The 72,089-nt window shown below is 36.3% G+C and overlaps 1 pseudogene; it reads left to right on the top strand.

The window, feature by feature from the left end:
- Positions 1 to 25,688: 25,688 nt before the first annotated feature.
- LOC107518098 lies at positions 25,689 to 47,889 on the top strand (annotated as a pseudogene).
- Positions 47,890 to 72,089: the final 24,200 nt, after the last annotated feature.

Here is a 72,089-nt window from a genome sequence, read left to right as displayed (position 1 = left end):
CATGTTGAATATTGTGTGCCAAGCCCTCTGTCCTGCAAAGTTTCTTTTGAGAAATCAGCTGCCAGTCTTATGGGTATTCCCTTATAGATAACTCACTGCTTTTCTCTTGCTGCTTTTAAGATTCTCTCTTTGTATTTAACCTTTGGCATTTTTATTATGATGTGTCTTGGTGTGGGCCTCTTTGGATTCCTGTTTTTTTTTTTGATTCTCTGAGTTTCTTGGGGTTTTATGTACATTTCCTTCACCAGGTTAGGGAAGTTTGTCATCATTATTTCTTCAAACAGTGGTTCAACATCTTGATTTTCTTCAGGTAAACTGATCAGATGGATATTTGGCCCCTTAATAGTGTCCCATATGCTCCTTAAATTATTTTTATACTCTTGGTATCTTTTTTCTTGCCATTCTGATTGTCATTTGATCCTTTTATTTATTTACTTTGTTTATTTCATTGAATATATTTCTCATCTCAGATAATGTGCTCTTAATTTCAGACTAGTTCTCTTGTATAACTTCAATTTCCATTTTTTTTTTAAATCTCTTTGTTGGAATTCTCACTGAATTTATCTACACTTCCCAAAAGTTCATTGGCATCTTTATAACCAGTGTTTTGAACTCTGCATCTGTTAAATTACTTGACTCCATTATTTCTGACTCTCTGTTCTGTTCTCTCATATGGTTTCTGCTTCTTTGTCTTCCCATTTTGGCTGCCTTTCTGTATCTGTTTCTATGTACTAAGCTAAGCTCCTAAGTCCCCTAGTCTTATTAGTGTGGATTTGCGAAGTAAGTGTCCAGTGGCACAGTCCTGAGCGGGGTTCAGCTGCAGGCCAAATTTAGCCCCAGCCTGTGCCTATCCAGGGCTAGCTGTTAGATTTCTGCAAGCAATCCACAGATGCTGTGCTTATAGTTGCCTCAAAAGGGCACACCAGAAATAGAGGCCAGCTGCCTCCAGTGTGAGTCTAGGTGCTGCTCAGCATGGAGCACCTGACTCACTGAGGATACACCTAGATGTGGCTTGGGTGGGGACTTAATTTGGAGGTGGCAGAGTTTCAGGGAATCTTCTGAGCGGAGCGACCTCTGGTATCCAGTTTGATGACGTCACGGCTATGGTGGCCCTGTTTCCCCACACTTGTAGAGGGGAGGGCTCAACAAGGAACAATGGATGCCAACGGCACTTCTGAACAGGGCAAGTCTCAACTTGGCTCTCATTCCGACAATGTCTCCCTGTAAGTCCCTGATACCCCCTGTGTGTAGCCAAATTTGCACTGGTGCTCAGAGCATCACCATGAAAGTCTGCTCGTGGACACGGCCCCTTTAAGAGGTATCTACCGCTGCTGCCGCCTCCATCCCATTCAGTTTATGGGGCCAGGAAGCCTGGTTTCCTTGCCCCGTCCTACCTTCTACCGTTGCAGGGCGACTTCTTGGATTTCTCTCTAGTTGTATGGCTTGTTCATTAAGATCTCTGGCAATTTTTTTCTTGCTGCTTCCTCCTCGTTTCTGTTACAACTCTAATTTGGTCACCAGAGGGATGAACAGAGCCTCTATCATCTATCCCAGTTTTTTTCCTCTTTGAACTCTTTTTTGAAGGTTGGTTTGAAATTGACAAACCTCTGGAAAGCTTAACCAAGGGAATAAGAGAAAATAAAAATAACCAATATCTATCTAAGTCACACTTTAGCCATTCAAAATAAAGGCCGATTATTAAGGATAGGTGGGAAAGTAACTTCTTTTTGAGGAAAAAACATGCTATGGAGAGATTTTTTTGATAATAAATATTTGAAATATTTTCCTGTGATATATTATTTTTTTGTTTAAAGTTATGTCACCTATAAAAACTCATATTTTCAAGCTTAAAATTTTTTCAACAAAAACTTTTAATAATTGGTGGATAGAATTAAAAACAGCATTATGGTTAATCGGTGAAAATTAATATCTTGATTTCATAAGCCCCACCAGTGTCCTCATTTAGACTTCAACAGTTTTATGAAACATATTTTTCTACTCACTAAATGACAATGACATCTCTTCATTCCTCTTCATTATGACAACCAAAAATGTCTATAGATATTGCCATATGTTCCCTAAGGGACAAAACCACCCCTTGCAACAATAATGTTGATCTCTGAACTGTTTTTAGAAACTAAAAAACTAGAAATAAGATAAACATTCACAAATAGTAGTGGATTAAAAATTATTATAAATTTACAAAATAGAATACTATTCAATCTTAAAAAAATAAGTTGTAGAAGAATATGCAGTAATGAGGAAGACATTTCTCATGTATTGTTAAGGGAAATTGCTACATTACAAAGCATTTTTTATAATGTACACTGAATATACTGGATAAAAAACCACTTAATGGGAAAATGTAAATGGTAGTTCTCTATTTAGGTGGTGAAGTCAAAACTATTTTTTGCTTTGTTTGTACTTTAAAACATTCTGTAATAACATTGCGTTATTTTCATAATAAGAATACTAACTATGTTTTGTTGTTGCCTTTTAAAAAGATAACTTGAAAGGAAATTTCCCAAAGATATGACCAAAAAAAGATTTGCTTTGAGGTAGGATATCAATTTGCTGATCCAATTGTTATATTACAATGATAGCTGCCCACACTGTTTAATCATAAATTGATCTTAAATGGAGATGATATACTGGAAAGTATGGGCTGAATTTTCAGTGAACTACATCAAGTTGGCAAGTTGCCTGCCTCCCTACTTTTCTGCCTTGCTACCTTGGTGCCCTTGTTCCTTCCTTCCTTTTTATTTTTCTTTAAGAACAAAGTGTCTAATAACTTTTCATTTCCTTTAATATTTTTTATTGTTTCTAAAGGGCGTAAAACACAAAACAGTCTTATTCAGTTGGGGTTTTGCTTTCTCAACAGCCAGAAGTGAAATGGTTAACAAATTGAGAACTTTAAAGATCATCAATAACTCTATTTTTACCTTGAATATGAACACCTGTGAAGAATATATACTTATACCTATCAAGACCACAATCTAATGTGGGATGTAAATCACATAATAGCCAAGCTAATGTCATTTACAGCAAACTTCCTTATTTGGAATTCTATTTTTCTCTGCCTTTCAGACATTTTTGCAAAGATTCATTTGTACATTTCCTTTTCTCAATTTTGTGGCCATCTGATCAAAGAGCAGAATCCATTATTCAGCCTTGATTTTATTTAGTAGTGACTAGATTGTGTTTCTTTCAAATGCTCACAATCTCTGCTAACTGCATTCTGGGAGCCCTGGTGGGTCCGACTATTTAATCATCTTGATTTCTCAGGTGATCATCTTCTTAGCCTTTATTTGCCATAATTTCCTCAAGGTTTGCTTGAATAGCACCAATTCTATTGGCCCCTCAAGATGACTATGGGCTATTTAATTACAAATTGAAAAATTGAGCCTGTTAGTATAAAGTAAAGAGCAACAATTCCCTCACCTGCATCTCCAAGGGAGACACAAATCTTTAAACTCTGTGTGGGAGGCCTCCTCAGAAATGCAATATATACTGCTTCTAAAATCATTGCTACCCTCAAAGACATTTAAATCAAACTGCACTAACATCTGGTTTTCGATAAGTCAAAATCGTAGATGCAGTGTTTAAAGGGTCATTTGCCATTTTAAAGGGAGGGGTTTAATGAAGGAAACAGAGTAATTTAAAAAACTGTGGGTTTTATCTAGAAACACTCCCCTGATAACATCATACATTTATTCTCATGACATATATTTGCAGCCCAGGAGTTGCTAACCTATTTTGGATTACTTGTAAATCTCTTTCCTTTGGAATACTGACAAGATGACTCTCTTGATATTTAGCAAAAGGCTATAGATCTTGGATTGAACTAAGGTAGACTTACTGTACCTTCATCAGCAACGTGCAAACTTACTTCAGTGTTGAAATATCATCAGTTTCTTCAGTAACAAGCTTCCCAGTCTTCAAATTGATCATTTAATAAAGTACAAAACTAAAAAAAGTGAAAACTTTGCCCATGAAAGAACTAGACTATGAAGTTTGATTATTATTGAAATTTATGGAAACAGACTTAATTTTATTCTCTGCCTACATTTAAAAAATGATATACCTCTAACTGCCTATTAAATAAGTTATGAACTTATTACTTAAATATTCTCAAGGTAGGACTGTAGCTACCTTGGTTATTAATAAGCAGTAACTTGGACACTCTCCTTAGCATAGTGTGTTTTGATAGTGAATTTGTGGTGGCAGGAAGTTAAAGAACAGATGGGTAGGAAGGATAAGAAGGCCCTATTAGACAGTGTTATTCCATGCAGAGATATCTAATGAGTGGTAATACAAAGGTACACAGCAGTTTTGAAGCTAATTCTTGCCCAGTGTAAAACCACTTCTCAAACACATTTGAAGCTTATTCAACTTCTCATTGCATTTTTCTCTTTGGTTCATTTCATTTCCATAGTAAATCATAGTTGAGGGACTGAAGACAAAGGAAAATGAAAAAGAGGAAGTGGCATCATAAGTTATAATACTTGCTCTCTTTGAACCAACTTCTTACAACTGGATGGCTTGTTAAACATTGATTTCCAAAATTAATTGTATGCACATCATCTAGGGATCTTGTTAAAATGCATATTCTGATTCTATAAGTCTGGATTGGGGCCTGGTATTCTGCATCCCTAATAAGCCCCCAAGGGCTGCTGCTGCTGCTGCTGGTCTGGGTGTCATCCTTCAAATATCAAAGCTGTAAAAGGCTTTAATATGTTAGAGGTCTGAATCTTGTCTAATGTCAAAGCATTCAAGCAGAGTCATCTCCCCCTCTATTAAAGGAACAAACTCACAGGCCGAATAAATTTTAAATCAGGGCACATTAGTAAGTATGGGCTCTCCTTTTTATGAACACTTACAACTCATTTAATCTTAATAAAAATTTCCAGAGCTAGGGAATATTACCCCTATTTCCTGGGTGAAGGAACTGAGGACTAGAAGTGTTAAAGAGATTGCCCAAAGTCACATGCCTTGAAAGTGAGAGTAACATTTTGCGCTGAGGTCTTCTTGTCTAGCTGCCTTGTATAGCATTTCGTATACATAAAAAAGGCTTTTATATACATCAACACGTTTGATCCTCATTATATATGTCCTCTAAGAAAAGTATTATAGACCTTATTATCCTTATTTTGTAGATGGGGAAAGTAAGACAGGAAAGATTAAGTAGCATGGGCAAGGTCTCACAGGTAATTCACAACAGAGCTAGAGCTGTCACTGGGTTCGTCTGATCCCCAGTCCTTTTCTCTTTTATCATTATCATGTTACTCAGTGGTAATCAATTTGTAAACTAGAATGAAACAATAAGTTATATGTTTCATAAATTTCCAATAGGAAAATTAGCATTATTCACAAACTAAACTTATTAAAATAACTTTGAAATTGGAAATACTAGTGTTCGGCATTCATTTCATTTTCAAAGTTCTAGAAACTTAAATTTTCAATGATTCCTAAGTATAAAGTGATATCTCAGGTGGGATGGTGGTGATGGGGCACAGATAATACTAAGTTAATCTTAATGGTTTTTGTAATTGCCTTATTTTCATTCTCATACTTTATACTAAGATATGAAAAACTTCTTGATTTTAAATGTAGATAAGGGTAAAGGAGGTCAAAATATAGTGACGGAAGGAAATTTAACTTTGGGTGGTAAACACACAATGCAGTATACATATGACAAATTATTGAATTGTACACTTGAAACCTATATAATTTTATTAACCAATGTCACCCCAAGAAATTTAATAAAACATAAATAGAATATTAATCTGTTAAATTAATGTATAATGCTAATAATTCTTAAAATCTTGAATCCTTGTTTTATGAGTGGAATAAAACAATATACTATTTGGCTTTTGTTAATGCCTACATGTCTAAATGTAAATGAATAAAATTGTATTTATATATTTCAATAAATATTTTATAGAAATTGGAATGAAAATAGTCTATATTTTCAGTTTGTATAATTTTTCATTAGCCTTCATCACTATACAATCTCAAAAAACAAAAATAAGTACCATTGATACATTTTTGACTCAAGATTCACAAATACATGTGAATAAAAATGATAATGAATAAAACAATCCAATAATATGTCAAGAGAAAAAATAAAAACAGGCCTATCTTGAATGGGGAACCCACTTCATTTCTTTTAGTAAAAACAATATACATTTTATGCTACAGATTTTTAAATTCCTGTATCTTCAATCTTTCTCTCAACTGGCTCTTTTCTACTACTATTTAAACATAAAAATCTTCCTCCTGTGGTAAGATAAAGACTCTCTTTTCAACCCACGCGTTGTTACACATACCTCACTATTTCTTTCCTTTTCTCAGGAGACAAACATGTTTAAAGACCTATCTGTATACAGTATATCTCCTTTTCTAGCTTACTCCATAACCTGCTATAGTTCAGTCCCTTCATTACTCTTTTAAAACCACTATCCCTAAAGTCATTAATTACCCACATATTGGTTAACTCCATGAGCCTAGTTGACTTTCCAGCAGCATTTTATCTGTTTACTTATTTCCTTTGTGAAATCTTCTTTCCACACTGGCTTCTGCAGCTAAAGGCTCTGTTGAGTTTCTTCTAATGTCTATGTTTTTTTCTCAGCTCCTATTGTAGATTCCTTTTTCTACAATTGGTCCTCAATATTTCAACAGGTATTTATTATTCTTTATATTATGAAAAAAAGACACTTGTACAGAGGGATGATAAAGTTCACACTACAAATAATATAACACTTTAAAATTACAATAAATTACCTGTGAAATAAATGCAAGAACAATTAGTTAAGTGAAATAAAATAAAAAGTTCAGCAACAAACTCAAGTATACAAAATATTTTAGTATGTGATACATGTAAAATTTTCAGTGAAGATATTCAGTGAGGTAAGGGTTCACTATTCCATAAGCTGTTCTGGGACAATTGGTTAAAAATGGGGAGGGAGCATAAAAATGAACTCTGCATCCTATATCATGAAGTACCACAAACATTTTTAACAGGAAAAGACATGAAAAATATTTGCAACAGTTTTAGCTGCCTTAATATATACAGGTTTGTTTAATTCTGGAAGGCAAAAAGAAAAATAAGTACTACTTTTAAAAATTGGTTATTGCTTTTAGGACATTAATAAACAACTCAGTGAAAACAGTACAAGTAGTATGAGTAGATAATAATCACATATTATAAAACCTAATTATAAACCAAAGAAACATAAACTGTAACAATATCTAATTTGTGCTTCTGAAAGGTTTTTTTTGTTTGTTTGTTTGTTTGCTTGTATGTTTTTTGAGTGGTAACTCTATTAGTTAGGGTTTATGAGATTAAAATGGCTATACTTTTCTGGGAGGTGATTGATTTTTGTGTATCAAAAACTTAAAGTGTGGTCTAAAGATTCAAGTTCTAGGAACCTGAAGAATTAAAGATTTAAGCCAAGATATATGTACAAGTGCTTTATAGCGCTGCTTACAATAGTGAAATGCTAGAAACAGTTTTAATGACTAACACAGAGAAGTAATTTAATACATTAATTTAAGAAATTATTTATATGATTTACACTACTATAAAATCATATTTGAGATAATTAAATTGAATAAAAAACACCCACACTATATTATCAAGTATAATCTCTGGATTACAAAATGATATCTGCAATATGAATTTAATATCTGTAAAAGAAAAAATTTGCACTTGTTTGTACCCAAGAAAAATCTGTGAAAACAACTAAACACCAAAATGTCAATGCTTATCTCTAGATGGTTGGGCTTTAGAGGTTTCTTTGTTTTCCCTTTCATTCAATTACACTTATCCCAAATTTTCTTTAAATAATATATTTACATTCATAATATAAATTACTTGTTATATTTCTTCAGTTCAGGAAATTTTTACTATGTTCGTTTTTTCAGGAAACATGCTTATTTATAACACTTTACTTTGTTCCAACTCACCTTCTCTTCTACACATTCAACTTTATTTGGCTGTTTCTTACAGGCTGTGCTAAGGTGCACTGAAGTTTACTTTTCAGTTCTAAGCTGCTTAAATTTAAAAGCTATGTGAAGTCTGTGACTTATATTCCATCATTTCATGTATAAACTGTATATACTCTGTCAATATAAATTGAATGTATGACGATTACAAACTATAGGAACTATGCTGATTATTCAGGCACTGAGTACACCAAAAAAAAACTGATTCACTCTTTATGGCTAAATTGAGTCACTCTTTGGAAATTTGTATAGCCATCAATCCAGGAAGAATGGGTTAACCCTTCATTTATGTTCCCACAACACCTAGCACATTCTGTTTTATAAAAATTATCACATTAGTTTTGTGATTGTTTTTTTTGAGACTGTGACTTCTCATCTATTTTATATATCCTCATATCTGTAGCATCTAGGGATATTTACCCTATTGTTAGGTGCTTGGTAAATGCTGTTATTTTTAAACCATTTTATTGAGGTATGATTGACAGATAGAAAGCTGTATATATTTAATGAATACAACTTGACGAGTTTGGAAATAACTATAAACCCTTGAAACCATCACCACCATTTATGCCATAAAAATATCCATCACCTGCAAAACTTTCCTCCCACCTCTTTGAGTTCATCTTTTTTAGGACTCTCTGAGCTTCCTGTGGTTATATGTCTATTTCCTTCACCAGGTGAGAAAAGTTTTTTATCATTATTTCTTCAAATAGCTCTTCAACTTCTTGTTTTCCTTCAGGTACCCCTATGACATGGATACTTTTACGTAATATAGGCTTCTAAAATGATTATGATATTTTTGGCTTCTTTTTCTCACCATTCTGATTAAGTGACCTTGGCTTCCGCATCCTCTATATTGGTGGTTCAATCTTCTTTATTCTATCAGTTCCCTCTAATATACTCTTCATCTCAGATAATGTGTTCTTTATTTCTGACTGGTTCCCTTTTATAATTTCCATTTCCACTGTTATGTTTTTTATCTCTTTGTTAAAGTTCTCACTGACTTCGTCTACTCTTCCTCTAAGTTCATTGAGCATCTTTATAACCAGTGTTTTGAACTCTGCATCTGTTAGATTGGTTGACTCTATTATTCCTGGATCTCTGTTCTGTTCTCTCTATGGTTTCTGCTTGTTTGTCTTCCCATTTTGGCTGCCTTTCTGTGTCTGTTTCTATGTACTAATGAAAGTTCTTAAGTCTCCAGGTCTCATTAGTGTGGCATTGTGTACTAGGTGTCCAATGACACAGTCCTGAGAGTGGTTCAGCTGCAGGACAAGTTGAGCCCCAGCCTGTGTCCCTCTAGGGCCACCTGTTAAGATTCAGCAAGCAATCCACAGATGCTGTGCTTATAGTTGCGTTAAGAAACCACACCAGAAACTGAGGCCAGTTGTCACCAGTGTGGGTCTTGGTACTCCTCAGCAAGGAGCACCTGACTCGCCAAGTACACACCTGGATGTGGCTTGGGTGGGGCTGTGAGTTGGAGGAGGCGGAGTTTCAGGAAAATCTCTAGGCAGAGAGACCTCTGTTACCCAGTTTGATGATGTCTCAGCTATGGCAGTGCTGCGTCCACACACTGGAAGTGGGTAGGGCTCACCAGAGGAACAATGGATATCGCAGGCACTTCTGCCTGGGGGAAAGACTCACTTCTGGCCCTCACTCTGACAACTCTGTAAGTACCTGGTGACCCCTGTGTAGCCAACCCGCTGATGGTGCTCAGAGTGAGCAGATCTCTCACCTTGAAGGTCTACTCGAGGGGCACAGCATCTTTAAGAGGTGTCTGCAGCTGCCAGCTTCTGCTGCCGCAGCCTGTGTCTCATTCATTGCTAGGAACTGAGCAGCCTCATGTCCTTGCCCCCTCCTACCTTCTACCGTTGCAGGCTAATTACTTATTTCTCTCTCTAGCTGTAGTGTGTCTGTTCCTCTAAATCTCAAGAGATTTTCCTTGCCATTTGCTCCATCTTTCTGTCCTAACTTTGATTTGGTCACAAGAGGGATGAACAAAGCCTCTATCATCTATGCCATTTTTCCCCTCGGTCTACTCTAGGTTACCTTATTTAATTAAAGGAATTAAAATAAATTTATGAATTGATTGATAATTTTAAAATTATGGAATGTGCTAAAAATATTATAATTATAATATTTATTATATAATTTTACATATAACTAAGGAGTTTTTTACCTGCTGCAAAATATTTAATATATTTATTATATAATTAATTTATTACATAAATATGTTATATAATAAATACATAATATATTATAAATCTCAATAACTGAGTGCAGTGATTACCAAACTTTAGTTTTCCTTAATATTAATAAAGATGCTTTTTAAAAATGCTATCAGAAATACTTTAAGAGTCTTGGAACATAGTTCAACTACCTAAATAACTACCAAGAGATTTTTTTTTCTTTTGTTGTATGGTACCTGACATTAGCTGAACTAGTCTCCAATTTATGCATTATGTCTGTTGGTGTTGGAACCACATGATTACATCTTCATTCTTTTGCTTCAATGGCTCTAGTTGGATTTTTTTCCCCCTGGGGAGAGATAAAAAGTGTTTAGAGGCTTCCTGGGAAAAAATACGAACCTAACATACTTCAAGGCAGAAACCCAATCCTCAAAAACAAACTAATATTCCCTGAGTATGCACATCCATACCTGAGATTCTCCTAGATACAAGTCCGAGGGCTTTCCCACATATCTACTAGGGGTAATCAAGATCATTTTGGGCTGTAAAGTTTCTTTTTAAATTGTTTGAAACATATGTGTATGACCACTTATGATCATAAGTGGTTTGTCTTTATGCTACTTTTGACAACATTTCACCTTTGTCAAATAACTCTTCTAGAGTGCAATGGGGCTTTTCTCCTAAAGTTTGACATATGACCATTGTGATACTGTGCACACACAGAAACCCAAAGTTTCATGAATAGGTTGTCTGATTCTGTTTCAAAGTGGAACTTTAACACCTCAGCAAGTTTGTAAAAAGGAACATTTATAGAGAAAGCAATCTTCTTTATGCAAATTTTCTGTGTGATAATGTTACCCAGGTAGCTCAAAAGAGTTAGTTCACCTCCCTAAGTGTCCAACTTATGAGTAACTGAGGAAATGGGGAGTAAAGAGCCTACTATCAGTTAAGTCAGCAAATCTGCAGCAAATCATACATCCTTGCTTATGTTAGTTTTAAAATGCCAATGAATCTTTGTGTTTAGAGAATTTATAGCTTAGGGGATGAACAGACTGACTTACAACTTAGATGTTCGGTTTTTAAGTTGTATATTTAATAGACCCAATTGTTTAGTCTTAACAAAATAACAACATTAGATAAAATGTGCATATCCTTTCTCTCAGATCTGGAATAATTTCCAAATTGTGGCTTTTGCCCTCTTATTATACATAATAGCTATCATCTCAATTGCTGTTAGCGAAGCGTTGGCAATGAAAAAAAAACGCCTCTTGGGTCGTCCAAAGTGGGGTCACTTTGCTGCTAATTTCTATGGAAAACTTGTTTCACATTTAAATAGGAACACCTTAATAAAGAAGCCCTGAAAGCATAGGAAACTAGTAAAATAATAAAACTAATAAACTCATAAAAACAAAAAGTAGTTTCTCATTAGGAGGGGAGGAGTGGGACCTAATTGAACCAGGGGTAAAGGTGGGAGGGATATATTTTGCTATATTTTAAACAATATTTTTGTTTTTGAACTTGTAACTCTGTTATGTATTCAAAGACTAAATTCAAAAATTAAATAAGGAAAAGAGTTGATCAAATAGAAAATTGGGCAAAAGTCTTGAACAGACATTCCACCAAAAAAAAAAAAAGATATCCAAATGACTGACAAAGACATAAAGAAGTGCTCAACTTTATTTATCATTAGGGAAATGCAAATTAAAACTACATTAAGGTGCCACATGTCAATTAAATGAGTAAAAATAAAAAGAAAAGAATGTGTTGATGAGGATGTACAGCAACTGGAATTCCCACACATTGTAGATGAGAGTGTGAGATGTTTCATCCATTTAAAAATATTTAGCAGGATCTTCTAAAGTGAGTGTATGCATAACCAATGATCCAGAGATTCTGTACATATGCACCAAAGACATATGCTAGAACGTTCATAAAGCACTATTTGCAATTGTTTCAAACTTTAGGAATCATACAAATACTAATCCAGAGTTGCCTGTAAAAATAAATTGTGGAACATTCATACAATGCAACATCTTACATTAATTGGGGTGAATAATCTACAACTAAATATAGCAAAATGTGTTGAATGAATCTTATAAGCAGAATAATCCAGATGTGGAGTATACATGATCAATTCAATTTATGTAAAGTAAATTAAAAAACTGAAAAACTGACCTATACCACCTTGATGGAAATGATTCACATGCTGTTTTGATGACTGTGTTGAGCTTTTGAAGATGCAGCAAGTGTTGATATGTGTATTTTCCTACCTATAAATTATTTTTAAAATACAGTGGCATCTTAGAACTGTGTGATCCAGGATCTAAAGAGTTACTTCAACTCTAGCAGAGTGAATTTGTCAAAGCGGTCCATAGTTTTCCAAAGCTGTAGAACATATAGTTACAGGATATGACAAATATCACTTTCTGTTTGGAGTATCAACTATAACTCAAGATCCAGTCAGAGCTCAATGAACTGTGGGTAAGATTTCACAGGATTTTGGCAAAGTTACTTCTAGAAACACATAAACATAAATCCACAGGTTTATTGCTCAATAAGTGTCCACTTCATCACCCAGTGAAATGATCCTGGTTGGGCTGGTTTTAAAAAGCAAACTTTATAAAGAAGGTGGATAGCGACTCAGCTTGCCAAAACTGAGTTCATCAACTGCCAAAAGGTCATAATTTTGGAGCTGCCATGCCAGTAAACTGAAAAAGCCTATCAAGAAAGAAAACTTAAGGCCCGACTTTCATGAGACTTATACTAGTATCCAAGACCACCTGAAAATGTCAAAATTATTGGCAGAGACACTGCGGCTCCTGAGCTACACGCCTAAGAACTTTACTCACGCCTTTGCATGCCCAAGGATAAATAATGGCTTGTCTCCTCCATATTTACAATGCTCAGCCAACCACACCAAAGCAAAAAGGAGGTTGTCAGTTTCACTGGGAAGGCAGAGCATATGCTGATCTCACTTTCATTGTTTCCAACATTGTGTTTCCCAATGAATAGGCAATTGGGGCAGAAATGTTGACAGAAACATGATTAAGTGGTCAGAGGTCTTCCAGGATTGGCAAAACAATACCATGCAGTTTCCAGTATCATAGTAATTACCCACATGTGCCTATTTAAATGTAAATAAAAGGAGATAAATTTGTATTCTCAGTAGCACTAGCCACATGTTCATTACCAAACTGGATATCTCAAATTATAGAGCATTTTCATATAGGAAAGTTCTGTTTGACAACACTGCCTTAGACAACAGGTCAGAAACCTAAATCCCATTGTTTAAATACAGGTAGCCACCTGTTTTGGTAAATAAAGTTTTATTGGTAATCGCTGCACTCAGTTATTGAGATTTATAATATATTATGTATTAATTATATAACATTTGTGTAATAAATTAATTAATTTACATATTTACATTCATTTACATATTATCTCTGGCAGGTTTTGTGCTAGAATGGCAGATTTGGGTAGCAGTGATGGAGACTTTCTGGCCACAAAGCCTAAAATGTTTAGTATCTGACCCTCTTCAGAAAATTCTTGTCAACCCCTGCTTTAGCCTGTGCTTGATCATGTCAGCTTAGAGACTACATAAAAACACCCCAAAACTTCATGGAAATTCTGAAGGCATTCAATTCTTTCATTCAAGAGATCACACACACCATTTCCTCAGGCACTAAAGAATAACTGGAAATGCAAATTAAGAGACCTACTTAGCTCCTAAATGCCTGTTTAGTTACAAATTGGGACTGACTCCCTGGTGAAGAAATTCAATTCCATCATTGAGCATTTACTTGCCGTGTAGCACTATGCTTGGTGCTGATGGAAGAAGGAATTACACAAACCTGCTCTCAATGTGCTTACTGTTAATTAGGGAGGTAAAGCAAATAATTTGCTAGCTATTTTCAGCCATATATCAATCAGAGCACCTAAAGATCTGCAACTCTATAAGCACACACATTTATTAACCAGGACCTAGAGATGGGGCTTTCCTAAATATATGGTGCTGGGGTGGACATGATAGCGTTCATGGTGCCCCTTCCTCCTAGGCTGAAACATGCCTGAAAGTGGTGGGAATCTTAGTTTAGGGTCACTAGAAAATGGCAAGACGAAGATTTAAACGCAAGCGGTTTATTTGAAAGGTGATCCTGGGAATCACTGAAATAGGCGTGGGAAAATGAGTCAGAGAAGGGAAGGAAGCCATGAAAGATTGTATCAATGAGCACACTATTGTTGTGGGAAACTGGGGCTGATCCCACTGGGAATCTCTGGGAGATGGTGTAGAGCACATCTCAGAGTTTTCCCACCCAAGGAGCAAACAAACAGCAGTGTTTATCTAACGCCTGTCTCCAAAGGTTAAGTACTGCTCCCAAAGACATCAATTCCATACCACACCAATACTACACACACACACACACACACACACACACACACACACACACACACACACACCACTCAGGCCTGCCTGCATATGAACTGAACATGTTCATGTGGCTAGAGGAAATCCTCAGGTAGAGAGTCACAGGTGCTGGTAGCAAGAGGAGACTCTGAGATGCTCCATCTGCACCAAAGTAAATCAGCATCTTCCAGGAAGTGGCAGGAGGCCACATTGACCCCTCTAAACTTTAAAGGCCATGTCAGCTTCCTGTGAATCCAGCTGCCTGGCTCTGAGACATTGTTGGAAGCAGCAGGAAAAAAAAGTGGTTGCAAACTCCCTGACGATCATATCTACCTTGTTCATCACTGTGCACCTAGCAGATGTTTAGCATACATTTGTGAAATCAATGAGTAATTAGACCTTTGTTATTGATTTTCTCAAAAATCATTGAATTTATTTGTTCAGAAAATATTTCTAAAGGGCTATAAATGCAGTATATTTTACTCGATAATTAGGCTATGCAAGATATATCACATTACTTTTCAAAGTTTAAATTCTATTTGATTCTCAACTCTCATCCTGTTGCTCACCTGTTCATGGCCCAACCTCGCATGTTCCCTTGAAGAAGTCATATGGGTTCAGGAATTTTGCTGGCATTGATACCCCAAATTTTCAGTTCCATGCTCTCTGAGTTACATAATTCTGCCAGTCCCCTCTGAGGTCTTGTTGGGGTGTTGTGAACACATGGTGGGCAGGTATTGATGTTTATAAAACACAGAACCCCAAACCACTTATCCCTTCCTAGTCCCGAGCAATCCCATTCCCTCAGAGTTAGCAACTTCCCTCTCAGCCATCTCTCCATCTAGACCCTTAAAACCCAAGCATATTTCCATCAGAGATTTTGTCCAGAAAGAGGGATTACCTTTAAAGAACAGAAATGGCTCCAAGGCAAAACCTGGCTATGTTCTTGGAATGGAGGAAGGAAGTACACAAAGAGAACAACACACACAATAGTATCTTGGTACATTATCCTCATTACAGGTTGTGTTCCCCAGAAGCATACCTTGAGATGGAGGTTAAGGTACAAGATATTTACTAAGGTTCAACTCATGAAGGGAAGGAGGAAGAACCATGACGGGACAGAAGAAGAAGCTTAACTGACATGCAGGTCCCACAAAGCCTTGGCAGTGAGTATTACTTATCAGAGTTGAAGCAGAAATGGCTGAACCTGTATAATACCTCTGTCCTGCTCAGTCACCATGATGTCTGCCTTGGGTGAGACCACTCTTAGCAGCTGAAGCTGACCGTGAAAGAACTGACAGCTGGAAGCTACCTGCTGGGCATGCACTCTACAAATGGGCAGCAAGTCTTTCTTTGAAGGGAGTTTTATGTGTTACATTTCCATATCTACTACAGTCTTGCTGCAGAAAAATAAACAGTTCTGTCCCCTAAATATATAACAAGCTAATAATTCTTTTAAGCATATAGTGATTCATATTTAAAAAAAAACTTTTTCACATAACAATATCCTATTTGGATCCTTACACGTAATACAAGTATTATTATCACTATTTTACAGATGAGAATGCAAAACCCAGAGATGGTCATTGGTTTGTGATAAAATGGCAGAAATGGGCCTCAAAATTAGCTCTGGTCCTGTGGGCTAAATTCTGTCCATTACCTGCTTTTGTAAATAAAGTTTTATCAGAATGCAGGTCAGTTGTTTATGTATTATCTCTGGCTGCCTTCTTGCTACAAAACTAGAGTTGAGTAGTTGTGATAGAGAGTATCTGGCTCACAAAGCCTAAAATGTTTAATATCTTCTCTTTACTGGGCACTATTGTATCCTTCCTACTGGTCCATTCTTCCTACTATCCTATACAGTCCCTTATTTAACTCTTAAACATGAATCAGAAGAGATAGTAGTCTCAGACATTCCTGGGGACCAGCTGGTGAGAAATATGAGTCCAAAGTAAATGGACAAGCCTACATTGTGTGAGTGGCTGGGGCTGTGGTCAGCTGGAGAGAACATGTCTGTCTAAAAGGGATTGTTGGTATTCAGCTTCTTCCATGCAGATCTAGAAGCCTAGTCATGCCAAGTTTTCTTCTTTTGTAAAACAACAGTGTATTTTTTAAAAAAACAAATTGTGCTTTAATGTGATGTATAACAGATTTAAGAGTCAACTGGAAACCAAAAAGGATAACCTACGAGGGCCAATGTTGATGTATCTGTGGGACATTTCCCTCACTTTTGTACTATGGAGCTTCTGAAAAGATGGACACAACCAGTTGCATAGTAAGGAAATGAAAAAGAATCCGAGAGTTGAGATGTCCCAACTGAACATAACACAAGCTATATAAACAGAATATATATATATAGGGAGAGTATATAAACAATAATCATACAGAGCCACAAAGGCAAGAACACTCTGCTATAGTAAATGACCCCCTCTTCTGTCTAATATGTGTTTATTCACCAATGACAATTCTAACATTGCTTTAATTCTCCTGTCTCCTGGATAAGTTATCAAGATACCTCGTCACCAAGTGGCTTCCATTTCCTGACAGCACACAATCCAGAAATGGCTCCTGCCTCCTGAAACTCTCCTTAGAATCACCTAGCACAAGTCTAAATCCTCATGGTTCCTCTAATATGTATTCTTCCAAGATACAGCAAATTAAATAAACCTTGATTACAGTTGTATTATAGGTAGGTTGTGGCTGGTGAGTTTCAATAAAAGATCTGGAAAGTCTTCATGAGGTAGCATTTAAGGTTGGTCTTAAAAATGGGTTATTTAACTAATGAAGATATAAGGAAGAGTTGTGTATAGAGCAGGACATAAGCACAATTAGGCAGCAGAGGACAAATTCATTGGGGGACAATGAACCCCATAGTTTGTCAGAAATTCAGGCTACAAGTTGGCGGAGTTATAGAGAAAGCTAGAAAGGTATAGCGGGGTGTCACATTGCAAAAGGGTTTGTCTACCAGGTCAAAGATATTGACAAACCATGGGGAGGCCCTGAAAATTTTTGAAAAGGGAAATGGGATGCTCAACTATGCATTAGGCCATCAGGATGTCTTTGGGAAAATACACAGTGAAGTACTTTGTAGAGACTGAAAAATTATTTGGCCTTCTAGGAAACAGCAACAAGAGGGGGACTTGGCTTAACTAAGAAACTCACAAAAACCCAGCTGCTACTAATAATTGAATATTTTCTCTTTTGATTTGTGTTGTTTTGGTGAGCCCCAGAATAGCAGTTTAAAGTGTTTAATTGGTTTTCCTATGTTTAATTTTATTAAGCTGTCCTGGACTCTTGAGTTGGCAAACTTAGCATTTTTTTTAAAAGCTGAGTTTGCTTTCTCTAGAAGATTTTTTCCAGTTTATTCAGCTTAACTTCTCATATCTGATGCTAAACCTCACCACCTGCTGGGCATGCAGGGGAAAAAAAAGGTCTCAGTAATGGTATCTGAAGTTTTCTATTTTGTTTCAGAATATGTGCAGCTCAAAGAAAAACAGTGTGAACAAGTTTCCCTCTGCTGTTGGACAATATGCCCAATAATTAACTTGTGAATGCCTTAGGGTATCACCGTCTCCTACAGTATAAAATTATAGAAAAAGAAACATCAGGAAGGGACTCAGGAGGACTAGTCAATATCATTGCTCTGCTACTGAGCAGCTGTGTAATCATGTGTGCAATGATTTTTGATGATTGACACCCCAACATCCATTCCTTCTCAACGATTACTCCAAATTGAATGATTACTCCCAACTCTAGCTGCTGGCCAGAATCACCTCTGCCACTTGCTAATACTTTTCATATATTTATTGGTGGGTATAAAGCAGAACACAAGCACAGACAATGAGACAGCAAAGGACAGGATTCATTATAGGACAATGAGCCTCATAGTTTGTCATTAATTCAGGCTATAAATAGGTAGAGAAATCTAGAAAGACGTGGGGTAGGGATCATATTGCAAAAAGTTTTGTCTACCAGGGTGGAGAGCCTCTGGTCTAAACTAACCTTTGTTGTGACTATTTAAATAATCATCCTACTGTTGGTGATTGGGCAATGACACTTAATAGCAAAACTTAGTGACTTTAATCTACAACTTATCTCATGATTCCGTGCATTTACTATGGGGTTGTTTAGATCTGGTCTGGCATGCATGGCTGACTGGTGCTGGACTCGCATAAGTGTCTGTGATCAGCTAGAGGGGTGATTGGTGGCTAGTTGATTTAGGATGTCCTCATTCATGTGTCTAGCTGCTGGCCAGGGCAACAGAAGCAATGTGTCTTTCCTCTCCAGCAGGCAAACCTGGGTTGCTTCATATGACAACAGTGTTCAAGAGCAACGAGAAAAGGCAAAACTCAATACATAAGTGCATTTCAAGTTTCTGCTTGTGTCATGCCCAGGATAATTTCATTGGCCAAAGTAAGTCACATGGTTGAGCCCAGAGCCATTGTGGAAGGGATCTACCTTAAAGATATGGATAAAGGGAACTCGAACAAATTGGTAGCTATGATATTTGCTATGTGCCAGATAATGTTCTAAGCTCCCCTAGACATAATAACTCATTGAATCCTCCAAAAACTCAGTGAGGTAGGCAAAATGTACTCATTCCATTCTACTGTACATTCCTGTAGAATTAAGGAAGATGAGACATAAATAGGTTAAAATTGTAAGGTAAACGCGGGACAAGCCGAGGGGTTTTAAAAGCAAGCCTTTATTGGGAGAGCGCTCCTGGGTGAGGTTCTCTGGTCCAGAGAGGAGAGGGGCCAGAGAAGTCATGCCCTCGGATGGGAGGGTATAGTTTTTATAGGGTTATGTGGGGGTAGGGTATAGAAAGGGGAATGTCAGCTGAGCATCCAGATTAGGGTGGTGGCAGGTTAGGGCAGTGGTGTCAGAGCTTTAGGGTGGGCCCTTGTCTGGATTCCCATGTCAAGCTGGGAAGCCTCCAGGCAGGTCCACGCAGACCTAACAAAAATAACTTGCCCAAGGAATGTTACCCAGCTACTGAGTGGCAGCATTGTTGTTAGAACCCAATCAGTCTGGTTCTAGATTTCATGCTCAGAATCATAGCATATGTAGCTGAGGTGTGTAAGGAAAACTATTCCTTACTGTTAAGAAAGAGATATAGGAAGAGACACTCCCATTCTTCCTCTGGACATTGTCACGTGTGGATGTGAGACCTAGTCCTGGAGCAGTCATCTTGGCAGTACCCATTGCTAAGGGAATTGCCAACAGACAGAGTTCTAGTACCCTGTGGTAAAAACCACCTTGTTTTTTTGTTATGTGTGGTAATAAAACTCCTTGTTATCCAAATCGGAGTGAGCTAAACTTTCCTGATACTTGCAACTGAAAGCATTTTAATTTTTCAAGGGCTAAGTCACACACGTCTCTGGGCCTTAATTTCTTTGTGTATAAAATAGAAGTCTTGAATTAGATGATTGCTGAAGTTGTCTCTACTATTAACATTTACCAATTTAATGGCATTGTGGATAAGGGCAGCAATTTGGTTGATGATTATGGCAGAGGGCCTATACACTAGCAAAAAGCATAAACATTGGCAAATATTTAGCTTTGTTTTTATATTAGTTTTCTATTGCCACTGTAACAAATTACTACGAACCTACTGGTTTAAAACAACACATATTTATTAAGTTCCTGTTCTGTAGTTTGAAAGTTCAACACAGATCTTACTGGGCTAAGATCAAGGCATAAGCAGGGACAGTACTTTTCTCTGGAGCCTCTACGAGAGAATGTTTCCTTGTCTTCCAACTTTAGAGACTGTCAGTACTTTTGTCTTGTGATACCCTTCCTCCATTTTCATGGTCAGCAAAGGCAGATTGAATTCTTCTCATATCATGTCTGTCTGATCCTTCTGTCATCATATTTCTCTCTGACCACAGCCCATGAAAGTTCTCTGTTTTTAAGGACTCCTGATCAAATTGGATCCACTGGAGAATCCAGAAAAATCCATCTCAAGGTCTCTAACAAACCCTTAATCATATCTTCAAAGTCCTTTTTGCAAAGTAAGGCAACATTCAGTTTCTGGGGATTAGAGCATGGGCATCTTTGGGGTTGGGGGTGGCTAATTTTCTGTCTACCATAGTTTTCTTGGCAAATATGTTTACTAAGCATTGCAATATATAGATATCTATATAGATATATAGATATTTTGCAAGCACTGTAAAACACAAAGAAACTTATAAAATTATGTATAAGCTATTATCCAGAGTTAAGCACAAAAGCATTTTAGTACATGTCCTTTTTAGCATCTATGAATATAACATTTTCAACAAAAGTAGATTCACATTGTACATATCTTCACTACCTTCACTTTCCACTTACTGCTAAATTAAGAACTTAAAAAAATGAAGTCTTGATTTTAATAACTATGTAATATTCCATCATATGGATAGAATTGATATGATTTATTTAATGAATCTTTTATTTTGGGACATTTACACTGTGGCTAAACTTTCACTCTTAACAATCGCAAACATTCTTGCTCATACATTCGTACATAAATAGTTGGTCACATTCTTTAAGGCCAGAATAAAATAATGATTAAAATCTTAAGCTTTAGAGTCAGATTTTTCTAGAAATGAAATTTTACCCCTTTTGAAGGCTCTTACTCCTCAATGTTGGGTATCAGAATTGCCTGGAGTGCTAATGAAAATGCCAGTTCCTGGACATGACCTAGATCTATTTTGTCAAACCCTCTGAGATGAAGATTGAGTTTCTATATTTTTAAATAAGCTCCCACAATCATGATGTACATTTAGTGATCTCTGATGCCACTTCCAACTTTTCCTTTCCCTGAAATTTGTTGACATTTAAATGCAATGATACTTACTTAAATATCATATCCCCTATTATAACCTCCTGGTAGGAGTGAAAGGAAAAGCAAGATGGAAAAGATGTGCATAAAAGGCATGGTAGCACTTTTCTGTCTTGCTCCCCTAAATTGTCAAGTTTGTTGCTTAGAGGCTAATTATTCATAGCTTATTACCTGTCATCCTGAATCTGAGTGGGTATCTCCTTAAAAATTTCTAACAAGTTAAAACGCACATATTAAAATGAGATGTGCGTTGCTCATTCTGAATCATGATTAGAAAGGAGCTAAACTTTATTGTGCATTTATTATGTGCTAGGCCCTTCCTAAGTGGTATATAAATCACACACACATATCACATATATGTATCATGCATGGCCCTAAAAAGTAGCTATTCTCCCCATTCTGCAGATAAGGAAACAAAGGCATAAGGAGTTAAAGGTTAAACAATTTGCCCAAGGTTTCACAATTTATAAATGATGCTATCTGGATAGAAACACAAGATGTAAGTTCAGACTCCATGGTTTAAACCCATTCTTACCAGGTCCCATTATAATTTCACTTCTGTATAAACAATATTAAAAATAGTAAGAGGCATGGCATGGTCTCTTGATGTTAACCACTATATCTACTGACATTTCATTTTATCCTATAGTAAGGATCCAAGGTGTTGTTTTTATACTGTTTAAGGTTGTTGCACAGCTATTAGGTGGCATAGCTAAAACTTAGGTCACATATCCCTGACTCTAAATCTCAAGGTTTTAACCACTGTTTTATTCCAATATTAAAGAATATCTTATTAGATAAAAACATCTTTGTAAAACTTGGTGTGTTCAACTACCAGAGTAAATATCCTTATTTCACTTAACAGCATAGAAAGAATTAGCAAGAGTGACAGGTAGAACTGATGCCAGAAGAAAAAAAAATGGCTAGGGAGTCTGGAGGTGAGTTGAGTTTTACACAGAGATGTTCATGATACTGGTCTCCATGCAGAAGGTCCTCATTCTGAAGATACTGTTGAACTCTGGTTCCTGAAGTCAGAGAAGCCACTACCCTAAAACTGGACTCTGAAGCCCACTACCATCCTCACACTGTGGTTTCTAATATCTCAGTCCACCTCGGGGAACCTAGCTGTCTCACCAAGGCAAACACGCCCTGTGGGTCAGTCCTGCCTGTGCTATGGAGAACCTGGTTTGCATAATCAAAGCTCTTTAAGTAAAGGTTCAGCCACATCGATGAAGGAGCCAGATTCTTGGAATCTGCCATTATCGTGGGGGAGAAAATAGTTCCAGGCACACTTAAAGTACCTTTACTCTCTTCCTCAAAGCAAATTGCAGTTGAAAAATCAGTCAGGTTATTATAAGGTACCTTATATAGTATATACAGCATAGAGTATTGTGAGACTCCACTGATTCATGTTTTTGAGCTAAATCATCCACAGGAAAGGCAAAACATGAGCTTTTGAAAGAATTAAGAAATGTGTTTTCAAAACAGAGCACTTTATATAAGTTATAATAAAGGTAAAATGGAATTGAAAGCAATAGGAGATGTATGTTTGTCATGAAGTTAATAATTACCACAAAGTGTGTTGGAGTTTCTATGTTAGTGGAGACTATAAATAAGAACCCAAAGATATCAGAGCAGAAACAGAGCTCTGGGGCCACCTAGAGGTGGTTCTTCAAAACTCTTATGACTTTCGTTCAATTTTTCTTATAACTTTTTGAACAATATGTAACTCTTCCACTCAAACCTAAGTTTTCATGGAAATTCAGGTTCTCATATAGGTAAAAATTTCCCTCACTACTAAGTAGTAGAGTTTGGAGTGTTGGAAGGGTTTTTAGAAAATCAGACAAAAAATGCCCAGTGGCTACTTGTGGTGTTATGGTCTTTGAATAGGCCATCTCTGGGAGATCAAAAGCCTCCGTGGGTAAGTAGGTTTGTGTGATTTTGTCCCAAAATGAACAATTCAGAATTTCCCCACAAGGATCAGAACTCTGGAAACTACTCACCCTGTTTTGTCAAAAAATGAAATATTCTATCGATCACTGTTAGTTAAGCCAATTTTTTTTTTCAACAGCAATGTCATATTGGGTAAGGAGTTCAGGCCGAAAAATTTCACAGACCATTTCATAAAACAAAAGTAAATTTTATGAAAATTACTGGAAAGATTGGCATTGCTTTTGATGAAAATCAAGTGATTTGATGTCTATTTTCAAAAATTTAATATTTAATCTTTCCAAAGTAAAATATATATATTCTTAACCTTGCAATTGATACTATAGGAAAGTAATCTAATGAAAAGAGCATTGGGTTCTAAGGCAAGTTCTACAATAGCATATTTCTGGAGTTGGTACTTGACATGGTGGCTTTAAACTGTGTCACTTTATCTGAGCTGGAAATGCTTTTTCAATAATTCCTTTCCCCAGGTTAGGGCTGGCCACAAGATAAATTTTCATGATATTTAGAAGGTAAAAGTGAAGCAGCAGCCTTTATGCTCTGAAGGACAGTGCAGGGCCCCACATACTGCTGAAGCTCACACACATCACTACCTATCGGTGGCTCATCTTGTTCTTGTCTCTGGCTCATCTGCCAGTAGCCACCAACACTCAGCTCCCTCTGCTCCTGACACTCCTTACCCTTTGGTTTCTCCAAGTCTTGGACTAGGTACCTGTGCAGCTCAATGGCAAAGAGCACTGTCTCCTTTTTTAGGTCACTTGTATCATCAAGGTTGGAGGCAGTGGAAGACAAATGTGAGCACCAGTTTGTCCTGGTGGATTTCAATTTGTTTTTGAAGGTTCCAGTTTGTGCTCATGCTCCTTCACATCAGGCCCAGCTTTGCTTCCTGACTGCTCGTTCTGCTGATTAATGGTGACTTCCAACACACCACCAGACATGAAGGCAACAATCTTGAATAGACTCCTCTAACAGCTTTCACAATTGCCCAAGGTCCAATCCATATCATAAATCCCTCATTCCATTTCACTCAAAAAGGTTCTGCTTCTCTGATCAAGTCCTAACTGATACAATTGATGTTACAGGGCCTCCTCAATTACTTGGTCTGTAAAACAAGATAAGGATATTAGAAGATATCTTAGTTTTCCGTCTCTATTAGATACCATAAATTTTAGTTCCTGTTAAGTGTTCCTCTGATAGGTGTGACGAAGTTGGAAGTCCTTCGAAACTCTATTAAAATGTTATTGAACTCATAATCATTACTATTATTCATTGAGGATGATTATTCATTAAATAAATAGTTGCTGCTCTCCTCACAATAGTAATAGCTAACATTTATTGAGTACTTATGTGACAGACACTGTGCTTTATTGACATGGGCTAATCTCACTTAATCTTAACAATAACTCTACAAGGTGGGTAATGCTCCATTTCATAGATGAGAAAAGTGAGGCTTAGAAGACAGAATTCAGACAGTCAGTAAGTGGCAGAGCTTAGATTCTAATTCAAGAAGCAAAATACAGAGCCCATTTTCTTGTGCTATTCACGGAGAATTATATGCCTGAAACTACAGTCTATCTTCAAGAAACTTACCATATAGTGGAAAATACAGTCAAGTAAATTATTGTAAATCAGTAATGTAATTCCATCATATCTGAGTGTATAGCAAGACATACAAATCAAACATTGAGATCTAAAGAAGTTAATGTTGGAACTGAACTATGAAAGACAAAGTTGGAATTACTTAGAAGAAAAGGGAAGAAAGGATATTCCAGGCAGATAAAACTGCACAAATAAAGTCTTAGAGATATGAAACAGCTTATCATGTTATTTCAGAATAATCAGAGAGAGACATGTGAGGGTGAAGGGAGAGAAGAGAAGAGGCAAAGCCAGAGAAGGAAAAAGGGTCCTAATTCTTGTGTGCTAATCTATGAAGTTTGAACATTGTCATAATTCTATAAAGGCTAAGAGATTTGGGGGAAGAACAGTCAGGTTTGCATTTTACAAACCTTAGGATCTCTGGCAGCAGCTTAGAGGATGGTTTGAAGTTGAAGGAGATGAGCTACAAAGGAAACAGCAAACTGGGGGCAAAGAATAAGGAAATGGGGGCTGTTCTCAATCTAAAGGCAATATCAGCCCGGAGATGATGAATTGTGTCAGTCTTGTCCTTTCTTGGCAGCTTGATCTTGGACTAGATGTGGCTTGTAGCTGCTGGCTGAGCCTTCCTTGTTGTCCTTGGACCCATAACTGGAAAGTGGTAGGCATCTCTTGAGATCCTTCAAAAACATTGTCAATGTCAAAACTGGTATGAGACACAATGACCTTCAACTTGGAGAACCGATTGGAGCACTGGAAGGTGAGCCATGATCATTTTCGTTTCAAGCTTTCTCATAAGACATTAAGGATCTTAACTATCAAGAATCAGTCCTTAGAATAAGAAGGCCAAATAGTGTAGTGGAAAAGTATGGTGGGCAGGTAGGGAAGGCTCTCATTCTTGAGTCCGCCATTCCCTATGGAGTGATGTTGGTCAAGATATTTAACCTCGTGCAGCATTATTGAAAGGATTAACTCATCTACAACATATAAAATATTGAGTTTGTTATCTCATACATAGGAAGCCACCAATAAATATTAGTCCTCTTCCACCTTACCTTCCCTTTCTTCCCATTTCTATGGCTCCATCCATATATGGCAAATGATAGGTATATGTCAATATCATATAACCATATGCTAGAAGGAACCTAACTTTATTGATATTAAGTGCCAAATGTGTAACGATGGTGCTAAGTATTTCACATTTATTTTTTCAATTTTTAGAAAGACTTGCGGTTGCTATGATTTTCATTAGAAATAAGAAAATACATTTCATATCACCTGAATAAAATCCCCCATGCTTAGTCACATAAACACTGAAATAGAAGCCAGAGAAGAATCAGAACTTTTGTTCTATATTAGAAATGATTGGTAATTTGAAGGTTAAAATCTCAAAATAATATACTAACATATATAGTCTATATTTTAATTATAGGAATCATATTTTATCCTTTTGCCTTTACATATTCCTATTATGTTAAAAGTAGGAACTGATTTTATAAAGTTATATTAAAAATATTCAGCTTATTCTGCCCTTGATGTAGCAAATCCATAAAGCTTCTGACCATATTGATGGTCTCCAAGCTTCTTGGGACTAAAATTGACAGCTAAATTCTGCTCAAGGGAGTTTAATGGGGAGATTAATGTTACTTTGCATTTTTCCCAATCACAGCATTTCTATTAGACTCATAATAATTGACCCTCATGCGTGGATCCTCCACTTGGGAATCACTAAAGAATTAGTAGCTCATGAAATGGCACCTGCTCAATTGTCCCTTAACAACAAGTGTGATAAAAATTGTCCAAATTCATAAATGTGATAGAAATGCTGCCATAATGATGAAAATGGATCTCCTTAGGTCTGTGGTATTTTATGTTTCCCTATGAGGTTCTTTTCATCTTCCTTTTATTTCTTTAACTGAAAATATTTCAAAAGTTTGATGGAAAGCCATAAAATGAAGCCATTTGGTGCTAAGTCAGTCTTCCCTCTTAATCCACTTTACGATGACCAGGCATTTTAATTAGTGCAAATTTCTTTTGTCCACGAGTAATTTTAATAAGTGTTTTTGGCCATCTTGTTCAATATGGCTTTAAGCTTGCATATTTTTATCCTAAATATTACTTTCATCCTTAACTGAAATCTGGTTGATTTTAAAATGATACCAGGAATATTTTCGGGCCATTTTGCTAGGTCTCTCAATGAGTTTAGGTTCTTGAGAGCTAGCATTGTTGTAGAGAGAGTTGTTTGTGTTCAAAATACAATTAGTCACATAGCAAGTCCCAAAAAAACATTGGTATCGACGGTTTGTCTTTTTTAGGTGGGTACTTTTACTTCACAATTTTTCTTCTAATTACAGCAAGAGGGAGACAGGTCAGAAGACATGTGCACCAAAAGATGTGGACACCAAAAGATATGGACAACAATGTACATAGCAGCACTGGAAACTATCAAATTGCTCATTAACAGTAAAATGGATAAATATATCACTGTATATTCATACAATGGAATACTCTAAAGTAGTGAGAATGAATAAATTATAACTAGTCACTAGTCCAAGATAAATATCACCAACAAAATAATGAGTAAATGAAGTCTAACACAAAAAAGTATACAATATATTTTTTTTATTTTTACAAATTTAAAATTCAGAGAAACTAATTTATGGTGTTTGAAGTCAGGACAGTGGTTATACCAGAAATGGATATTGTGATTAAATGGGCACAAGTGAGTCTTCTGGGTAACATTCTGTATCTTGATATGAGAGCTGGTTACATAGGTATGTTCATTTTATGGAAATTCACTGAGATACACACTTATACTTTGTGTACTCTAAATATAAATATTTTTTCAATATAAATTAAAATCAACAGTACAGAAGTTGCTTATCCATTGGTTCAGTTGTTTCTTGTTCATGTTGTATATGAAAAAGCATAAGAAATTTCCAGCTGAGAATAATGAACAATGAATATGGAAGTAGTTTAGGTTTACATTTTGTTACCAGAAAACTCATCAACAAGATTACAAAAGTGATTTTAGTGATAAAAGTGAAAATACCCCTAGTTCAATAAACCAACAATTATACATGAATTGCCAAATTTATACTGCCTAAATTAGGTACCTCCCATTATTCTATGGCAGCAACCAAGCATGTTAGGAAGGAATAAACTCCTGTCAGCTGGGCAGGGACCTTTGCAAATATTCCTTTAAAGAGGGGTCTGCCATCTAGATAGGAGGTTTATAACCTCATCACTCACTGTGTGAATGTCTAAAAAGAAAACATGAACATGAGACAATGAGGAAGAATAAATGTGAGCATTCTGTACTCACCTAGCCAGAGTGTGTACTTCTCCATCGAGTCTGGACATAGCAACTCTCCTCGGAACATCAGGTAAAAGTCTTAATGAATAGCCAAGAATACTTTTCCCAGCAAAGCTATCACAGATAAAGAGATTCCTAGACAAAAATAGCTAAAGGAATTTATCAACACCAAGCCAGTATTACAGGAAATGCTGTAGGGACTTCCTTAAGAAGAAAAAAATGTATCAAAACAGGAATAAAGAATGGTAATAACTACATTCCTATCAATAAGTATCTCAAATGGAAAAGAATTAAGCGTTCCAACCAAAAGAGAGAGTGGCTGAATGGATAAGAAAACAAAACCCCTATTTATGTGGCCTACAAGAGACTCACAAATTAAAAACACACACAGACTAAAAGAAAGGGGATGGAAAATGATATTGCCTTGATGGACCTAGAGGGTGTTGCACTGTGTGAAATGGGTCAGATAGAGAAAGACAAATATCTCATGATTTCATGTACTTGTGGAATCTAAAAAACAAAATCAAAAACAACAAAAGCAGAAATGAACACATAGATACAGAGAATATTTTGAGGGATATTAATTGAGAGGAGGGTTGGAGGGAAAAAAGAAGGCAAAGGAATTGAGATATGCAAGTGGATGGCTAAAGAGTAGGCATGGAGATGTAGAGTATAGTATGGAGAAGACGGTAATAATGTTGGAATGAATATGTGAGGGGAGGGGTACTAAATTTAGTGAAGTAATCACTTTGCAAGTTATGTGGATCTCTGATCACTATGCTATACAAATGAAACTGGTATATTATTGTAAGCCACCTATAAGCAGAAAAAAAACTTATTGAATTGTACAATGTAAATACAAGCAACTAGTTGTCTATAATATTTCAATAAAGACAAAAAAACAGTCTTAATGAAGTTAAGTCCCTATGCATAATGCACATAGAAAGGAGAGGGGTAGAGTTTGCTTCTCAAAGGGTGGTCAGTGTCTTATAAACTAGGATAATTATCAATCCATTCTTAAATAATCTGCTAGGGAATTTTTTTTGCTATGTGGATTTAAAATAAAATACTTTAATCTGTCTCTTAATTTAAGAATTAAATTTGAATTGTAGGGTTCGCTTGAAAGCTAGAATTGTACCTGTAGCACCAAAGAAGAGAAAGAAAAAAACAATTTGAGACCTTGATCTTACCAAAAAAGTGTCCTCTAATTGACAAACATTTCCCCATTGCAGAATCCAGTGGTGAAATGAAGCTCTGCATAATATACATTGCTCTCTGCAAGTAAGGCACTTAATTGGTATTCACACCTTTTACCTGCATTGAACTGGCTGTCCTATGATTCTTCCTGGTGCACGAATGGTTTTTATGATAGTTGACCCTTGAACAACATGGGGGTTAAGGGCACCAAAACCCACTCAGAATCTGCTAGTAATTTTTGACTTCCATAAAAGTTAGTTGCAATTGTCCTTTCGCATCCACAGATTGAACCAACTGAAAACTGAAAACAGTATTTACCATCTGCAGTTGAGACACTATGGGTAAGAATTGGAAAATACTATTTTCAATCCACAGTGGGTTCAATCCGTGGATGCAAAACCCGCGGCTAGAAAGGAGCAAGCACATTTATTGAAAAAAATCTGTGTATAAGTGGACCTGCATAGTTCAAACCTGTGTTGTTCATGGGTCGACTGTATATGGCATTGCCCAAGTTGATCACAGCTCCTTGTTGAGACTGCTGACACAAACTCCCAAGTGGTCATTCCCTGAGTGATATTTTTCAAGAAATTTCTTCTGTTGTTTCTAGAATTTTTAATATTTCAAGGAGAATTTGTATGCTTTCATCCTAGGTGTGCTCGCTCAACAGACAGTGAAAGCTGTTACAGAAAACATCAGAGTAAGTTGTACACTGTAATCTTTAAATACATTACTTATGAGTTTAAACAGAAATGTAAAACAAACATTTCCACTGCCATCTTCTTCAATGAAACTATTAATGACACAATGGTAATCACTTTAAAATAAGGTGCAAGCAATCTATAATGTACCTAGTCAGCAAAGCATGTGGGAGGTGGTTGAAGACATTTATCTTGACAAAAAGTTCCAAGCTCTGTATTTTCTTACTACTTTCAAATACTTTGGGTTTTTTTGATTGTTATCATATTTTTATTCCCTAAAAGACAACTTTTTCCCCCTGGTTTTACTGAAAATTAATAGACAATTTATCGTTTGTATTTACATTGTACAATTCAAGGAGTTTTTTTTTTCAATTATAGTTGGCATACAATAATATATTAGTTTCAGTTGTACAGCTTAGTGATTAGAGATATATATAACTCACAAAGTGATCACCCCACTAAATCTAGTACATCTATTTCTCCTTACTTATTTATGACAACATTATTAACTATTTTCTTATGCTATACTTTATACCCCCATGTCTATTTTATGACTATCTATTTGCACTTCTAAATCCCACTGCCCTTGTTCCCCATGCCCACAAACCCCTTCCCATCGAGTATCCCTCAAAATATTCTCTGTATCTATACATTTATTTCTGCTTTTGCTGTTGCTGTTGTTTGCTTTGTTCTTTAGATTCCACATGTACGTGAAATCATGCAATATTTGTCTTTCTCTGACCCATTTCACACAGTGCAATACCCTCTAGGTCCAGCAAGGCCATATCTTTTTTCATCCCCTTACTTTTAGTCTGTGTGTGTGTCTTTTAATCTGAAGTGAGTCTCTCACAGGCAGCATTTAGGGGTCTTGTTTTCTTATCCATTCAGCCACTCTCTCTTTTGGTTGGAGCACTTAATTCTTTTCCATTTGAGGTACTTGTTGATAGGAGTGTGCTCACTACCATTCTCTATTCCTGCTTTTGATACATGGTTTTTCTTCTTAAAGAAGTCCCTCCAAATTTTCCTGTAATACTAGCTTGGCGTTATAAATTCCTTTACCTTGTTTTTGTCTGGAAATCTCTTTATCCGTCCTTCAACTCTAAATTGAAGTTGCTGGATAAAGTATTCTTGGTTATAGATCCTGGGTTTTCATCATGTTGAATATTTTGTTTCAAGACCTTCTGCCCTGCATAGTTTCTTTTGAGAAAACAGCTGCCAGTGTTATGGGTGCTCCTTTGTAGGTAACTCATTTCTTTTCTCTTGCTGCTTTTAAGATTCCCTCTTCGTATTTTAACTTTGACATTTTTATTATGATGTATCTTGGTGTGGGCCTCTTTGGGTTCAACTTTCTTGGACTCTGAGCTTCCTGGGGTTGTATGTCTGTTTCCTTCACCAGGTGAGGCAAGTTTTCCATCATTATTTCTTCAAATAGCTCTTCGACTTCTTGTTTTCCTTTAGGTACCCCTATGACATGAATATTTTTACATTTAATAGTGTCCCATAGGCTTCTTAAATTATTGTGATATTCTTGGCTTCCTTTTTCTTGCCATTCTGATTGAATGTCCTTGGCTTCCCCATCCTCTATATCGGTGATTCAATCCTCTTCTTCATCCATTCTGTTGATTGCCTCTACTATACTCTTCATCTCAGATAATGTGTTCTTCATTTCTGACTGATTCCCTTTTATAATTTCCATTTCCACTGTTATGATTTTTTTTTAAATCTCTTTATCAAAGTCCTCACTGAGTTCATCTACTCTACCCCTAAGTTCATTGAGCTTCTTTATGACCAGTGTTTTGAGCTCTGCATCTGTTAGATTGCTTGACTCCGTTATTCCTGGATCTCTGTTCTGTTCTCTCTATGATTTCTACTTGTTTGTTTTCCCATTTTAGCTACCTTTCTGTGTCTGTTTCTATGTACTAATGAAAGCTCTTAAGTCTCCCGGTCTAATTTGTGCGTATTTGTATAGTAGGTGTCCAGTGGTACAGTTCTGAGAGAGGTTCAACTGCAGGCCAAGTTTGGCCTCAGCCTGTGTAAGAATCAGCAAACAATACACATATGGCTGCCATCTATGCTGTGCTTATAGTTGCCTCAAGAGGCCACACCGGAAACTGAATCCAGCTGCCACCAGTGTAGGTTTTAGAGCTGGCTCAGCAAGGAACACTGGACTCACATAGGATACACCTGGATGTGGCTTAGGTGGGGCCATGAGTTGGAGGAGGTACAGTTATAAGGAATCCTCTCGGCAATCTGACCTCTGTTATCCGATTTGATGACATCTCCACTATGGTGGCACTGAGTTTGCGCACTAGGAGGGGGGAGGGAACAACAGAGGAACTATGGATACTGCTGGCACTTCTGTACAGAATGAGTCTCACCTCGGCCCTCACTCAACAACTCAGTGTCCCCCTGTAATTCCCTGGTGCCCCCCGAGCAGTCCAACTGGCACTGGTGCTCAGAGCGAGCAGGTCTATCACCTCAAAAATCAGCTCACAAATGTGGCCCCTTTAAGAGGTGTCTGAAGCTGCTGCTGCCACAGCCTCTGTCCAGCTCAGCCGCTTGAGACTGGGGAGCCTCGCATCTTCACCCCCTCTTCTACCATTGCAGGGCGATTTCTTATTTCTCTCCCTACTTGTAAGATTTCTGTTCATCTATATCCCCGGCGACTTTGCTTGCTGTTTGCTCCATGTTTCTGTCACAACTTTGATTTGGTCTCAAGAGCAATATACAAAGCCTCTATTATCTATGCCATTTTTACCGATGTCCCCTTAAAAGACAACTTTTTATGGTGCAAAGGATACAAAGATGAATGGATGGATGAGAGGATTAATTGGAGAACTACCTATGCATTGATAATTAAGTTCTTTCTGCAGGATTAATTTTGTTTTATACTATCTTATAAGCATGCTTTTGTAATTTATAGTAATGAAGAAAGTCTGGAAGTTAAAACACTTTGACCAATATCACCCTATTTTGTCCTCCCAAAACCCTTAGCAAAAACCATTCTAGTCTCTGTTTCTATGAATTTGACTATTTTAGATTTTACATGTAAATGAGATCATGCCGTATTTGTCTTTCTGCTTGCAACTTATTTCACTTAGCATAATGTCCTCTAGGTTAACTTATGTCATTGCAAAATGGCAATATTTCCTTCTTCGTAAAGGCTTAATAATATTCCATTGTATATATGCTTTTTCTTTATTCATCCACTGATGTACATTTAGATTATTTCTATTTAATGACTATTGGGAATAGTGCTGCAGTGAACATGGGAATGCAGATATTTTTTGATACATTGATTTCAATTCCTTAGACCTATTTTAAATTTTTTGAGGATCCTCCATACTGTTTTACATAACAGTTACAGCATTTTATATTCCTGCCAATAGTGGACAACAGTTCCAATTTCTCCATATCTTTGCCAACACTTGTTATTTCTTGGATTTTTTTTTCCTTTATAAAGCCATCTTAACAGGTGTGAAGTGATATCTCATGGTCATGTTGATGTGAATTTCCCTGATGATTAAGCATGTTTTCATATGCCTGTTGGCCATATGTATGTGTTTTTGGAGGAATAATTATTTGAGGTCCAAAACTTCTTCAAACTATATGACTTTAGTTGTGTTATCTATAACACTTCCTCTTTTCAGAAAAAGAGAAAAAGGATCTTGATGTATCTGCTTGGTATTCATTAGAACAACCTTGAATAAGTAGGCCAACCACATCATTACTTATCTAAAATATAAGACTCAAACTAATTCCAAAACAAACTTTAGTTTTTAGAAGGGACACATACTTGCTGGTGTATACCTTCTCTGGCAACTAACATTGTTTATTTACTAAAACCAACCACGGTTGATGATATATCACGTAAGTATAGGCTAGCAAGGCTAGTGTGTGAGGATTATGAAAACCAGCATTAATACATTAGAGTTCAATTTACTTCATCAAAATCAGCATTTCTTTTTTATTTGTGTTTAACTCAGTAGGATTGATTTTCATTTTATAAAAGTGGGGGTTGTATTATTGGTTTGGGGGAACTGCTGTCACAAAGTTAGTTAAGAAGGATTTTGCAGTTGGTGTTTTGTCTACAGATAAACAAGTTCATCTTTTGAAATGTTGCATCTAATTGCTTTTGATTTTTTTCTGTTTCCCTTGCTGCTTCATAAACATCTTTGCAGTTCTAAGGAAAATCAATTACAATAGGCCTCTAAGGTTTTCTGTTTTTGCTTCCACTAGGGAAAAGTTGATTATTTAAGATTTTAGAAAGCAGGTTCAGTATTGATCTTCAAACCTTAATATAGTTATTTGTATTGATAAAAAAGTAAATGCAGAACAATTATAAGAATCATAAAATACTTTTGCCATGGACATTTTTTATGAAGACATGAAGATCCAAGCGTATGATACATTTATTTGAACGATAATTATTACTAGAGAGGCTTAGTTCCACTGTATAATGCTTTCATTGTAAAATTCAATCCTTCCATGACCATCATTTAACTTCAATATGATAATTAGATTGAGCAATAAATGATATCTAATAAGATAAGAAAGATGTTGGCTACCATTAATGAGCAAACCAGAATAAATGACTGACTACAATTAGACAAAAGCTTGGCAAATAAAAGTAGTCATGTTTGATTCTGTTTTTAAAAAATTATCCAGTTTTTAAAGCAATTTGCAGGAAATGCACAGTCAGAGAATCTAGGTATTATATCGATTCTCAACACGCCCTGTTTGGTCCAAGAGCTAGAAAGAATTCCTCAGCACAATGTTTATATCTCTTGGGCCCTGATCAGTAAATTGATGATGCAGGAAGTCATTTCATATTATTTTCTTTGAGATGGACTGCCAAATCACAATTTCAAGCAATATTTTTATCCTGCCAGTTGAAGAAATAGAAGGGTTTGCTTTTTTGCTCTGATTGTAATTTGTTTGTTTTTGTTCTATTATGAATTCCATTCTGCTGCTGTTCACTCACTATTAGTATATGATGGGTATTAGTATATGGTTGCTATGTGTGCACACATTTTCAGCAAGAAACAACTCATTGATAGCACCTGATGAAGCAGTTCTATTTAGGTGCCATTTGTTTTTTGTGTATGTTTTCAGGACAGGAGAAAATTAATCAATAAAAGAGACTCAGAAAAAGGTTGGGTAGTGTTTAATTTTTAGGACAAATACTTTGTTTAATCATATTTACACTAAAAATAAGGAATTGCCATACAAAGATATAGCTCTTGTAACAGACTTCAACTTTGTGGTTATGGAAATGTGTTTATGTGTATATACATATATTTTTGAGGTAATATATCCCAATTACCACAATCCAATTCCCATATTACTATAAGTACACAAGTCATATGTATTTATAGTAACTAAATTAACTGTTTCCTCATTACTTCCACATGTAAAGCTATTTATTGGCTGAATGATTAAATTGATAATAAAGCAAGGAAAAGTGACCAGTGAGTCCATTAATTTAATAGTTAGATGGATTTTCATAAAGATATTTATTGTGCACCTACTATATGCCAGGTACTTTATTAGATGCAAACATGCTATAGCTTAGGCAATTTTGTTCCATCAATTAATAATTACAATTGAGTGGGTAACTAGTAGAAAACACTATACAAATCAAAAGGAAGATATGATAGGAAAAAAATTGTTTTCCTCTCCTATACAAATTGAAAATGAAAATGGAAATTACATGCATGTATATATAACTTAAAGGACAATATAAGCTCAGTATACTAAAAATACAGTGTTGTAAAATAGGGAGTCAAAGAAGCTCAAATGAGATTGGGTGAATCAGAAGGAGGTCAAAAAGAAAGGAGGATTTTGTGATGAATTATTAGAGCAAGCATTCTGAGTAGTCTGGCATATGCCCAGTTTATAGGGAAAAAGACTCATGAGCAGGAACTGGTGCCCTTCAAAACCTTTATCTTCTTGAAGGCAGAAAACTTTCCACAACAATCTTGGGTATTTTTCAGTATCTCACACTGTGCTGTGACTCCTCTATTTGAGTAGCCAGAACTGTGATTTGATCTTTAAAATGCAGTTTTCCCCCCTTAAAAGTAGACCTGCGTATGTTTCATTCTCTTGAGGTCACCACATTAGAGAAGCTGTGATGTAAATGTGAGGATACATAAAAGGTCTTAGTTTCAACCATCCTGAGATGATGTTAGTGACCAAAGTTACAGTGGCTTTGTTGGGGGAGAGGTCATTTTAAAAGGAAGAGTAATGAGTTTCACTTAGATGCAATATCTTGTGTGCTTGAAAAAGAATAGATTGTTTTTCCATTAATGAGAAGATGAGTTATAATATGTAAGTAAAGGAAAGATTTTCTCATAGGGTTACAAATTGGACATGTAGCCTACCAAAAGGGAAATTATGAAGGATAAGGGGGAAAAGGCCAAAAAAATCCATTGCCAATAATCTGCATAATGCAACTACAGTGAAGGTTTGGTCTTCATATATTGGGAGTAGCAAGGCGTATTGATACAACCAAGGGCCATGTAAATATTTAAAATGGACTTTTCCAGACTAATGAAAATTTGAGTTAATAAGTATTATGATGGGTGTATAATTTTCATGTTTGTAAAACCAGTGTTCCCCTTCATCTTATAAGCTTCAATTCAACAATTTAGTTCATCCCATTCTAATTCAGTGTACATAAAGCGAATACATTCTATGACCTAGGAAGTATGCTAAGCACTGGAAATTCACACGGGAGATCCCTGCTCTCAAGGAGTTCACTGCAGGAGGCATACATATACATAAATAAATGTAAAGCAATGGGTTTTTCAGTAGAAGTATTTCAGTAGAAGAGCACCGAAAACTGAATCATGAATTCCAAATCTTAATCACACTTTTTCCATATGTATTTAGACCCTGAATGGATCACTTTTCTAGAGTTCAGTTTCTTTTAATCTGCAAGAATATATATCTGCTACTTTTATTGTATAGAATTACAAAATATGACACAAGCTAATATATTTGAAACATTTAAAAAAATTTTAAACCAGTATAAAAATGTAAGTTTTTTAAAGTTTACTTTTGTTCTTATTTTTTCCTTTAGACTTTTTCAGTTAGACATACATCTGGTTTAAAATATTCTATTTTTGGAGGATACATTTTATTTATGGTTTATGAGGAATCAACTTCTCATAGAAAGAGGTATTAATTAACACAAATATAGAATTAATTCCAAATAATCAAGGCTCTTATTAGTAGCAAGTCATTTTATATTTGGTGTGGTTTTAAAATGTTATACTGAGAAAAAGTTGTCTCTTTCTTCATTGCTTTTATTTCAGTTGTACACATCGTTTCAGACTTTTAAATTGTTTACAAAAAAAATCTGATTTTATTGTTTTAATGAAGTAGAAAAGTCAAGTGGCCTTGATTTTTCAGTTTCTGCCAAGTGTCTCTACAAGGTGAATTTGCAAAAGCATTACTAGTTTTGACTCTATATAATGTATTATTCTTAATAGACATTAACATTCTATTGAATAATTTTATGCCTTTATGATTTCCTATGATTCCCTGAAAATGAAAATAAGAAGTTTTCCACCTTTTTTGCAGGTAGAAAGTTCTTTTAATTCCTAGGATTTTTGCAAGATACCACTTAAAGGATAGTTTGTAAGTTACATTTTTTACCTAATAATTTTCAGGTTTGTCATTTTCATATTTAAAATGGATTAAGATTATAGTCATTTCTCAAATATGTAGAAGATAAAGTATGAAGAACTTAAAATTACTGACTTGAAACACAGTAGTGAGAAAAGAATCATACCTTCGAAAAAGCAATTTGTCATGGTTATCAATACCCCTAATTGCCAAATTGGATCACTGATGTATTACTGTATAGGTAATTTAATTTTTGCCTCTTTACCTTTGAAAGGCGTAGGCAAATCTCTATCACCATAATTATTGACAAAGATTATGTACAAATCCCTTTGCTAGGTACAACTGTCTTTGACCAGGACTGAGAAAGTTATAGTTATTCAGAAAGTCAATCCTTTGAACACAAAGAGATGAAACATACAAATAAGCATCAGTGAATTAGAAGAAACAGCTTACTTTATTTGGGATGAGCAAAGGGTTTTGTCTACCAAAAAAAATCTTTTTAAGCAGAAAAGATCAGTTCTTTCAGAATCTGCTTTGACTTATATAAAATTACTCATCAGACAGCAGATTCAACCAACCCTGGCTTAAATAATATATTTCCCATGAATAACTCCTCACCCTTCTGAAAAATTTCAACGCAATATTGTTACTATCAGTTAAGTTCAGGGAGGATTGGAATACACTTAATGCTTCTCTGTAATTAAGAACTACCTTCTGCTACAAATACAAAAAATCATCATGTAAGAGAGAAGACTGAAGTCAAAGTTACAGAAAGCAAATGAAAATATGTATTCCTTAATATTTGTGGAGGAAAGACTACTAGCTTAATTCAATGAATATAGTTAGGTATGTACAAGTCAAGATTTTGAGACAAACAGAAGGAATTTGTGCTCACATCCCATGATTCAGGCAGCATTAGCATTTAGCAAAGCATGCACAGGTTCTGCCCCCACTGTTGACTCACCCAACAAAGATTTTTCTAAGTCTCTACTCTCTTCCTCAACAACAAATACACACACATACACCTCAGCTAATAACGGATATTCTCTCTCTCTCTCTCTCTCTCTCTCTCTCTCTCTCTCTCTCTCTCTCTCACTTCTCCCATCCCGTCTCTTCTAAAATGTTTCCATAGAGGAAATCCTGTTACCATGACCTCAAGGGAAGTTATGAAAGAGGCAAAAAATGTTACAATAGGCAGAATTACAGGTGGGAAGAAGAGGAAAGTTTATGCAAAATTTCCTTTGATGGCTGTGGGTTTATGGACTAATTATGGGGAAATGAGCTTTGAATTTTTAAAAGCATTCCTTGGGAATGTCACTTTTTCTTTGTCAATCACTGTCTGTTGATAGGTTTCATTCATTCTAGATAGTACTGTGATTTCAACAGATTTCTTCCTTTTTTAAAATTTTTAATTGTACTTCATTCTCCACATGGGTATGTTTAGAATTAAAAGAAAGCACCGATTTTTTTCTTGCCTTATATATTTGGGACTTATGTAGATCTCTTATTGATGAGAGGGTAGGAGTTTAATTCACAGCCAGTTTATTTATTTTGTAGCAGAAGATAACTATATAAATCCATACATCACGGACCACTGTCACCATGTTAGAAGTACTTGTGGCATGGGGTGGGGGGATCTCATTCTGGTAATAGAGGAGTAGTTCCTATGAAACCAATCTTTCCACACACACACACACACACACACACACACACACACACACACACACAATACTAGAAACTCTGGGCATGGGTCCCAGGTCTGGCTATGATCCAGCCTTGTGGTTAGGGATAGGACTCCGGATTTAGAATGTTATATTAATGTAGTATGGCACCTGTGCCTAACTTATGCAAGTATGATTCAACTTATTGTATCATGCATGTGTGACAGAATAACACTATTGTTCTCTGACACATATAAAGCCCATGCGGTCCCCTAGTGCAGAAGAGCACACTCTCCACAATAAAGTTGGTGCTTGTCATTTCATTCTCCTATTAGTTCCTTGTCATTCTTTCAACTGGGCGTCTCACCACTGAAACCTTCCCTTCTTGATCAGCTTGGCACTGACACTAGGTAAAATGTAAAAAAACCTAAATGAAGCCAGTGGAGAGTAAAATCAGACAAATATTAAAGGAAAGTCTACACTCAGAACTAGAAAATGAAGTGAGGTAAGTTTTATAGCTTTTTGCTGAGGACAAGTTATAATCAGTATCAGGTAAGGTGGCTAAACTTGAATAGAAAACATGCAGTCATAATAGATTGAGAAAAGAGAGAACAGAGGGTAGGTGAAAACAGCAGCTGGAAAGTAAGGCAAAAATATCAGAAAGGAGAGTTTCAATAATGATAACCCAAAATTCTGCATATAAACTCTGCTGAAATCTTTGGATGAACCCTGAACTACGCATGTGCAAGACAAAGTCCAAGCAACCAGCTAAGGCAAAAATAACTGAAAAAATATTTCAGCTGCTCCTCACTATGGGGCAGGCAGAGTTTGAAGTTCTAGTCCAGTCAATTTAACTGCCTACTAAAATAAAAAACAATACTCTTTGAAGGAACTTAACAGAATCTAGAGTCTATACATTCTATTATTCATAATGTCCAAGATATTAGACATGAAGAAACAGAAAAACCTGACCTCCTCATCCTCCATACTCAAGTGAAATGGCAATGAATGTAGACTGACCATAAGATCAGATGTTTTACTTAGCAGAGGTTTTAATTGGTCCTATTTATTACATAAAATCTGATTCCTTCATGTATTTGAATTTTCACATGTTTGTTATTGTTCTCTCATTTCCCAGGCTTTCAGTCTATTTTGCAGCTTCTTAGGAAAGCAGTTTTAGGCTTTCCTGAAGATGAGACATTCTGATCAAATACTACAGCGTTTCCCTCTCAACTTGGTTTACATACTTCTGAGATACTTATAAGATATTTTTGGTTTCAGAAACTTGGAATTGGAGGGACTTTGATGATCCTTTGAGTAACCACATCTGAACTTGAAGGGAAGCCAATATCACCCTGAGAAATGAAAGTTTAAGCAGCTCATTCTTTTGTTCTTTATTGAGAAAGTACTCAAGCAAAGTTGAACCTGTCCATATTTCTATATAGTGCTGCTAAACAGAGTTTGTAACTTGAAAGGATTGGCTTCTTCTGGAGGTGATGCGCAGGCCTCATAGGCTTGTGTAAGCAATCTAACTTTTGAGTGAATTCATAATATTCTTCGACTGGGACACAAAATCTTTGGGCTGCTTTTATTATTATTATTTTACATAAAATGTATCTTTTCCTTATTATAAAAGAATTACAGCAACATGTCGTGGACTTTTCCATGAAAATCAAAAATATATGTTGAACTTGACTTAAATATTTGGAAAACACCAGCAAAGCACTATACAGTTGTTCCATGACCAACTGAAAAGACATTTTTATTTCACCCAACAGGCCTCCCATGGCTCCAAAGGGCACTGCGGCTCTGACTCATTGGTCGCCAGTATTGACGACATAGAATCATGTAAAATGTTCTGATTCTAACCCAAACAACTATTCGGAAATGATGACAAAATGTTGATGGGACTGGAGAAAGGGGAGGCCAGCTAGGTTTTGTAAAACAGTTATCTCTAATTTTGCTCTGTTCACTACACAAAGAAAATAACATTAGTTGTACAGTGCATTTGGAAACGTGGAAAGGGTGGACAGCAGCCAGAGAAAGCCAGCCAATGAACTTTGGTCACAATGGGCTCCATCTGGTTTTACAACAAACCTGGGTCAAATCAGTCCCATGCCAAAATGCCTTTGCTCACAAGCATATCAGGACATAAGTGCAAGGCATGCTGCAGTAGAGGACTTATTGTGCCCACATTCTTGGGTGAGGCCCATTCTCCTGATTTAAACCTTCCTTCTGCAACATGGAAAACTGATACCATTTACCAAGGTCAAAAGGATCATTTTCTTCCCCTGAAGGCCCACTCTCTACTTTGTCTTTGGTTAGTACAAACAGGCAGGACCAAGTAAGAAAGATTCTTATCAAAGGTAGTAACTAAGAGACCTGGTTTTCTAAGAATTTAGGAGAAATCAATTGAAATTGGCGATGTCTTAAAATTTCAAGGATTTTTGTGGAACCAGTTTGTCCCTGCTCACTTCCAATGCTCCTGGAAGGAAATGACTCTCCTTCAGTGCTGACTCCAGTGATCCAGGCTCCTTCTCTTGTGTGTGGTCCTGCTATCTCCAGCACATACATCTTAAGGTTTCCCTGGAGATAGTCTCCAATCCAATAAGTCATATTCAGAAGTTTGGTCGTCCTTCTGAAAAGAGAACAGGTTCTTCTTCCAGCTGTTTTTGTAAACCGTTATTTTTATTTTTAACTCTCGTAGTGTCTCTCTAGCAGACTCAGACTCATAACTTCTTTTTACAACACTCAGGACTACCATGAGTGATTCATCTACAATATTTATACCATGAAAACATAAAATGTTTGTAAGCCAAATTCTATCTGGTGGTCTAAGAGGATACCAGGCTGCAGGTTCCCCCATGGATATGGAGAACAGAGTCGCTGGTCAGGGAATGAAGTGGCCAAATGCCCAGTGAGGGGACATTTCTTTTCTTTTTAATAATTAATTTATTTGTTTAAAAAATAAATTTTTATTTTAGAGTTTACAACCTGTTTTGTAAAATTAAGAATTCAGTCATCACGGGGATTTAAGAAGGGAGAGGATTTTAGGCAGAACTCTTTAGGTTGCAAGTTACAGATATACAACTGTAAGTAGGTTAAGTCAAAATAGAGATTTGGGGTACAAATATGGGGAGCTCAGAGGATGGGAGAAATGCAGTAGTTAGCGCAACCCCTGAGACCTTGGCCCAGAAACAGGGACTCTCCACTTTCAGGAGTCCCTCTATTTGTCTCTTATCCCCAATTCAGAAAAAATTGGACTCTGAGTGTCTTTGAGGTGGCTTAACCTTCTCAGAAATTTAAATAAACTATTATAGCTATGATGACTGTCACAAAGAAGCAGTTGTACATCTGTGGGAAGATGTCAAGTATCTCCTCAATTGCCTTTATCTCCCTGCCTTATGTCTTGTTTGAGAATATGAGGCACTCATAAGACTATAACCACTAGCAGAAACCACAGGATTTACCAAAAGAATCTGCTGCAACCAGCACATGTACAGTTCTGTTCCCTGGAAGGGCCTATCTCAACAGAAACCTAGAATGGCTGCCTATTCATTGGCTTCTCAGCCCAAATCTATCAACTTGATAAGTCAGAAGCAGTGGTTCTCTGGAACACTGAGGGATTCCTAAGGCCATTTTGGTGTCAGCAAGTAAGATGACCTTGCCTCACATGTCTGGATTGCTTATCCCAGTATCTATGGCAGGCTGGTGTGGTGACTCTCTAGCCATGAATAGAGAGTGACACATATAGAGAGTCCCAAGGAAAACAAATGTAGTGCTCTGAGAATACAGTTGAATAAGCAGCCTGATTGGGCAGAGATTACTAAAATGTTAGTGTAAACAATTGCAGCTGGTCTGTGGGTTTGCTCTTGGAGATAAGAACAATCACTTAGACTTAAATCATCTCACTAATCTGGGCATGTCCTCTGAACCATTGATTTGGGCATTTATCAGGCATCTGATCATATCTGTGTTCAATACAAACCTGTTATATTTTCAGTGAAGAGTTAAGGAAGTTGTCTTTGATAATCCAATGTTTAAGACAATGACTGGGAAATGGTAGGGACCAAATAGCTGTGAATGACTAAACAAGTCTTTTAAGAACTGCTTTTTCACAGTAAAGAGAAAAGGATGATGACAATCATATCATTAACATTTATCAAATGCTCATTCTGTGCCAAGCACTGAGCTAAACATTTATGTGAATTATCTCATTTAATTCTCTCAACATACCTATGAGCTAGGTTCTATTATTGTCCCCATTTAATATATGAAGAAAGTGAGGCACAGAGAGTGTAAAGAGATGTATAGTACTTAGTTTGTGCATACATTTGATTGTTTGTTCAATTAGACTTGAATAAAAATAAGAGCATGAATTCCAATCACTGCTCCAAGAGTCATGCATTGGTACACACTCAAAATGACATTTCCCAAGTAATGGGACAAGTCAAGATGGTGTAGAAGGTAGAGGCAGTGCTTGCCTCCTCTTGGGACCACTCTAAAATTATAAGTAAACTACAGAGCAACAATCATGCAAAGTCACTTGGTGGGGGGAGGGCGGGTCTGGCTGAACAGAAGCCCTACAACGAGGGACAAAAATAAGAGGTCATCTCAAATCAGTAGGAGGAGTAGAGATGCTAAATGGCCCAGTCCCACAACTGTGTGTGGTAAATGGAGAATTGGTAGGGCTATCTTGGCTGTAGAGCCCCCTCCCTCACCTGAGGAGCAAGGGGTCCTGGCTGTACAATGAACTCCCCAGCCCAGGGTCATAGCACTGGGAAGAGAAGTTCCCACAACCTCTGGCTGTAAAAACCAGAGGAAGTTGTGACTGAGTGAAATGGAGGGCTAAGGAAATTGCAGACGTTTCCCCTACAGGGCCTACGCCAGCTTTACTCACTGGCAGACTCATTTCCTCTGAGCTCCAATGCTGGAACAGCTGCTCAGGGAGCACCAGGAATATATGGGGAGACACTAAGTTGTCGAACTTCAGAGTAAGAGCTGGAGGGGCAGCTTTTTCCGGGACAGAAGTGCTGGCAGTATCCATCGTTCCTTTGCTGAGCCCTCCTCCTCCCAGCATGTGGACACAGGCAGCCACCATATTTAAGTTGCCATCAACCTGGATAACTCAGGTCACTCAACCCAGGTGGTTCCCTGAGACTCTGCCTCTCCCAACTTGTGGGCCCACGTAAACTGCTTCTAGTGGTTTATTCCATACAAATGGCCTGTCTTGGCTCTTGCTGAGGACTTTCCTAAACTTTCTCAAAGGTTCACAAAACCCAAAGAAGCAGCATCTGGCCTCCATGGGCCCTGTACCTCTTGCTGAGCAGCCCAAATCCCCACACTAGTAGCAGCTGGCCTTGATTCCCAGCTTGGCCTGTCAGCACAGGGTGGCAGCCATCTGCGAATTGCTTGGTGATTTTTACCAGGTGGCCCCAGAGGTACACAGGCTGTGGTGGAACTTGGCCTGCAGCTGGGCCCCTTCAAGGAATTTTCCACTGAGTCCCACAAGACACCTACTACATAAATCCATTCAACTAAGACCAGGATACTTAGGAGCCCTACCTAATACAGACACAGGGAGGCAGCCAAAATGGGGAGACAAAAAAACATGTTCCACATCAAAAAACAGAACAAAGCTCTAGAAAAAGAACTCAACAAAATGGAGACAAGCAATCTACCAGATGCAGACTTCAAAAACACTGGTCATAAAGAAGCTCAATGAACTTAGGGGTAGAGTAGATGAACTCAGTGAGGACTTTGATAAAGAGATTTAAAAAAAATCATAACAGTGGAAATGGAAATTATAAAAGGGAATCAGTCAGAAATGAAGAACACATTATCTGAGATGAAGAGTATAGTAGAGGCAATCAACAGAATGGATGAAGAAGAGGATTGAATCACCGATATAGAGGATGGGGAAGCCAAGGACATTCAATCAGAATGGCAAGAAAAAGGAAGCCAAGAATATCACAATAATTTAAGAAGCCTATGGGACACTATTAAATGTAAAAATATTCATGTCATAGGGGAATCTAAAGGAAAACAAGAAGTCGAAGAGCTATTTGAAGAAATAATGATGGAAAACTTGCCTCACCTGGTGAAGGAAACAGACATACAACCCCAGGAAGCTCAGAGTCCAAGAAAGTTGAACCCAAAGAGGCCCACACCAAGATACATCATAATAAAAATGTCAAAGTTAAAATACGAAGAGGGAATCTTAAAAGCAGCAAGAGAAAAGAAATGAGTTACCTACAAAGGAGCACCCATAACACTGGCAGCTGTTTTCTCAAAAGAAACTATGCAGGGCAGAAGGTCTTGAAACAAAATATTCAACATGATGAAAACCCAGGATCTATAACCAAGAATACTTTATCCAGCAACTTCAATTTAGAGTTGAAGGACGGATAAAGAGATTTCCAGACAAAAACAAGGTAAAGGAATTTATAACGCCAAGCTAGTATTACAGGAAAATTTGGAGGGACTTCTTTAAGAAGAAAAACCATGTATCAAAAGCAGGAATAGAGAATGGTAGTGAGCACACTCCTATCAACAAGTACCTCAAATGGAAAAGAATTAAGTGCTCCAACCAAAAGAGAGAGTGGCTGAATGGATAAGAAAACAAGACCCCTAAATGCTGCCTGTGAGAGACTCACTTCAGATTAAAAGACACACACACAGACTAAAAGTAAGGGGATGAAAAAAGATATGGCCTTGCTGGACCTAGAGGGTATTGCACTGTGTGAAATGGGTCAGAGAAAGACAAATATTGCATGATTTCACGTACACGTGGAATCTAAAGAACAAAGCAAACAACAGCAACAGCAAAAGCAGAAATAAATGTATAGATACAGAGAATATTTTGAGGGATACTCGATGGGAAGGGGTTTGTGGGCATGGGGAACAATGGCAGTGGGATTTAGAAGTACAAATAGTCATAAAATAGACATGGGGGTATAAAGTATAGCATAAGAAAATAGTTAATAATGTTGTCATAAATAAGTAAGGAGAAATAGATGTACTAGATTTAGTGGGGTGATCACTTTGTGAGTTATATATATCTCTAATCACTAAGCTGTACAACTGAAACTAATATATTGTTGTATGCCAACTATAATTGAAAAAAAAACTCATTGAATTGTACAATGTAAATATGAGCAACTAATTGTCTATTATATTTCAATAAAAACAGAAAAATATTTATTCAAAAATATGAAAAAGAATGGCAATAACTCTTAATAAGTACTTCAAATGAAAAAGAATTAAATGTTCCAGTGAAAAGACAGGATGGCTGAATGGATGAGAAAACAAGATCCTTACGTATGCCGCCTATAAGAGACTCACTTCAGATCAAAAAACACACAGATGGAAAGTAAAGGCATAGAAAAAGATACTTCATGAAAATGGAACTTTTGAAAAAAGCCGGAGTAGTAATACTTATACCAGACAAAATAGATTTTAAAACGAAGGCTGTAAAAAGAGACAAAGAAGGATCCAGTGATTCTACTTCTGGGTATTTACCCAAAGAAACCTAAAATGCTAATTTAAAAAGTTATAAGCATCCATGTGTTCAGTACAGCAATATTTACAAAATTAAAAAAAAATAAAATAATGCTATTTCCCAGATAATCATTCCAGTAGATAAGTTTGGCATCCTCTAAAATTGTGCCCGGTGACTGGGAATGGAACATTTTTCATGAGAATGTATGATCACACACTCACACTCAAATGATAAACCAGAGGATAAGTTTAAATTGAGTAGCAGAACTGAGGTCTGCCGGAGGTAGGGTGCTAGTGAGATGCAGGGAATTTTTAAAAGTTCCAATAACTAGTCGGCAGTTACCTAGGTCTGGCTGGGTTCCCTGTGCTCTTGGAGTCATGCTGGAGCTGTGCTATGGCCTCCTGTGCATGTTTGGGGTTCTGTGTGGCAGGGTGAGGGGTGCACACCGAGGCAAGGAATTGGGGACAGTGAAGCCTATTTCCCTACAGACTCAAAGCTTATAAAATAAAAACAAGTGTCATAGGCCCAGCTCTTCACCAGACTTTATGATGATGGCCTGGGCTTTTAATATATGTTGTTCTATAATGATGTTGAGGAAAGGATAGTTTGCTTGTTTCAAGGAGGCACCTTCAAGGAGTACCTGGATTTCTTCACAGAGGTGCCAGCGTAACCATGATTGATGCTATTATTAGTATGTCTGTGATTACAGCTGGGGGAATTGTCATGACTGCCAATCTCAACATTAATTAAAAAGACCTATCCCCCTTTGTTCTGTTGTGATAAATAGTCAACTTGATAAAATTGAAGGATGGAAAGTATTTGTTTTCTGTAATATTTAACCTATTGATGAGAAAACCCTACGCTTAGAGGCAACAAACTTATTTACAAAACTAGATCCTGGAAAACATTTGACATAAAAAAGCTTCTGGTGAATCCCACACCACTATGTGTAAGGTGCTCCTTCCTCCAAAAGAAGCTCTGGTCCCCAGTTCTGCTCTGCTCGCCCACTGTTGATCCTCTCCCCGCATAAAGTGCAACGCACTAACACTGCCTTCCTCGATAGTCTTCTGAACACAATTCTGGGAGCTCTGTTTCTGCCTTATAAATTTTTAACACAGACACCTCCTGTGAGAGTGTCAGTAATTCTTGGTGTCTCCTTAGTATAAGTGTCTAGTTTTCCAATTTGAATAGGCTCCTTAAGGTGATATCTGCTCCACTGCAGACTAGAGAAAAAAAAATTCATATTGAAACTTTTACTGCAAACTTGGAAATACCAGAACACCAAAGGAAGAAATAAATATGTGGGTGCATATATGCATGTGTGTATGTGTACATGCGTGCATGCATGATAAATTACAAAGCTAACTTTGTTGTATCTACAGCAGGAAAAACAGCTAGTTCCTATAGGAATATAAACTTCAAATTGGTTGTCTTGGAGTCTAGTGATTCAAGCACTGTGCTGTTTTAACATAGGCTGTATAGTTGTGTTTTACCAAAAAGAGTTTATCATCACTGGAAGGAGCCTGTCTTTGTTTCTTATGTGTCTTAATTGACCCAGGCTGCTATAACAAAATGCCACAGATTGGATTGCTTATAAATAACAAATTTATTGGTAATAGTTCTGGAGGCTGGGAAGTCCAAGGTCAAAGTTCCAGAATGGTCACCTTGTGGTGAGGAGCTGCTTCCAGGTTCATAGCTGGCACCTTCTCACTGTGTCCTCATATGGAGGAAGGGGTTAGAGATTTCTTTGGAACCTCTTTTATAAGGACACTAGTCCTATTCATGAGAGCTCTACCCTCATTACTTAAGCACCTCCCAAACACTCAACTTACTGGTACCATCACATTGGGCATTAAGGTTTCAACATGTAAATATTGAGAAGGCATATTCAGACCATGGCACTAGGCCTGCCATAACAAAGTACCACATACTGGGTGGCTTCAAACAACAGAAACTCATGTCTCATAGTTCTGGAAAACGGAAGTCCAAAATCAAGGTGTTAGCAAGGCCATGCTCCCTCTGAAGGAATTAAGGCAGGAACTGTTTTGTGTCTCTTTCCTAGCTTCTGGTAGCCTCAGGCATTCCTCGGCTTGTAGATACAGGTATATCTCATTTTATTGTGTCTCACAGATACCGAGATATTGAGTTTTTTTACTAATTGAAGGTTTCTGGCAATCCTTTGTCAAGCACGTTCTTATTAGCGCCATTTTTTCCAACATCATTTGCTCACTTTGTGCCCCTGTGTCACATTTTGGTAATTCTCACAATCTATGAAACTTTCATTGCTATTATATTTGTTATGGTAATCTGTGATCCATAAGTTTTGATGTTACTATTATAATTATTTTAGGGTTCAGTGAACCTTGCCCATTTAAGATGAACTTAATTGATTAATCAATAAATCTGTGTTCTGACTGATCCAAGAAAAGTGCCAGTAGAAATTCCCATAAAGAAAGCTTTTGGAGCAGAAATGAAAAGATACTTCCTGGCAAAAGCATTGGACAGAACATTAACCAAATGGTTGAGTCACACACTGCAAATTCCAGCTGCAGTTTTGAATCAAAAGGCAGCTTTCTGGTACACAAATCAAAGAAATGTTGGGAAAAATAAGGTCTTTTCTGTCATATCCAGTGCCAACTTCAATCAGTAGTAATGTAACAATTAGCCATGGAATCAAGAATAGAAGTTTAGGTTGCCATTAAGTGAGCACCTCAAGGTCCTTATGGTCACATTATATAAATAGAATGTTAAAACGCTGAAAACTGCTGATAGGGAAGAGAGTGAAGACCTAGATTTGCTTATTTGATTTGAATAGTATGTACTAACAGAGATGGCAGGGGTTTACACAACTGCATGGGGGAATCAACACATGAAACTTCCTGTTGTAAGAAGTATAACTTCGATGTACATTTTTGCCTTGGAAGGACTTTGAAGGCCAGTGGAGTACAAATGGGAGGTATCTTTATTCAAGCTTTGTCCAGTATGGTTAGAGATTATTATATTACTCGTATACTAAACTCAGATACTTTGGTCTCTCTAATTTAGCAACACGTCATAGTTGCATAGCTCACTCTGAATTAGGACAATTTTTTTTTCTCTAAAGGGCCAGATAGTAAATATTTTAGGCTTTGTGGGACACATACTGTCTGTGTTGCAAAGTTTTCTTTGTTTCTATTTTTTTTACAACCCTTAAAAATGTAAAAAAATATTTTTAGTTCAAGGCTCATACCGACACAGAACACTGGCTGGCTTTGGATCTCAAGCCATACTTTACCATCCCCTTGCTAAATAATTGAAAAAGTAAATGTGTGGTTAAGGCATGTACAATGAGGTATTCACATGTGTATGCTTTCACATACGAGTTATGTACATGGAATTATTTGTTCTCTTCCCCACTAGAAAAATAATTTCTTCCTCTGCAGAGACTTCACTATTATTTTTTTACAGTTTTCCAAAACATCAAGAAATGAATTCTACATACAGTGGATCTCAATAAATATGGACTGACAGACTATTATAAAGATAATAACCTATGTTAAAAGAGCATGGCCAGGGAAAATCTCAGTTTTCCTTTTTCAATAGAAAAAAAATGACAATATTTCTTTCTACCTAACATCTAGGAATTTGTGACATTTAACGTGCAAGTACCTGGTAATGCTTTTATCATCAACATCATCAACATTTTCAACATATTTTTCAAAATGGTTTATATACATTGCCCCCATATTAGTACTGACATCAGAAATACTGTACATTTCCACAGATGGTAATATTTTCACATTAAGAAAAAAATAGTAATCAGATTTCAAAGCTCTAGATTTCTTGATGTGAAAAACTAGCTAGACTAACAGCTCGAAATCTATCGTTTATACACAAAATCTACTACTATCACAATAAAAAATTAACAAAGCAAAGAAATATAAACTGGTTTATTTTCTTTAATATTAGTATCTAGGTGTCTAGTTTGATTAAGGAAAAAGGCATGAAGATTTCAGAGGTGGAAATATACATATATGTGAACTAGAGTCTCACTAATCTAGCTTTTATTAAGTCATATCTTGACTGCAGAATCTGCTTGGGCTTTTCTGCTTTTGGGCTTGCTTTATTTGTTTGTTTGTTTGTTTGTTTATTATCACTGCATTGACGGGCCATGTATTCTCATCATACATTTTTAAAAACTACTGCTGAGGTATTTTCATATTCAATACTATAATAAACATTATTATTGAACTCCAGTATGTTCTCCTTTCCTCTAAAGATACCCGAAGTTATGTATCACTGAGAATAAAAATACAGTCTTTTTGGCTCAGAAAGTTTTTATTTATTATAGTTCAAAATGTCAGCATTATGAGACAAGCTATCATACAAGATGTTGACAACAAAAGTCAATATGTACAGTTTGTGCTCCACAATTTTTTTTGTGCTATATTCACAGTTGGGGTATGCAGTTATAGTACACTTTCCTTCAAATCACCACCTCATTCCACTTATGGCTTCAAAAGCAATTTTCAAGGTTGAGAAATGAAAGGGAGGAAACACAGTGAAATGGCAGTTCTATCCCATTATCATTGTCATTTTATGCTAGCTCTTGGTCTTGTTCTGGTGCTAACTTCACCAATGCATCTTTCTACTCAGTTAAACATTCCAGTAACTTGTCCATCTCTTTTTCTCTCTTATTCTCCCCAAAGGCACATGGGAATTATGTTTGTAATATATACTTATAACCCCTTTAACAAACTAAAAGTTCTCAATTGTTTCCAAAATTGCACCCAAACACCTGTTCCATGATTTCAATGTCTTTTGTAATTTGATACTTCTTACTAGTTAAGTTTTTATATTTCTATAAATAAACTTGATAAGTCTTATAGAGCTTCTAGGTAAAGTTTATTTCCAGAGAGTAGTCTCACTATTAACTGCTGATAAGGGTTATACATGAGTTCAGAATTTATTAGGGGATTTAAAACAAACAAAAGGTATTTCCCCCCATGGAGTCACCCATTTCGTACATACCAGGCATATCTTGGATAAACATCTAGGAGATCATTATTTCTTTTGTCTCTCCTTCTTTTCCTTTGTAAATGTGGCCTCATCCACGGCCCTGAGTACATCTTAGGAATTGTGATCTTAGATTCTTCAGAGTGAAATATCCACAAATCTTACATATTTCTCACCACGATGAACAACAATCATAGCTTCATTTTAATGTGCTTTATTCTAACCAAGTCTCTTTTTTTCTCTGTCTAAGCGGTAAAGGGTGAATAACAATTTCTCATATTTATTCCAAAATAATCTTTTCACCTTATTTGTATAGTCACCTCGCCAACACGCAAAAGTTCCAGGTCTTCATTTACTAGCTTGGCTCATGTTTTTCTTTTCCAGAATCCCTCTTCTCTTACACTTATTCCAATCCTTCAGGGCCTGGCTCAGCATTCACCCCCATGGAATCTTCTGTTCCAGTGATCTATCATTGCATAACAACCCACCTCAAACTTAGTAGCATCGGGCAACATTATGCTTGAAATTTTATGGGTCAGAAATTGGGGCAGAGACCACCAGGGATAAATAGTTTTTGTCCCATAGTGACTGGGATCTTAGCCAGGTGGTTTGAATGAATAGAGATGTCTGAGATGGCTCAATTTGGGTCCTATGTCTGAGGTCTCTGTTCTGGGTGCTGGCTGTGTACCTTATTCTCCATATCACATCTGCTGGAGCTGGAATGTCTAAGAGGGCATCTTCACTCACATGTCTGGTGTCTGCCCTGGGATAGCTGGAATGATGAAAATAGCCAAACATCTTTCCATGTAGCCTTTCCATGTGGTCAGTTTGGTGTTCCTCACCATGTGAAAATCTCAGGGTACTCAGACTTCTTCATGGCAGCTAGCTTCCCCCAGAGCATTAAAAGCATAGAAAGGCAAGCACAATAGTGGTAGAAGGTATTTCCAATACATATAAGTGACAAAGGTTCTTATCTTGAATGCATATTAAAAACAAAATATATTTTAAAATAAAGCATTAAGAAAAAGAAAGACAACCCAATAGAAAAATGAGTAAGATAATTGAACAGGTACTTCACAAAACAGGATTACATAATGGCCAATAAACAATATGAAGAGGTTAAGCTTCATTAATCACCAGGGGAAGGCAATGGGAATGAACATAATATGATATCACTAATCTTCCACCAGGATGGCTAAAATGAAAATAACAAGAGAAGAAGCTGGAACTCTCATGTACTGCTAGGGATAAACTGATTACAAGCTCTGTGGAAAACAGTCTGGCATTATCTACAAAAGTTGAGGATGCACATTCCCTATGACCCAGCAATTCAACTCCTTGAAAATAAAATAAAGCACAGCTACATACCCCAATGTAGATGACTCTCGCAAACATAATGTTGAGCGTGAAACAATATATGCTGTATAATTCCACTTAAATACAATCGAAAAAGTCTTCAAAACTATGCTATCACGTTTAAGAATTTATGAGTAGACTGACAAATTATAATGAAATAAAAAAAACAATTACCGTACAAATCAGGATAATAGTTACATTTGGGGTAAAGAAAGATAGTCATATTGAGGAAAAATGAGGGTGACTTCTGGGGTCTAGCAATATTCAGTTTCTTGAACCAGATGGTAGTTACATGGATGTTTATTCTGTGATAAGACATTGAAAAGTACATATTTGTTTTGTGCAGTTTCCAGTAAGTGCTATTTTCATTACAGAAAAAAAGATTTAAATAGAATTAAAAATTATCCTTCTTTTTTTCATATACTGTTTTTGTCTAGATATTGTGCCACTTTCTTACATTTTATTTTATTCTGTTTTAGTCTTATGAGTGTGGTCTTTCTGGCCAGTTAATTGCAAAGGGCTTCTGTAGGTGGAGAGGGAATAGATAGCATTCTAGTTTATCTGGTTTTCACTCTGTAGTCACTCTTATAAGTTTCTATAAAGCCAGGTTGTATCTTAAAAACATATTTTGTTCTTGTGATTCTCCATGTGGCCTCAACTTCCTGGTTACTATGAACTAGCTGAAAGTGGCAAGCAGCAGGGCCTGGGGAGGGGACAGGGTGTAGAATCCTGGACCTCCTTTATCCTGCATTCTATTTAATAGCAAAAAGTAGCTTTTGCCCCTCTGCATGTGTTCCTCACACCTCGATTAGTGTATTTTTATCTGTAATTTCTGAAAGCTGTAATATATGCAGCCACACTCATATCAGAACATATATCTTAGACACAAAAAATAGATCCGGTGGTAGATTTCATCTTAGCTGTTTATACCTGAAGCATGTGAAATCCTTTTAACAAGTCTTTCCTCAACCACTGAAAAGGTAATTCTTCTGTCACAGAGAGAAATTATAACTTACTTTGATAAATTTCCATATAAGACAAAATGCAACGTATCTAACATCGACTAGTTGTGAGCATTATAACAACCAACCAAGCAAATATCCTTTTTTCCCCCTTACCTTATATTTTCTTCTGGTTTCTTATTGAAAAGAAGCTAAACTGATACACAGAAAAATTATTTTTAGAATATTTGATTTTTTTTCAGAGAAAAACATGCTCTTAAATTTGGCTAATAGTAAAATGTTGGGCATTTAAAAGGAGGAGAACTATATATTAAGATTATTAAGATTTTGCTCTGTTAGGAAATTCTCTGTTTACACATTTTTGCCTATTTAGTCTGTGTTTCAAGGTATACCCTTGTTTTGTGGGAGAATAAACACCTACACACTGGACTGAGTGGTAATTTCTTTAACAGTGAAGCTGTGATGCTTTCACAAATGGCTTAAATGATAGTTTCTTTTGAACCTGCCTATTTGTAATAATTTTAACAAGTTCTACCACATGAGGTGACTAAGATATGGTTCTTGTCCTTGCTGTTATATGAATGTGGCCTATATATGAGATTATGGACTTAAGAGTATGGGCTCTGAATGTAGAGTAACTGGGTTTAAATACCAACTCCATCATTGATTAGCTGTGTTATAGATGGTAAGTTACTTTATCTCTGAACCTCAGTTTCCTCATCTATAAACTGAAGGCAAAAAAATCCCTATTTTATCGGTTGTTGAGAGTATTTAAAATAACCAGGCATGTATGTATCTTTTACTATGGTGTCTCACATATATTTTTACCACAATGTCTCACACATAGTATGTGCTCAATAAATATCGACTCTTGTTATTTTTCCTAATATGGTTCTTATTACAAGAAATTGGTTTATTGTGATAATCAGGCCTGTATAACATGGTGACGCTAAAAAATGACACCAACTTAAGCCAACATGGGTTGCTGGGCTAGAAAAGGGTCATATTCTATGAAGGATCTGAGATTTTACCCTACTTGTAGACTAAGAAGGTAGCTTGCCATAGTTTTTTGGATGTAGGCAGAAGGCATGAGTTTCCTGAATCAGAGAAAAAGGATGTCATCTCTTGCAGCACAGCAGGCAACATAAGTACCATATTCATGTCAGTTCCTCCTACTATCCCCCAAGTCTCCTGAGGGCAATGTTGAGCACCAGGAGATACTATGCTTGCAGCAGCTTTGCATCACAGGAGGAACCCTGTGATTAAAAACTTCCAATCTTAAAGGAGATTTTTAGCAAACCTGCCCAACCTTTGTCATGGAGGGACACATTATCTGTATCAGTCTTAACAGCAAACAAATCTTCCCTCTTCCCCAAAGGGAGATATCATCTCTTTTGTACAAGACTGATGGCTGTACAAACATCCTTGAAAAGAGAGTCCAGACAAAAGCAGCCAGTGCCTCTATTCAGAGGTCGTATAGAAATGTGAGGGAAACATGAATTATCTTTTAAAAAGAGAAACACAGAGTGGGTTTGAGGAGAAAATAGATGAAGAGGAGAGGACAAATAGGACAGTGTAGAATGAAGTTTTTTCTTTGATATTGTTTTTAACTTTATACTGATATATAATATATAGACAGGAAAATGCATGTGTTATAATGATGCAATTCAATTAACTCTCAAAAAAGCACCCAGACACTCCCTTGTGCTCTCTTCCAGTCACTAACCACTAACCACAATAGTGGTAACCAAGGGTAACCATTATTGAAGGGTAATCACTAATCATAGATTAGTTTTACCTGTTTTTAAACTTAATTTAAATGGAGCCATAGAATGTATATATTCTTTTGTGACTGGTTCCCTTTGCTATATTTTTTACTCAACATTATTGTGGTGAGATTTATTTATACTATTACATGTTTTTTCCATTGTTTATTTTAATTGTTGTGTTATATTTCATTATACGACAATACTACATTTATCCATTCCACTGTTGATGGGCACTTGGATAGGTCCTGGTTTTGGATTATTACAAATACTGCTGCTACGAACATTCTAGTACATATCTATTTGTGAAGACATGTTGGTATTTCTATTGGATACATACCTATGAGGAAAGCTTCTGGGCCTGAAAATCAGTTTTGAAAGGGTTAAAATGTGCTAATGCCAAGCCTTGCTTTAAAATAATTTCTCCCATTTTTTCTTTATTTGCCTCCAAAGAGTACATCTGCAACGGCTTGAAACAACAAGCCACTCTATGTCCATGAATAAAATAAAAGAGTTTTTAGAAGCCAATCTAAATTAGACAGTCTCTTCAGTCTACATATGAAGTTTTAATTAAAATACATTCACATTAAGACTCCATTGCTTTAGTGCTGCTACTTGCTATTGCTGAAAAACAAGCAAGGGGGCAAAGATAGATTTGAGGCATTTACAGCACATGTACCCTAAAGTAGGACAGACAAAATAGAAGTAAAAGCTAATATGGAAAGAAAATACCTGTGACAGAAAGCCCCAGTCATACTAGAAGAGAAACTTAAGAAGAAATTTGTATTAATATATTCTACTGAATTGGCTATGTGAGCAAATAAAATGGTGTGAAAATACTGAGTTTACTGGTCAGATTCACTGAGCCAAAGGAACATAGCAGGTAAAAGCATTAATCCACAAAAGCAATCCCCCCTCCCCAAATAAGATTCCATCTGCTGGAATATAGACAAATCAGGTAGTTTAAGAGTTGGAGCCAGATCCAGCACTGCACAGAGGTGTGAAAAGCAGATGAGAAACATAAAAAGGTAGAAACCAGGCCAGGTCTCTAAGGAGATCTTTTAAAAAAAACATAAACCATACACATTATTTTATAAGACAAATACAGAAGACTAGAATTTGAGGCAGAAAAATATGCCACTTGCAAAAGAGGCTGAAAAGTTCTAGGGAGGCATTCTGTAGTTATATCAGCTATTGGGAAAATCAAGTCTCTCTCTCTGGAAAAGGCAAATAGATCATATTGATAGAATTGACTGGGGAATCCAAGGAATCCATCTATTCAGCTGTTTCTTTTTTAAGTTTTAATGTTTCCTCACTGCCTCATCATATTTTTTTCTCTTTTGAAAGGTGTTTGGAGATAATGAGCATTCTTGTCTCATTATTGCTAATAATGAGAATGCTGTTCAAGCTTTCCTGTTAAATATGATGTTTACTACAGGTTTCTGGTATGTACTTGTTCTCAAGTTAAGAAATTTACAGTCTTAGAATTAAGAGTTTTTGTTAGGAAATGTTTGTCAAAATAATTTAACATCCAATAGAAGTCATACGATTTTCTCTCTATTCTGTTATTGTGATTAATTATATTAATATACAGTAGGTTTTAATATGACTCATCCTTTCATTCCTGGAATGGATCTTTGGATCTGATATTCTTTGACTCTAGTATTTTTTTTTTTTGCTAAAATTTTATTTAGGACTTCTACATTTACTTTCGTGAGATTGACTTATAAGTTCTTATAAGACTTGGATATCAGGGTTATGCTAGCTTGGTAGAATATATTAGCAAGCTTCCATCATTTTTTATGTTCTAAAAATTTTAAGCAGAAAAGAAATTTTCTATTCTTGATGAGATTGGTCGAACTGACCCATGAAACTAATTAGGTCTTTTACTTTAGAATGCTGGATATTTATATTACTTTTTAAATATTTTATAGGTATTTATCCATCCAGTCTATCTTTGTCTTCTTCAGTCAGACTTGTCAATTTACTTTTATTTCCCCCTAGGAAATCATTCATTTTATCTGAAAGGAGAAGGAAGTTTAACTGAGGCTGAAAAACTTCAGAGTGTTTTCCTTCTTGAGTAAATTGAGAATTGACATTCATTTTATTTCTCCCCTCACATTTTTCTTTGGTCTGTTTTTTGAGGTCCAGAAGTATGCCAGGTTCTGTTCTGCTTCTTTCTCCAGTCACAATTCACTCAGTAATCCTCTCCTCAACATTTTGGGATCATAATTTACTCTTCTTGTTCCTTTATCAGTCATTGTCTTCCAGTCTCTATATTCCAATCTCTATTCTTCTACATTTTGGACTACTTTTGCCATTTTTTTCTTCTCCAGCACTGAAAACTAGTGCTCCTCAAACTTTAAGGTGCACACAATCACCTGAGGATTTTGTTGATATACAGGTTCTAATTTAGAGGAGCTGGGGTGAACATGAGATTCTGTGTTTCTAACAGTTCCCAGATGATGTGGCTGATCCTTGGGCCACACCTTGAGTAGCTAGGTTGAGAGAGCCTTATAGATCACTTAGTGCAACTTTCTCAATTGAGAGTCAAATAAATGATTTGTAGGGCTAAAAATCATGTATCTTTAGCAGTGGTTAATCCAGGTCTTACTTAATGTATCACATTGCTTGCTTCCAAACTGCCCCTTAGGTCTTTGTAGATTAAGTGAGTGAAATAAGAGTATAGTCCATTGTGATGAAAGGCTGTTTTAGTCCAACCGTATATCTATCTCAAAGGAGAACAGTTTTGTTACAGACAGGATCTCCAAATAAAACGGTGAGTTTGATCTTTCAGCTGCTACCCTGGCAAAGTTCAGAGGTCAGCACCTAGCAAAAGAAAACAGTCTAGCTGATGTTTAAAAGACCAAAAACTACCATCACCATCCTCTCATCTCTATCAACATTCTCAGGCTAAACTATGCTCCCTTGAGACATCTCTCAATTTGTTTTCATATTACTTTACAACGACATCACCAGCATGTATCTATAATAGTGAGGACTAAGTAAATATTTGTCGAAAATGTAAGGGAAAATTTAAAATTTGAATTTTCTCTATTGTCAAAAGAGAAAGAGACTGCTTCCCCTTTCCTCTTATAGCATTTCATGAGAAACCTAAAGTTCTGAATCCTTCCTCTAACCTTTTGATATGAATACAAATCTTTGCAAGAGCTAGTTAAGCTCCTCATCAGCTTTAAAGCTCAGTAATGTTTTTCTCAGGGGTCTGAGAATCATCTCTTTGAAATGTAATCATTAAGGAAGAAAGTGCCCTTATTTTTTATCACCTTGGGAGTCTAGCCTAGGTGCCTTTCTCTGAGTTGTAAACCATTTGCTTCTCATAGAGATAAGAGAAATTTTAGTATTACTTCAGCTAAAAGCAAAAAATGGCTGTCTTAATTACCAAGTGAATTTCAGATTAACTATAAAAGAATACAATACAAAGGTTATTGTCAAGTCTTCTTACAAGAAGACAAGTTATCATTAATGCAGAAAATATGTGTCTAATGTTTGCCTTATAAAAAAGGTGAGATGTTTTATCTTTCTATTCTTACCTAATTTTGTATAGTAAACATTGTAATCTGATTTAATGCTCTTTTAATAATAAATCTGTTTTCTTTCTATTCTACATTTTGTGGAGAGGGCTTTTGGGGCTTGGCAGGATTTTTAATTTTCCCCAATGAAAGAGAAAAAGAAAAGGAAGGAGGGAAAACACAAATAAAACAGAATAAGTCAGCAAAGGAAAGAAGGAAATAAGGGAGGAAGAAGGGGAATCTAGACACAAACCTTATACCCTTCACAAAAATTAACTCAAAATGGATCATAGACTTAAGTTTAAAAGGGAAAAGTATAAAATTCCTAGTATATAACAGAGGAGAAAACCTAGGTAACTGGGCTATGGTGATGATTTTTAGATACAGCACCAAAGGCATGATCTATGAAAGAAATAATTTATGAGCTGGACTTTACTAAAATTAAAAGCTCCTGATCTGTGAATAACGATATCAAGACAACAAGAAGACGAGGTACAGATTGGGAAAAATATTTATAAGAGACACATCTGAAAGAGGGCTGTTTTCCAAAACATACAAAGAACTCAAAATTACAGGGAGGAAAAAAAACATGAAAAACAAAAGGAAAACAACCCAAATTAAAAAAATGAGAAAAACACCTAACAGGTCCCTCACTAAAGAAGATATACAGATGGAAAGTAAGTGTATGAAAAGATGTTATATGCCATTAGGAAATTACGAATTAAAACAATGAGATACTATTATATTAGAATGGTCAAAATTCAGAACATTGACAACACCAAAACTAGTGAGGGTGTGGAATAACAGGAACTCATTTACATTGCTGGTAGAAATGCAAAATAGTAGCTGGTTTGGAAGATAGTTTAGCAGTTTCTTACAAAAGTAAACATGATTTTACCATATGATCTGGTAAATGTACTTCTCGGTATTTAACTAAATTGAAAAAATGTCTACACCAAAATCTCTACATGACTGTTTATAGCAGCTTTATTGATAATTACCAAAACTTGGCAGCAACCAAGATATTCTTCAGTAGGTGGATGAATAAATAAACTGTTGCATATTCAGACAATGGAATATTATTCAGCACTAAAAAGAGTGTGCTCTCAAGCTATGTAAAGATATGGAAGAATCTTAAATGCATATTATTTAGCAAAAGAAGCCAATATGACAAGTCTACATACTGTATGGTTCCAACAATATGACATTCTGGAAAAGGCAAAACTGTGAAGACAGCAAAAAACATCAATGATTACCAGGGATTAGAAGGCAAAGAGGGATGAATAGGCAGAGCAAAGGGTATTTTTAGGGCAGTGAAACTAATCTGTATGAATTACTCTGTATGCTATTGTAACGGTGGATATCTGATGTTATACATTTGTCAAAATTCATAGAATGTACAATACCAAGAGTGAACCCTAATGTAAACTATCAACTTGGAGTCACTGCTATGTGTCAATGTACGTTCATAGCTTGTAACTATTTTAATGTACTGCCAAAAAAATAATGACGCTTTAACTTTCCTTTTTCTCTTTATCTGATACCAGATAAGAATATAACAGCCAGATAGTCTATATACAATGGTTACCTTGATTTCTTTATTATGGCATACACAGACCATGAATGTTTTGCCTGATTTTCAGTAAAATGCTTTAAAAAGAAATAGATTATGAGCTGAAATAACTCTTTATTTCAGGGAATATTTTGATGTGTGGATTACAAGTTCCATAGAGAACTCTGTGATTTGAGGAATTTGACAGATAATTAGGATGAATAACTCATAATCTCCTATATTGTTTCTATTGGTCAATTATTTTTAAATAAAGTGTTAAGTTCTCATTCACATCTTTAATGTTTTCTACAAATTTATCTCTTAGGAGTAGAAAGGAAATTCTTCTCTTGCACAGAAAAGATAAGTGTTCATCCATAGTATGCCATATTTTAGAAGTGCTGAGAAGAAAATACCCAGTTTTCTCTACCTCACTCTAGGCCCTCTCCACTGGATCATAAATCTTATTGGGGGAGATTTGGGATAAAGATCATAGCCCATGCTTGGCTTATCCTCTTGTTCTCCCTAGGACTTGCATACTCACAAGCAAAATACACTTTTTCTAAGTCGAGGCACATCAATTTCAATCACTTTTTATCCTATCCTTCATGCCATGTGAGGCTATAAATATTTTTTTGTCTGACTCTTCACTAATACCATACTATTTTAATTATTGTTACTTTGATATTGGGTTGTATTAATCCTTCAACTTGTTTCTTTTTTAAACAGCTTTATTAAAATATAATAAACAATTAGTTTCTCATGTTTACATTGCATAATTCAATGAGTTCTTTCCAATTATAGTTGACATACAATAAGATATTAGTTTCAGTTGTACAGCATAGCAATTAGAGATAGGTATATAATTCACAAAGTGATCACCCTACTAAATCTAGTACCCCTTTTTTTCCTTATATATTTATTACAACATTGTTAACTATTTTTCTTATGCTACACTTTATATCTCCATTACTATTTTGTCACTATCCATTTGTACTTTTTAATCCCTTTGCCCTTTTTCACTGTTCCCTGACCTCCTCCCATCTAGTAACCCTCAAAATATTCTCTGTATGTATGAGTTTGTTTCTGTTTTTGTTGTCGTTATTGTTTATTTTGTTCTTTAAGATACCACCTGTATGGGAAATCATGTGGTATCTGTCTTTCTCTATCTGACTAACTTCACTTAATGCAATACCCTCTAGGTCCATCAAGGCAATATCTTTTTCTGTCCCCTTCCTTTTAATCTGTATGTGCCTTTTAATCTGAAGTGAGTCTTTGCAGGCAGCATATGTAGAGGTCTTGTTTTCTTATTCATTCAGCCACTCTATCTTTTGGTAAGAGCACTTAATTCTTTTCCATTCGAGGTACTTGTTGATAGATATGTAGTTATTACCATTTTTATTCATGTGTTTGATATATGACTTTTCTTCTTAAAGAAGTCCCTTCAATGCTTCCTGTAATACTGGCTTGGCGTTGATGTATTCCTTTAGTTTACTTTTTTATTTTTGATCTGGGAAATTCTTTGTCCTTTGACTCTAAATGGTAGTTTTGCTGGATAAAGTATTCTTGGTTTATTTCCTGGGTTTTCATCACTTTGAATGTTTTCTGTCAAGCCCTTCTGTCCTACATAGTTTCTTTTGAGAAATCACCTGCCAGTCTTATGGGTGCTCCCTTGTAGCATCCATAACTGCTTACTTCTTGCTGTTTTTAAGAGTCTCTCTTTGTGTTTAACCTTTGACATTTTAATTATAATGTGTCTTGGTATGGGCCTCTTTGGGTTCCTCTTTCTTGGGACTCTCTGAGCTTCCTGGAGTTGTGTGTCTATTTCCTTCAAGTTAGGGAAGTTTCCCATCATAATTTCTTCAAATAGTTCTTCAAATTCTTGTTCTCTCTCTTCTTCTTCAGGTACCCTTTTGACACATGTTGTTATATTTCATTTTGTCCCATAGGCTCCTTAAATTATCATATTCTTGGCTTCCTTTTTCTTGCTGTTCTGTCTGGGTGTCCTTGGCTTCCCCATCCTCTGTATTGGTGATTCGATCCTGTACTTCATCCACTCTTTTGACTCCCTCTAGTATACTCTTCATCTCAGATAATCTGTTCTTTGTTTCCGACTGTTTCCCATTTATAATTTCCATTTCCATTGTTATGTTTTTTTTAAATCTCTTTGTTAAAGTTCTCACTGAATTCATTTGCATTTCCCCTAAGTTCATTGAGCATATTTATAACCAGTGTTTTGGACTCTGCATCTGTTAGATTGCTTGACTCCATTATTCCTGGATCTCTGTTCTGTTCTCTCATATGATTTCTGTTTGTCTTCCCATTTTGACTGTCTTTCCATGTCTGTTTTTGTGTCCTAAGCAAAGCTCCTAAGTCTCCTGGTCTTATTAGTGCGGCTTTGTGTAGTAGGTGTCCAGTGGCACAGTCCTGTGAGGGATTCAGCTGCACACCAAATTTAGCCCCAGCCTGTTACCCCCTGGGGCTACCTGTTAAGATTCAGCAAGCAATTCAGAGGTGCTATGCTTATAGTTGCCTCAAGAGGTCATACCAGAAATTGAGGCCAGCTGCCACCAGTATGAGGCATGGCACTGCTCAGCGAGGGGCACAGGACTCATAGAGGACACAACTGGATGTGGCTTGGGTAGAGTCATTAGTTAGGGGAGGCAGAGTTCCAGGGATTCCTCTGGGCTGAGTGACCTCGGTTACCCAGTTTGATGATATCTAGGCTATGGTGGTGCTGAGTCCTCACACTAGGGTGGGGTGGGGGGCTCAATAGAGGAACTATGGATACCACCAGCACATCTTGTTGGGAGAAAGCCTCACTCTCACTCCAACAACTCAGTGTTCTCCTGCAAGTCCCTGGTGCCCTCTGTGCAGCCAACCAGGTGCTAGGGCTCAAAGTGAGTGAGTCTGTCACTGTGAAAGTTCAATTGCAGACATGGCCCCTTTAAGAGGAGTCTGCAGCTGCCGCTGCTGCAGCCTATATCCCACTCAGCCACTAGGGACCAGGCAGCCGCGTCTTCATCCCCTTCTACTGTTGCAGGTTGATTTCTTATTTCTCTCCCTAGTTGTAGGGATTCTGTTCATCCAGACCTCAGGTGACTCTGCTTGCTGTTTGCTCCTTGTTTCCTTCACAACTTTGATATGGTTGCAAGAGGAGATGAACAAAACTATCATCTATGCCATTTTGCCTGGTCTCTTCTAAAATTTTAATTAGATATTTGTTTATTGTCTTTTGCTGCCCATCAAGAATGTAAGCTCTTTGAAGAAAAAGATTGTGCCATATTACTATGTTTGCCACAGACACTAGCAGAATTCTTTGTAGCGTACAAACATAGTATATATCTTTTGGGGGCTGAATATCATACTCTTATCCTATGTTTAGTTAATTTGGACTTTTGACTGTCCCTTAAATATTCTCTAGAGTTTCCCATTGTCATGCCTTTGTTATGCTATTTCTTCATATAACACTCTTTCCTTTCAATTCCCACCCTTGGTCTCATTTTTTTGCTTTTTGAAATCCTATTGATACCTCAAGGTCTGTTTCCTTCTCAAACCTCCTCAGTGATTCTTCTAATAAACTCGAACAAATGTGATCTACTCCTATAAACACTCATAATACTTTTATTTCTCTGAGAGACTTTATCATGTTTTGACTTACATTTTATTCAATCACATGCATGCTTTATCCCTTCCTTTTAGTTATAATTTTTCTGATAAGGACTGTGTTTTAATTATCTTTCTATCTTGAAAAGCACCTGGAATTTAGTGGGCATTTTATAGATATTTTTTGTAGTGGCACTGCCAGCATAACTTTATTATTTAAACTTATTTAATCCATAGATTCAATAACAAATATATTAACTGAATACCTAAATCATAATTTGATTTACTTACATGACTAAACAATATGTATTGAATTTTACCAGTCAATGACACGAATTCTGTATTCAATAATATATAAAATATGACTTCTTGCATTCTAATAAATGTAAGTTCAGATTTCCAAGTCAGGAATTATCAAAAAATTTTGAGGTGACTATAGAGTGGCTGTACCATTACTCTAAACACAAAAAACTTCAGATATGTGGGTTTATTTTTCCAGATTACTGAGAGTTAGAGTTAATATACTGTATCTATTTGTATTACCTAAGATTAAAAAGTGGGATAATAATGCAGCGAAGAATGTTATTTTCTTATCTATTACAACTTAGACTCCTTAAGGCATCAGGAAAATACAAAAAAAAAGTTACTTTCAAAAACTGTAAGAAAATGAAGATTCCTATGTTCATTGCAGCATTATTCACAGTGGCCAAGACATGGAAACAACCAAAGTGTCCCTTGATAGATGACTGGATAAAGAAGCTGTGGTACATATATATGATGGAATATTACTCAGCCATAAGAAGAGATGAAATACCGCCATTTGGGACAATGTTGATCGATCTTGAGAATATAATGCTAAGGGAAATAGGTCAGATGGAAAAAGTCCGAAATCATATGACTTCAGTCATATGTTGGATATAAAAATTGAAAGCAACAAACGAACAAACAAGACAAACAAAAACTCATAGACAACACTATGGTGGTTCCCAGAGGGAAAGGGGGAAAAGAAAGGAGGAGAAAAAGGTAAAGGAGGTTAAATATATGGTGACAGAAGGAGATTTGACTTTGGTTGGTGAACTCACAATGCAGTATACAGATGATGTATTATAGAATTGTACACTTGAAACCTATATAATTTTATTATCCAATATCATCGCAATAAATTTAATTTAAAATCTGAAAAAAAAACATATAGCACCGGGTAATGTAAGGAGTGTCCTTATTTTGCTGAAAGCCTGGGACACTTGATTTACTGCTACCTGTCAGGGTAGAAATTGGTATCCTCTGCCTATACAGATATGTTTCATCAACATGTAAAACTGTTCAGAGGATAGACTATGCTTGTAAAGTCTTGAGGTCTTATTATTTGGTGTTTTTGGATAATTATACCCAATCTTTTAGTGTGTCAATTAAAAATTCCAAAATACTATGAATGCTTGTACACATGCTTTTCTACTCAGACATGGGGGTAGTTATTTCCGCTGAGAACTATTCCTCCTGAAAATGATAAAGATAGTTTAAATTAAGTGGGTGTATTGTAAAATTTCAATTGTACTTAGGATCTGTGCAATGTTTGAGACCACTCTTTCTGAGAAGTAATATCCTACAAGTTGGTAATGTAACATTGGTCTAAGCTGCCTGCATGTTCTTTTGCTCACCTTTTTCAACTTATAAATAGGGATCCATTTTCTTTATTAAGCCTGGCCCATATTTTATGCTTCATCTTCTGACTTTCATTAAAGAAAGTTCATTTTCCATATCACAGAATGACATTTGTATACTCCAGCTTCTATTGTGCTGTTTGAGCATACTCTAACAAAGCTTTCCTGCTCTCAGTTTTACCTCGCCTCATCAGGAAACATGGCCTGCTAAGATTAAAATAATTCATAGAGGGTACAAAAGATTAGTTTGGGTTTGGGAGGGGAACCCTAGAGATAGGGCAAAAAAATTAAGTTAACAACAGTTAAGTCATCACTACCCCTAGATCCTAAGAAACGAGGGAGAAATTATGGGAACTTAGAACATGAGAAAATTGCGTAGAGTAGGTTACCTCAAGATGAGAACTTGAGGGGCTGAGTTGTCCCCAGGCAACATTGTGGGTAAGGATCTTGGAGAATAAATGCTCTGTTCTTTCTCTCCTCTTTATCTCAGTCTTCCAGAACTCCCTATAGGTTATACCCAGCCATAAGACAGAAGGTACAAAAGCCCCACTGATGTGCTTTATAGAAGTACCATGACAAGCAGCATGGAAGAAAAGGGATAAGAACATATCTAGAAAGGTAAATGGTAGATAGCCAAGATAGCTCATATACTCTACGGTAAACACCACAGACCCCTGACCTTTTAATCTTCCTTATAGGCAAAGCCTCAATGGGAGTACCATCCTTTTCAACACCTGACGAGAGAGTTGGCATAATTTTGTAATGTTTGATAATTCTCACCTGTGCTCATTTCTTGCTAGGTGCTACTTAATTAGCTAGGAGTTTCTGTTGAGGATGTTAAGACCTCTTCCATTCCACAGTTGTTGGAGAATGTTGGTCTTCATATTAATTTTGGACCATCATGTTTTTTTAAAAGTGGGGAACAACTAAATCTTGAATTTCAAGTTAAAGTCAACAATGCAGCCTGGGGACTAAAATTTTTAGCATCTATAAGTTCAACTTTTTCTACTATTTCTTCTATGTAAATTCATGCTCACAAAACTTAATGGAAGATTAGCATTAAGCTTTCATAGATAGCTGGGGAAAAATAATGACACCTAGCAATCTGTGCAATATTCCTGTATTTTTAACACAACTTTTGATTGTGCATTCGAGCCTTTCATTACTTGCTTTCCTTAACTCCCTGGCAGTAATTTCCTTATAACCTTTTCACTTTGGTCAGAAAGAGGAGGAATGTGCCAACATTATTAGATGCCAGTGTCAGTCAAGGCTCTGCTGTCAAACAGCTCTTTCATTCAAATTGATGAAAGCATTGTCAGCTGTATCAACAATGGGGTTCTCAGCACTGAGAGGCCACAGCCTATAGCAGAAAGAAAATGGCCCAATTTCACTTTCAAGGATGTGTCACTGAAGAGCAACTTCCCTTAAAATATGGGCAGGGTTTGCTTTCTCATGCCCTTCAGGTTCCTTGGGTGTGGGAGGGGAGAGGAGTCTTTTTGATCACTACATTATAATGTAACACTCTCCATAGACAGGTTAAATGCCTTTGAACTATTTCACCCAAGTCAATGGTGACTCATCATTAATGGAACATCTAATATATGCCAGTCTCTGTACTGGGTGCTGCTGATAACAACATGAATGTCACACTGTTGGCAAGGACAACAATGCATAAATAGACGAACACAATGACTGGTGCATATAGAGTTGAGAAGAGGGAAAATAGAGTCTTCAATGGAGAGATAAGAGTTGTTTGGGTTTGGATATTGAAGAATGATTCAATGTGACAGGATCTCACAGATGGAGAAGGGAGATGAGGAACTTCAAAGCGGAAACTATATCAGTGCAAAAGAGTCAACATAGCACAAAAATCACAAAACTAGCAATGGCAGTAGGTAATGAATTACCATAAATATGTATTGATATACTGGGAATAGAAACTATCCCATTTTTTTTTGTAAATTCTCAATGTCTAACACAGGGCATGGCAGAGAGTAGGGATTTAATAAATGTTAAAATGAATGAGTGGTCATTTCTGCATTTTAAAAATGGTTTCCTCAAAAAAAAAAAGGTTTCTTCTTTTGCTTTTAAGAGATAAGCATACCATAAATTTTGAAGTGACTGATAGAACTTATAATCTTTACTAAAATGAGTTGGACTACATAGGAAATATAATAATTTAATTGATAGTGAGGGAATATGAAAGAAACATATTAAGTGGAGACTTTTGATGTGGGAGCCTCACATTTTAAGTCTAAACATTTGGGATTAGAAGGCATAAAATAATCTTCAGCTCCTTCCACACTTTATATTCAATCATCCCTTTCATATTACTCAGTGAGTGTTCCATGGGGCCAGGTAGAACTTACTCTGAGACTATTCTGAATTCTCTCTACTCTGGCTGAGGCCAGCAAAGAGAAAGATTACAAGAGTCACTTAGGAGCTAGCTGCACCTGGGATATATCATTCTGGTTAAAGAGTCTTGCATGTTTGAGGCATATACCAGATATCCTTTGATATGTGGAAGCTTACACAACAGAAACACTAGTGTGTGCATATGCTGTGCTATAATAGATGACTTTGCTTCTTATTCTCCTTAAGAAATATGGCTTTTGGAGTCATAGGTGCTGCAACTTAAGAGAAAGGGGCTAATACTTCACCTGACACAAACCTACCTGTCTTGGCTGACAATGTCATCAATAGAACCCAAGACTCCCCTACAAAGAGAAATAAAAGTAGCATATAAAAAAGAACATGCGATAAGCAATGCACTCTCTGAGAAAAGTAACATGTTTGGTATCTTTTAGAGACTGAGTAATGAGAGGACCAGAGGAGAAAAATGAAAAGAGAAGGACTGTTGGAAGAATGTTCAATAATGCATTTGCTCAGATCCACAAATTGGAAACTCTCAAACACTATGATGCGAATTAAAGATATGCCAAGCAAAGGACATTAATTATTAACAAAGTCAAGGCAGCACAGGAATCATAAGATTAGTGACTTCAATTTTAAAGTGAAAAAATTACAAATAAACTGTATCTATAATGTAAGGGGAGAAGGCACTTGTAATTTCATAGCTCCTACACTGCCACCCCACTGAGTACCCAAATACCTCCAAATTGTCTTCCCATTTTCCTGCAAATATCATAAAGATTTTGTTGTTGTTGTTGTTGTTGTTAAATCATAAATTTTTAACAGCTATTTTTATACTTGAAAGTTCAAGGAATACTCTTTATTTGAACATATAGTAAAGTCCTTTATAATCTGATAGCATGTAAAAATAACACGTAAGAGCTCAGTTTATCATAAAACTAATTCAACAACGTTATGTGGTTGGAACAATAAGAATTTGGGAAACTAGAGTACAGATTCTTTAGGCAACACAATGGTCACAGTGAAACTTTTTTGGTGACCATATAAAAAATGCATTACATATGTCCTTGTCCTGGTCAGCATTATTTCTTGATTCTTTTATACTGTGATGTGGCTGATATGCAGCATTTTCCTGAACCAATTCTGAATTTATGACACAGGTACTTAAATAATCCATAACACTTGCTCTTTACCTGTGTTTCATTAATATGGGTGAAATGTGGAATATATCATATACAACTTCATGGCTATTGTTCTGCAAAATTGTATTATCAAAACACAAACTGAAGCAGCTTATTTCTAACTTGATTTTTAGCTCTCAATGAAATCTTCATCATTTTTTTTTAAAAAAGCATTGTTCTTTGGCTTTTCTTCATATCTGTATCAGTTAGTATGTATTCAGAAAAGCAAAATTCTTTAGGGCAGTTTATTTTAAAAAAGCTGATTACAAAGAGTATTTTGTAAAAGACCAGAAAAATCCAACTATAGGATGGAAATGGAATCCAGGAATTAGCGGCAGTCTCTCCACTGCTAATGGAGAGACTGAGGGAAGAGGCGGTGGTACCAGGGCACAGGAACTGGGGACTCCCAATGGAAACTGGAGCCAGGAAGTAGGTCCATCTATCGCCACAGACTTTCTTTGAAACATAAAGAGAAAAAGAACTATTCTGGCTCCCTCCCTCATCTTATCCTCCAATTTCTTTTCTATGTATTCCACTGACTGCCCCTAACCAGAAGCCAGAAGGCAAGGGGTCTGGGGAATGTAGTGTGCAGAAATAAGTGCCCTGAAACATAGGTAGAAGGAAGGAAAGGGCAGGGGTCAAATCTGATCGAACAAGCAAATGGCTTAGAAGAGGAAAATTATAGTAGTTTTAAAACATATTTAAAAATTCTTTAACACAATTGTTACCAAAAGTGGAGTCTAATTCCTCTCCTCTTGAATATGGTTGGTCTTAGTGACTTATTCCAAAGAAACAGAATTTAGCAAAAAGTACCTGCATGGATTCATAAAAGAAGGTATAACTTCCACCCTGTGTTCTTTCTGTGTGTGTGTATCTCTCAATCTCCCTCTTCTCTTCCCCTCTCTCTTACTCTCTCTCTTCCTCTCCCTCTCCCCACCCACTATCCTTGAAACTCATGTTTTTGAGGTGGAATTCAATAAACATAATTTAGTAGAGGGAAATAATTGCAAACACTAGTTTGTAAAAGACCTGAAAAAATAAACAGAGGCCAGCGAGGCAGCCTAGGAATTAACAACAGCCAAGCAAGTATGAAGAAATGACCCATGCAGTTGTTCTGGTCACAGTCTCACCTGAAGTTCCAGCTAATGGCTGGCATCAAGGGCCAGACTAGTGGGGGAGTGAATTTTTAAATGATTCTAACCCCAGCCATCAAGCCACCCCAACTGATGCCACACAAAGCAGAGACAAGCTGTTCCCAATGTCCCTAACAAGTCCTACAAAAATTGCAGATCCATGCACAAAATACATATTGTCATTGTTTAAACCATGAAGTGTTTTGGTGAGTTGTTACAGAGGAGTAGATAACCCCAACAGGATCCAAGAGTGAACAAGCGAGTGACTCGTACAACATCATTCTCATTCTTTCATTTCTGCTGTAGCTAACAATTGAAGGTCTCAGTCAGAGCCAACCACACTCAAATTTTATGGCAATTTTAGGAATTTATTGGTCAATGTTACTGGCAGTAAAAACAATTTTCAATTCATTAAATCTGATTGTACTTCCAAAGGATGAATGATTGTTCATGAAAGCTAAGGTTTATTCCTGCATTTACAAACATTTCCATATAAAAGTGTTGAAAGAACTTGGTTTCCTCACATGAAATATAAGACGTTAAAACTTTAATTTACATATGTGAAATTCAGTTTAATTTACTAATATTTACTATTAATCTGAAATAAATTCCAACTCATGACTGAAGAAGAAATACTATCTATTTGAACAGTATTGTTGCATAAAATATTAATTTGATAATTGTTTGTGGAATTTATTTCATATGTTGGCCTTTTATAAATATAGGAAAAGATAGAGAAAAAGAAGATGGATGAGAGGGAGAGGAAAAAGGGAACAGTAAAAGAATGAGTAAGAAGGAAAGAGGGAGGAGAATGTGGAAGGGGAAGGCAAAGGAGAGAGAGAGAGGTAGAGGATTGAAGAATAATTCTGAGATATATCTACTTGCACAAGCATGCTGATTCAATGGTCTTTTCACATAATGGAAATATTTTGTCAGTGGAAGAGAAAAAAACAAACATAATTGGTACATTTTGCAATATGTTTTTGAATACAATAGATTCAGGAA

This window comes from Rousettus aegyptiacus, unplaced genomic scaffold (assembly GCF_014176215.1).
Source record: "Rousettus aegyptiacus isolate mRouAeg1 unplaced genomic scaffold, mRouAeg1.p scaffold_m13_p_9, whole genome shotgun sequence".
Lineage (NCBI taxonomy): Eukaryota > Metazoa > Chordata > Mammalia > Chiroptera > Pteropodidae > Rousettus > Rousettus aegyptiacus.
Note: the sequence above shows the minus strand (reverse complement) of the source record. Positions and strands in the feature narration are given on the sequence as shown.